Source organism: Dicentrarchus labrax, unplaced genomic scaffold (genome assembly GCF_905237075.1).
Source record: "Dicentrarchus labrax unplaced genomic scaffold, dlabrax2021, whole genome shotgun sequence".
Classification (NCBI taxonomy): Eukaryota; Metazoa; Chordata; class Actinopteri; family Moronidae; genus Dicentrarchus; species Dicentrarchus labrax.
This window is the reverse complement of record NW_026136716.1, coordinates 8,241,841-8,302,788: the sequence shown is the minus strand read 5'-3', so window position 1 is coordinate 8,302,788 and position 60,948 is coordinate 8,241,841. Positions and strand designations below refer to the sequence as shown.

Below are 60,948 nucleotides of genomic sequence, written 5' to 3'. Positions count from 1 at the left end.
GTAATCGCCGCTGCCTGATTATTAGCTGAATGGGTTGATTTCAAGAGCTGTCGCCGTCATCGTCGTCATAGCATCTGTTCCTCTTGATCTGCTCCTCCACTGTCAGGCCGTCGTCCTCGTCGGCCCACAGAGAGGAGCCATCCCGCCCTGCGCTGTAGTCCCCTCCCGTCACACCGCCCGCTTTATCTGCGCTGTCTCTCGCCTCCATCCCGAAATCCAAAAGGTCATCCAGCGACGACACCAGAGGCGTCTCCCCGGCAGATTGACTGAAGATGTCGGACTTGAAATCAGATAGCAGGCTGGAGCTGCTGGTAAGGCCAGCGAAAATGTCCTCGAGGAAGCTTGATGTGCTAATCCTTGGCTCGGTGGCCTCGTTTTTGAAAGCGAACGCTCCCTCGGCTGTCTCTGTCAAGAAATTTGTGTCTGAATAGCAGTCTGTGGCTTCAGTACATTTGGCACCCGCTGGCACAAAAGCATCCTCCCTCTGTGCCCATTGCAGCACTTCACTTGGCATCCATTTTGATTCTTCACAGTGATCAGCTTGGAAGAAATCTGTTGCTCTAGTTGTATCTGTCAAAAAGAGTGACGGATTTTTCTTTCCCTCATCCTCAGTAAGCCCTTGTAACAGGATTTCATTGTCAAGCAGCGTCTGGCCATTATTATTATTATTATTATTGGAGTTAGCATTCTGCGCCTGTCCTTCCTTCGCCTCTTCATCTATTAAGGTGACCTTTACCGCCTCCCCATTGTTCATGCCGTCATTATTTCCTTTATCTATCTCCTCCTGGCTTCCCTTCTCACCTGCTGCACTTTCTATCTGCCCGTCATGTCCATTTACTTTCCCTTTCTCCCCCCTTTCCACACTTTCCTTTTCATCTTTCTCCGGCATTTTCTTGCTTTCCACAGCTCCACCATCATTCCCTTCGTCCTGTTCTTTCTCCGCCACTCCAGGGTGCACTTCAGAGTCCATTTCAGCACCCACTCTTGTCACAGCCTCAGAGCCACTGTTTGACTCTTTGGTTTCTTGAGTGTTAGTAACACTCACTGGTTCCTCAGCGGCTGCTACAAGGGAGGCCGGCGCCTCAGACTCTGCTGGAGTCTCTTCAGCCTTTCTCTCTGTTAAACAGGCACGCTCCGGCACCTTGTCATTTTCCTGGGGCCCATTTTGTACTTTAGCTGCGGGGATATCAGTCTCATTTAATGAAGGCTTCACAGGTTGATTTAGGTGTTCATTTTCCTGAGCAGAGTCCTCCTGAGGGGGCCATGATGGCTTAACCAACTTCAACTCCTCCTCGACAGTGAAAGATTTCTTCGGAGAATCTGATTGAGGAGGCCACACTACAGAAATCTTACTGGAGGTTTTTTTGTTTTCATCCACTGATTCGTTTGTGTCATTATCCTGAGTAACTAATGTGCTCTGAGCCGTGGAATATCTGGGCTCCATGACTTTCCTTTCAGGTGATGGCGATTTGATTTTTGTTTTTTCAGCTGAATTCTCTGGGTTCTTGTTATTCCACAGTTCTTTGTGTGGTTTCTGTCCAAATCCCTCATCATAATTTCCTTTGGACTTGAACAGTTGCTTGTAGTGTGGCTTGCAGTACATTCGTCCATGGAGAGAGGCATAGTTGCCAAGACTGTTAAAAAAAAAAAAAAGGAAGAAAACAACACATGTTAAGGTGGTGCAAAGGAAAACCGTACGAATGCTTTTGCTCTGTGAAATAGTTTCACCTTAGTTTGCCTCTGCAGTGTTCACAGCGAAAGCAGCTTTTATGGAAGTTTTGTTTGTCTGCAATCAGCGATTCCATGGGGTACACCCTCTTCCGACACACCTTGCACAGTTCGGACTCTGGAACTCGAATTTTCTGAAAAGGAAACAAAATAACACTTTAATTTACAGGTTCGGAATTTTTTTTAATTGCCTAAGAAATTTCCTGGAAAGAGCCACGTAATATAGAATAAATTATACACAAAATATAGATTTTCAGTTGCTAGTGTAGTTTTCCTACATAGATTGGATTATTTCAAAGATTTGTACAGGCCTAAAGAGGTTGAAGCATCCATTTCACAAGAAAAAAACAACAACAAATACTTTATCTACCTTTCTAATCCCTTCAATTATATTATGACCCCTTAAATTTATCTTGGGACCACTCGGGGGGGTCACGACCTGCGGGTTGGGAACCCTTGACCAAGAATCTTTAAAGTGAGACTATGTAACTTTTGCTAAACAGCGGCCAACTGAATTTCCCTTCATATTCCAAGTTTTTTTCCCTGTTTATCTGTGACATGCTTACACGTAGTATACGTTTATTCTTTCCAAAAATGACATAGTCTCACAGAAAATATGTAACTTTTTCTATCTGCAAAGTAAAGTAAATTCTTGAAAATTATAATTACAAAGTTTAAATAATAAATGAATTATAAATTAATATCTACTTGTAGAGAAATGTTATCTATAATTACTATCAAATGACATAGCTCTCTCCAGGAAACTTTCCAGAGAATTGATAAAAAATATTTACAACAAACTTTAATTTAACTGTGTTATAACAGCAAGCAAAATAAAAGTGCAGTAACTGAGTGTATTAGCACAATGATGATCCTTATAGGTGTTAGACAAAGCACTGTATAAAAATGCACTATACTGTAATTTGTATCAGTATTAGAAGGTTTGATTTTCATATTTTCTATTTCAGAATTCATTTCATAAACATGGAACAAAGGTAAAACCTTGAACTGAAGAATGAAAATGAATTAGAAGTATTGTTTTCTCCTTTCTACATTTGAAGCGGTTCTCTGCTTTCTCGCAGTAAAAACAGCATCCACACACAACCAGAAATATTAGCTCAATATGTTCGCGTCACTGCCAGCTTCACACATCAGAGGTATGAATAAACAGGACAAAGTGTAACCTGTGTATAATAATATTAAATTGTGCAAAACTGCTCTAAGCTTTAGTGTGAACATTTCAAATGAAAAACACATCAAAGGAAATCACGTGACATAAATAACAAAGCAATGTTAATGGTTTCCACACAGTGCAGTTGATGCCTTAAACGGCTCACACTCAAAGCATGTTAAACACACCGTCACGCCGGTTTAGTATCCTCATGCTGCACAGCTCGGTTTACCAGTCACGACAGTCTCCTGCTGGCGCGTTACAAACTGCGAGGTCCTCTGCTCTGTGACACTGAAACCCAGGTTCTGGAAAACTCCTTGGCTCTCGGCCCACGACTGCTGGAAGTTTCTCAGCAGTTCCTCGGTGGAGGCCTCGGGGGGCACGGCAACTGTTGGAACGCTGCCTCTCACCACGTCGGCGTAGGACGGAGGGCTACCACGGGTCAGGGAGCTCCCAGAACGCATCTCACTCCTAGTCTCCTCTGTAATGTTTCCGAAGTCATCAATACTGCAGAATTGCTCGGTGACGGCTGTCGTTTCAGAGTGACCCACCGGCTCGGAATAGGCTGATTCAGGTTCTCTTCTTTCTATTTGCTCTCTGAGCTCCCGTGCGGCCTGAGAACTGTGCTCTCCTGTCTCAAACACATTCTTTATTGCTTTAACATTGAATGTCGGGATTTCTTCGGCTCTTGGGGTATGTGGGTCAGCCTCTGGATCCTCTGTATCGCTCCCCAGCCTCTCAGTGATGACAATAGGCTCTTTTCTGGCGTAGACTTTTGGTTGTGGAGATTCAAATTTGTTTACCAGCTTAGAAAGGTCAACTCGTGGGAGATCCTCTTTCAGAATGTCTATAGTCACGGCCTCGGTGCCTTCCTCAGCATCGGGTCCCAAACGTTCGGGGATATCGATGGGATCCTTCCGTATGTACGCCCTGCTCACCTCAGACCTCTGCGCCTCCTCAAAGAAAGACTTTTTGTCCTTCACAGTCGTCATGGAGTCCACCATTTCTGCGACATCCACCAATCCTTGCTCGTTTCTCTCTATGGGAGTTCCCCTGTCTCCCAGCGGAGATGAGTGCTCTCTTTCAGCTGCAAAAAACTCTGGCACCGGCATGGGCGGTGGAGGGGTCATGCCACGAGATAGCTTCGAGGTGGTATCCCTCAGTTTCATCAGCTTCTCCGAGCGGCTCAGGGTGGGAGACGGTGTAGCCCTGCTGAAGGTAGACGTGGGCGTGTATGACTTGCGGGGAGGAGGCGGAGGTGTCCCGATGGATTTGTAGGGCGGAGGAGAAGGAGTCACTCTGAGCGGCGAGTCTACTCTCCTTGACTCGATACTGATAAAAGTGGGTGATGGAGTGCGGATGCTTGCTAAGGGGGAGGACACTCTCTGATCCACCACATCACTCAGCTCCTGATGCACTTTTTTCTCTTGAAGTGACTTTTGCTCCTCCATCACCTTCTTTTCAGTTTTGGACGACCCGATACTGATCTTTGATATCTTTGTAGTCGCTGCACTGAAAACGTTCTTATCTGGTTTTGGAGGCACCGGCAGTGGCGCCAGTGGTTCTTCCTTTTCTTTCTCCTGCTTTTCCACAGCTGTCAAGCTTTCCCCAAGAAATGTGAGCTTTGCCTGAACAATATTTTTCACATAGAACATCATCTCCTTCAACTTTTTCTTACTTTGCTTTTTAGCAATTTCACTTAAATTCTTTTTCTCATCCAAGCCCATCACCCAGTCAGGAAATTCGCTTATAATCATCCTGACAGCGTTGGAGTCTATTTTGCTTGGTGTGCCCTCAAGCTCTTTTATTTGAACGATCAGCTTCTGCATTATACTACATTTCTCTAAATCTGTGATTTCTTCTGAATTAGCATCCTCTTTATGGGCCATTTTCGCTGTCCCTTTCACAGACACATCCTTAGGCTCAACTTTGGACTTTGCTGCCTTTATCTGCATTTTATTTGTTTCTCCTGCTTGTAGCTTTATTTGCTGTGTTTGCATCTGAACCGCCTCTTGCCTCTGATGGCTTTGCTGTACCACGCTCTCAGTCACAACCACCTCCTCATGTCTTTGAATTTGCTCCGTCTTTATGCTCTGCTGAGTGTGGGAGACAGATACATGGCCTTGTCCTTGATGACTTGCTGCAGATGTTATCTTAGCCGTCTTAGGTATTAAAACAGTAACTGATGGTGACGGCTTTACTTCAGTCTCATTCTTTTGCACCTGCTTTCCCTTTTTCATGTGAACTTCCACTTCAGCTTCCTTTATAGGTAAAGTCATCTGACTTTTCTTCTCCTTTAATTTCATTTCTGCTTTAATCTCAGTTCTTTCTGACGTCATCTGGTTGCTTTCCTGATTCACTTTTGTTTCACTTTTTTGTGACACGTTACATTTCTCTTGCTGTAAATGCATTTCACTTTTCATTGATTCCTTTTGTCCCAAACTGTCACATTTATCGTCTTTCTTCTCTGTTGGCATCTTAAAGGTTTTCACCTTGAAACTCGGAGTTACCTTTGGAATTTTAGTGGGTTGAGAGGGATTTATTTTTCCCTCCTGTGTCAGAGGCACATTAATATTCTTTACATCTTCAGCTTTCAATGTGACCGCAGTCTGGCTTTGATGATTTACATTTTCCTGGACAGCACTCTGTGTGGCAGCGATAGACTTGGTGCTGGATTTCTTAATAAACTGCTGTTGCTCCGTGACCGAAGAAGTGACCACATTCGAGCATGACTGGACATTCACATTTTTGGCCTCGCAATGAGACTGAGAAACAGAAACAGTCTTGGGTGCAGTTTGGCTCTTTTTAACAACATCAGTGGAGGTAAGTATTTTTTCTGAGGAGTGCTCGCTGGAAATATGCTTTTTATCTGAGGACACAGTTGAGGATCCAGAGGCTGATTTCTTATTTACCACTGAGATCAAGGGCTTGCTCAAAGGGATCTGGGATGGGGTTTTCTTGGCAGGTGAGTCTTGAGCTGATATTCCTTCCCTGGAAACGGTCTTAGTTTCTTCTGTCTTTGCTTTTGTCACTTCTGTGGCCACTTCTTTCTCAATGTTCTGTGCTGCAGAAAGCTCAGCACTGGCAGCAGAGGAAAGTTTATTAATTGGTGGAGAAGTGGGAGTTGTGACATTACTCCTCTCACTTTCCTCTTTCTCTATCCTTTGTTGTCGAAACCTTTCCTCTGCAAGCATGAGAGGGGTTTTAAATTTGCGAGCATAAGGTCTAGCCTTTGGTGCTGGGGCAGTTTCAGTAGGTGGAGGCAGTTTAATTGGCGGGACAAATGCTTTTTTAGGAGGCTGTGGGCTTTCTTTTTGCATTGGCTTCACGGCTGGGATACTTGGTATTTTTGTTGTTGACACTCCGGTTGATTCAGACTGAATGTGCTTTCTTGTTTCAATCTGTTGGGTTGTTTCCTTTTTCACTTCCTGAACTTTAGCTTCTTCTTTACGGTCTGTTGACACTGTTGTTTCTTGATCAGGAGGGAGCTGAGGTGGAGGTGGAGGTGGAGGTGGCGGAGGAGTTGGCTGCTTTTTCTGCCATTTGGGTTTAACCTGTATGGGCTGCTTCTGTGTTTCTGGTTGCTTGGGCACTTTAAATAAAGGCTTGCCAATTGGTTTCACCAGCTTTGCAGGGGGAGGCTGAGGCAACGCATTAAGCTCTTGCTGTGAGGGAGGCGGAGGGAGAAAATCTTGTCCTCCCACAGAGGGCGGAGGTGGAGGAGGTGGAGGAGGAGGAAAAAATTCAGGGTCAGACTTCATGCATTCCATGGGAGGAGGAGGTGGTGGAGGTGGGAGGTCGCTGTCCTGCCTCATGATAGAAGGTCGGGATGTGGCGGATGCCGGGCTCTCCAAGACTGGCGATGGTGGTGGGGGGAGGGAGAGCTCGGACTCTGAGGGTGGCGGTGGTGAGGAGGGAGGAGGGGGGAAGTGAATCTCCGCCTTCGCCTTTTTGATTACACCTTTCCCTCTCATGTCAAGGCTACGGTAATCACTCTTCATATTTTTGATATTCTGCTTTTGTGTGAGAACCTTATTCTCTGTTTGCTTTTGAGACGTCGACACTTGTTCTGATACCGTTACATTTTGCTTATTCATGACAGTTTTCTCCGTCACTGTGGTCTGCACCTGTTTGATTGTCTTTTCACATATTTGCTTGTTTGAAATATTTGTCTGTGATGTGTTTTGCACCTCTTTCATCACATTCACATCAGCTGTTTTGGTCTCTGTTTGATCATTATTTGTCATTTGTTTATTCTTTATCGTAATAGGCTTAGGAGCTTGTATTTTCTGTGGGGGCAGTGCTTTCTGTTTCTGTTCTTTTATGCTTTTCTGTTGAGAAGCCCCAGTCGTATTGTCTGTTTTGGCTACAGTAACAGAGTGGTCCTCTTGGGTAATTACCTGCGTTTTCACCGATTTGCTTTCGTTGTGCCTCTGTGTGTGCTTCTGTGACTCAACGCTCTTAGAAAGATTTTTCACAGCGGGGGCAGGATTGACTGCTATACTCTCAGTCTTAGCTTCATGTACGCATTCATGCTCCACTTGCTTTACAGTTAATGGATTTTTCACTGGCACTTTTGCTTTCTTGGAGGGATACATACGTTTTGGATTTGAATACTGTTTTCTTTGCATGAGACACTTTATTGCCCCCTGAACATCCCCTTTTACTACCTCCTCTTTTTCCACCTGTGTTGTCTCCTGTCCTTCATAGAGAGATTTTATGGATGTTTTTACATCTCCTTCAATGCTCCCCCTGCGCTGCATTTTTGAAGAACTTGTTGGCTCCAGCAAGAGCTGGATAGTGCCTCTAACGTCCCCTTGTTCGCTCACTTGATGCTGGTAAGTCTTTTTGTCGCTCGATGCCTCATGTAAACTTTGCATTGCAGTGTGAATGTCTCCTTTCACAATCTCCTCTTTTTCAAACTCTTTCACAGCTTGCTTTGCCTCCTCCAGGGACTTCAGAGTCCCTTTAATATCACCTGGTACCAAATCTTCAACAGTTGCTTCTGTATTGGTGGTTGCAGATTTCTCCAGTGACTCAAGAGCACCTCTGATGTCTCCCCTGACGATTTCGGGTTTTTCCATTTCTTTGGCTTGATGCTGAGCCTCCTCCAGAGACTTCAAAGTAGTGGGTATGTCTCCCTTCAACACCTCCTCTTTCTCGATTACCACTTTCTGATTGATGGCTTGGGTCAGTGAATCCAGGGCTGCGCTAAGGTCACCTTTAACAATGTCCTGTTTCTCTAAGTTTCTGTAGGTAGCAGTAGGCTCAGTCATAAAGACTTTAACAGAGCTGTGTACGTCACCAGGGACTATATCATCCTCTGCCACTGTGCGACCTATCTGCTGCTGATTGTTCCGCAGCAAGATTTTGGTCTCTACAATGTCACCACCTATGATATGCTCCTTTTCGACCTTTTCCTGGGCTTCATCTGGTTCGTACTGAAGCTGTTTCAGGTAATCCAAGGCTCCCGACTCAATGCATGTGGAGTAAAAGCTCACATTACCCCTTTCCATGTCTCCGACCCTTATCTTTTTGGAGTCTTCTCCTCCTGAGTTGGAGAGAAGACGGTGAAGGGTTCTGCTTACGTTACCATGAACAATATCCTCCTTCTCCATGCTAGCCCTCTCCCCTTTATTCAGGAGGGAATAGATAGTCATTCTCACGTCTCCTTTCTCATCCTCTTGAATCAGAATGCCACGCTTGGAGGAGCCCTCGTTCTTGAGCAGACTGTTTATGGCCTCTTGAATGTCACCGCGGATAATTTCCTCTTTCTCAAAATTGATTTCTTTTTCCTGGTTGAATAGCTGCTTCACTGTGGTGTTGATGTTCCCCCGCTCTTCCTTGTCAATAGTTATCCCACTTTCAGTGGTCTCCCTGCGGTTCAAGAGGTTCATCATTATGTTGCTTAGATCCCCTCTGATAATCTCTTCTTTTTGGATTTGTGGAGCGTCTTGGCTCATGAGTTTGTACTTTGCCATGCGGACATCGCCTATCTCATCTGCCTCAATAAGAATACCTTGTGAGTCCACCATTTTCTGACAGTAAAGCTCCTCAAGTGTCTCTTTGATGCTTTTACCTATTATTTCTGTCTTTTCCATTCTGTTCTCATTGAAATCATGGAATGGAGTGGTTTCAAATAGCCATGTTGTCGTCTTCACATCAGCCTGTGGGATTTCCTCCTTCGTAACAACAAGCTCTGTGCCATCAGTCTCTTTGATACTGTCAAGGGGCTGCTTCTCAAAGAGCCACACAGACTGTTTGACATCCCCTTTCATTACTTCTTCTTTTGTCACTCTCTCCATGCCATCATACTCAGCGCCTTCGCTGTGGATCTCATCAATTGTGCGCGTTTCAAACATCCATGTGGCAGATCTGACATCTCCTTTTTGGATTTCGCTCACACTAACAGTTCTGATGTACTTTTGAGACATCTCATCAGTCTCAAATCGCTGCTTGTTTGTCTTCACATCACCGCCATGGATATCTGCGACTGTTTTCGACCTAACTTTTATTTCCTCTGTAATTTCATCCAGAGGTTGCGTTTCAAACTTCCACCGAGCAGAGCTAACATCTCCTTTATTGATGCCTTCCTCAGTCACAGCTTTAATGACATAGACCTCCTCTGAATCTCTGATTGAATCCAGTGGCTTTGTCTCAAACAGCCATCGGGCCCCCACCACATCTCCTCTCATAATTTCTTCCTTGGTAACTGTAGTTACTTCATGGTAATGGCCCTCTTTGTCACGGATGGCATACAGTGGCTGACTTTCAAACATCATGGTGTAATTTTTCACATCTCCTTTCTCTATTTCATCTCTAAAGATACTAGTGAGTTTAGAAATATTAGTCTCAGTTGACTCATCTTTAATTTTATCCAGAGAGTATGTCTCGAAAGTGAAGCGGCCTTTGTCAACGTTGCCCCCCTGAACATCAGTCACAGTGCGAATTTCCCTCGCCTCATCACGGATGGCATCAATCGGCTGATTCTCAAACATCCAGGTACAGTTAACCACGTTTCCCCTCTGGATGTCCTCAGCCTGCTGTGTCTTCAACCTTTGCATTGTTTCCTCCGAGGTGGAGCTCATAATGTCAGAAGAGCGATTCTCAAAGATGTACTTCATCCTGGAAACATCGCCTGACTCGATGTTGATTTCCGTAACCCTTCTGAAAGAACTGCTGTCCTCACCTGTAATATTTTCGTGGTTTTCGGTTTCAAAGAGGAAGCGGGCCAGGCGCACATCTTTTCCTTGGATGTCCTCTTGCTTCACAGTGCAGGTTTTCAGAATGGTCTCAGACTCAGACTCTGTATGATCGCGAATATTGTCAAGTGTCTGGGTCTCAAATAGCCAAGTGCATGTTTTGACGTCACCTTTTTGCACTTCCTCTACATCAGTCTCGCTCTTTTCCACCTTTTCATAAAGAACATCCATTGGTTGAGTCTCAAATAACCACCTACAAGTCTTAACGTCCCCTTTCTCAATCTCAATATCTTCCTTAGTTTTATGTTCTTCATCCTCAGAATTATTAAAAGATTTAATGGCATCAAGCTGTTGAGTTTCAAACAACCACTTGGCTGTTTTGACATCCCCTGACTCGATCTCCTGTTTGGATATACCTTTTATGATCTGAAACTTATTAATGCTTTCGTCAAACTCATCAATGGGACGTGTTTCAAACATCCATCTGCAGCTGCGCACATCTCCCTTCACAATCTCCTCACGCCTCACGGTCTTCACCTCATGGTAATGGCCAGAGCTGTCTTGCATAGCATACATAGGGGTAGACTCAAAAAGAACTCTGTTGGATTTGACAGACCCACTTGTGACACCTTCAACTTGAATTTTTTGTGTTCCTTCACACTTACTTAAATCCATGCTTTCAAACCTTTCTTTATAGTTTGTCACATCTCCTTTGTCAAGAGCTTCAACATTCACAGTCCTTGTAATCTCCTTCTTCTCCTCCCTTATATTCTCAAGTGGCTGGCTTTCAAAGACCCACTTTTGATGCCTCACGTCACCCTTTTCTTCCTCAGATGCAATCATTTTCTGAAGTTTTCCCACTTCAAGCAGTTCTTTCAGATTTTCCATCGGTACTGTTTCAAACAGATGTTTTGCTGATTGAACATCACCTCCTACAATCTCTTCTGAAGGTAAAGGTCTGGCATTGGTGTTGTCTTTCAGAGTATCCATAGGCTGAGTCTCAAAAACCAGACAGTGCTTCCTCACATCAGCACCAATTATTTCTTCCTTTTGCATTCTGGTACTCTCCCATTCCTCATCCTTAATGGTGTCAAGAGTCTTTGTTTCAAAAAGCCATCTACCTTTGTTCACGCCACACTGAATGTTGTCCTCCATGGAAATACCACATATAAGCTTTACCATAGCAGGGTCTTTGTTTATCATATCCAGGGGCTGGGTCTCAAACATCCAGCGTGATGTCTTGACGTCTCCTTTCTCAGTCTCCTCCCTGCGGATGGTGGTGATCTCCAGCATCTCTCCTGAATCCCCTCTTATCACACACATGGGCTGGGTCTCAAATCTGCGAGTTGTTGTCTTCACTTCCCCTTTGATCTCTTCCAGCTCAGACTTCAGGTTTAGGAAGTGGCTCTCCTCAATGGTTTCTGTTTTACCCAGGGAATCCAGATGCTGGGTCTCAAAGAGATATCTAGCGGTTTTCACATCTCCGCCGGCGATGTCTTTGTTGACCACAACATCTGTCTCCTGCTCTTCTTCCTGGTAGATCTTATTCAGACAATCGAGTGGCTGCGTCTCAAAAAGCCACGTAGCAGTGCGGACATCTCCTCTCGCCAGTTCAGCTGCTTTTTGTGACTGCTCAGTTGAATCAAGAGTTTCTGTCCCCAGAGCATCCATGGGCTGAGTCTCAAACATCCAAGCTGTGTATCTGACATCTTTGCCAGCAATGATTTCCTGCTGGGCAATATTCCTCACATCGTTCTCATCTGGGGTTTCATCTTTGATCGTATCTAGTGGCTTGTTTTCAAACATCCAGCGCACGGACTGCACTTCACCTTTAAGGATCTCATCCCATTCCACGGACTCTCTGTCAGGGCTTGAACATTTACTGTTACCGTCATTTTCAAACATATAGCATGCCTGCTGGACCTCTCCCACCATTTCCTCCTTTTGCAAGTCGTTGATTTCTGCTTCAGTGAGCTGACTCAAGATCTCCGCTTCGAGGTTTTTGCGGACCTCTGGATGAATGTGCTTGTAAAGACGCTTTAGTTCAGCCATGCTCTTGTGTTTATGATACTGCTCCTTGTTAACAATCTGCTTATGTTGGGAAGCTAGCTCCTGAGACTGGGAAGAGACATACTCAGGGATTTCCTGCATCAGGTTTGACGGTAGCGGAGGGAAATGGTCTGTCATCTCATAAGCCACTGATGAGGCAGACGCTACTGATGAGGAAGTCGCCGTCTTTACAGTGGAGGAGGTGTCATAGCTTGTCATGGCTGAGGCTTTGGAGGACTGGTTTACTGGTGTCCACTGAAACTGGTTGAAATCCACATCAACCTATGATTCGTAAGTTGTTTCATTTAAGGAGAGAAGGACAGTGAGTGTTTCAACCTAAAACAATAATCATACATTTGATTTGTGCAGCTGAGTAAAATTTATTTTCCAGAGCTAGAAGCAAGAGCACCACATAACAAACCTATTTAAATGCACAAATACAGAAGTCTAGAGTCTGTCAAACCCAGACATATACAGTCCTGCACATTCCTAATTACTCACTCGATTGAAATATTCATTTAAGATCACATTAACTTAAGACAGTAATGTGATTTATTGTTTTTGTCTGGATTTTCCTTTTAACACTGAAAAGTTTCAGACTGGCTTTCAAATGACATGAGGTCTTTTATCCAATCCTATTTATTCTCCTTCAACTGATGGCACAATTTCTTTTTGATGGTTTCATGATGTGGCCTCATCTTCCTATCGATAACGCATAAAAATCCCAAACTAACATCTATTTAGATAAACAGACAGCATCATTACCTTAATTTCCTTGGCTGGTGCAGCTTCCTCAATCGTTTTTTCATACTGCTGCTTCAAAGCCTGAGTGGAAACCTTTGGTAGGTCTTCTCCTCCGACGAGCATAACTGAATTAGACACAAGAAGAAGGCTGCCTCATTAAGTCATTCGCAGTGAGGGAGCTCAGGGGGATTGGAAAGAGAAATAAATCATTTCATTAAAAACCTGAGTAGTTTTCATTTTCTGAAACCATGCAGCGGTGATTGCCCAATTTCCACTTTCCAATATTTTACCTTCCTGACTTTGCCCTGATTAGATTTGCTGCTATGCACTGAATGGAAAATCATCTGCAGTCATTTTCATAGCTCATCCCTTATTCAGTAGTTGTAGGAACAATCATTAATATACAGGACACAAGCAGTGCTGTGATAAAAACGTGCAAATTACAATATAAAAGACATGAGCAGAATAACCTGTTTCATTGTAATGGTTTCCATAACTGGCTGCCACATTGTTATGGTGGACTCTTTCATCATGGATCACCTGTGAAAAGATGGTGGCAAATCATTAGTATACTTGCAACGGCACTGTAGCCTCCAACTGTTTTCAATCAGTGAGAAGTTAAAGGCTTAGCATGAGGCTAATTTTCTATATAGGGCATGTAAAGTGCAACAGAAACTTCTGAAATAACCCAAGAACTCAGACTGGGTTTATTAGCAGCCTGTCAGAGGTAAGGTGCTACCATACAGCTGGTGACAAATGGTGAGTGTAACAGCCAGTACCTCTTGTTGATTCTGAAAGAGGGCTGTGGTGGGAACGACCTCTCTGGCACTGCTTTTCACTGTCACCTCTGAGGAGCTTGACATCTCCTGTCAAACACAGAGAAATGAGAATGCGGACACACTGAATCCCTCTAGCATTGACAACACATGCACAGGAATGGACATACAGCGCACAAATGGCCGCACACACAAAGACAGACACACACATGTCACGGTTTTATCACCTCACGACTGTGAGCTGTAAGAAACAGCGGGAGAGTAACTAATTTTTATACCGTGAAACTTAATAAAACCCCTCTGTGGCCAGTGAGAAATGCTTTCCCATTATAGAGCTGCTTCCTTGGGAACTACTAAGTTTAGATTCCACAAAAGGAGGATTTCAGTGTTGGAGAGAAAAAGCAATAGATTACAAAAACTGTACAAAACTGCATCAGCCATTTCCTCCAGTGAGATTCATGCAATTTGAACAAGATGAAAGAGAAATATAATATTTAAGTTTGTATGATCCGCTGTTAACATGAAAGATACATGGAGGATGGGGGTACTTTTGGAACCACTTATGCCAGAATAATAATATCTTTCCTGATGTACAACCAGTTTTAAAACAGAACTCAGATATTACACTTGCGAAGAAAACTGTGTGGTTTGCAGCTGCAGCACTGAGGCAATAACTCGATCAAACAGGCATGTCCCCCTCACGAACCCCTATGTAAAATTTAGCATTCAGCCAGGTCCTTGTGCGCTCGATGAATCCACTCTGCCTTCCGCCTGAATGAGCAGATGGGGGAGAATGCATGGAGGGGCAGAATTGACCTTACTTCGCTGAGATCCGGGCCCGTCTCAGACTGCTAACGTGTTCTGGCATTTTCCTCACGCACTGGATGACAGTGCCACATAGAAGAGCAAAGTTCAAGGTGCCCTCTTTCATTTGACCTACAAGAACAGCTCAGAGGCGCAGCCACGTTTTTCCAATAAAGAGCTACAGTAGAAATCACTCAGTGGTATTCATATGTTTCTCACTTCACACGGAGCTGGTGAACAGAAAGAACAGGACTACTCTGTCTTCCAAGTTCTGTTGACTTTAAAAAGGAGGAAGAAAAATACTCCTTTCGTCTGCTATCTTCACTATCTTTAACAATTTATTGTCTGTGCAGACGATGCATATTCAGTACCTGATTATATTATCACTGTTGTTGTTGTTTACTGGATGTGTGCATTTATATAACTATTAAAGTTCAGATTTTGGGTTAAGGTGTCCTTATTTATCAATGACCAAAGCTTATATTATAATTACACGTAACCTTAACCCAACCTTAAGCCATAAAGGAGTAGTTTGATATATTGGGAAATACACTGATTTTACTTTAGTAAAAAATCCACAAATCAGCACCTCCATAACTCAATAATAAACACATTGCATTGATTGACATTGTACCTTATTTTTTCAGTCTGTACTAAAACCTATATTTACCAGGAAGTTAGTGTGCCAGAGAGAAATACCTCCAGAACATAACTCCCTGTTAAACACAACTTGTTGTTTTTGACATTAAGCAGACGTCATATGATGTGTTAATTAGTGAGCTTTAGAGTTGCTGGTTTGGTATCTTTGAACAGAGCTTGGCAAGCCGTTTCCTTTTGCTTACAGTCCTTATCGCCAAATCATTTAGCTAATGTTACATTTTTGCTATTATCTTCTTCAGAATCCTCTCCAACATGGAAGGAGCAGAGCAAGAGCCTTTTTTACGGCCTGGCAAGAACACAAATAAGCACATTTCCCAAAATGTCGAACTATTCCTTTAAAAATTCCCCCCTTTTCATGTGATGCAAATGTAGAAATACCATTACAACTGTTATCAATAGAAATTTCTATTATTCAAATATTTTTCATGGATTTCCACATTTGTTGTACAATAATAACAATAGTTCTCAGTACTCAGTGTGCTACTGAAATATTCATCACTTCATGCTCGCTGCAGCAGGTTTTAGAAACCATGATTAAATTCTCACCTGGACAGATCTCTGCTCGAAATGAAACTGAGTGACGCTGGACTGGGAGGACGAAGAGGCAAACTCCTGGTTCTCAAACTGTCTCTTCACGCTGGCCAGGCCTCCCGGCAGCGAACAAGCCTCTGACTCGTCCAACATCTATCAACAGAAAACCGATAACATGTAATACACCTGGAAATCCACCTGGGTACATATTATACATTAAACACACTAAATCTAGTTAGTTTACATGAGATTGGATTTGACCTTGGTGAACCAAACCGCTCTCATTGATTGTGAATATGTTAAACATTCACTTATGCTAATGTAGGAAGGGAATGAAGAGGCACTATGCTACGTTTTGAGAAGCACCAGAAGTGTTGGCATTGGTATTAAACATGGCATGAAGGCTGTAATTTCACAAATATAGAAAAGATGGTTCCTTTACAATCCTCTAGATGGTATAAAAGGTAGGTCATGGTCATGTACAGTATGTAAAATCTTAAATAAGTCACGTCAAACAGGACATAATAAATCTTTCTGATGCAACTAGCTGAAAAGGAACAAAAACCTACATTAAAGCATATGAGTCATTTTGTTGTGTTTTTTTTCTGGCAGAAGTTTCCAAAATAGCAAAGATGGCAGGCAACCAATTTAAATGGATTTATTTTTCCCACATCTATCCCACAACAGAGAGCGAAACATCAATAGAAAATGTAGTCTTTCAGATTAGTCAGTTTAATGGAACAAACACGCTTCTCAATACTTTTTATTGAGCTACGGAAGGCATTATTCCTTAAAGCTGGAAAATACAGAAGCCTGGGTTCTTTTCAAAGAGGAGGAGGAGGAGGAGGAGGAGGAGAGAAGAAGACTTCCTAAATCTCATCAGTATGGAGAATGCAGTCCTCATCCTACGAGATCTGGGCAAGAATGCACACTGACTATTTGATACAATAATCTCCGTTTCGGATTGTCAATTACTTTCCTAATAAAACATTTATATGTATGCTATTGCATATATCGCTTCTTGGAAACTGTAATATATGTGTGAGAAGCTTGCTGCCAAGTGTGTTAGTTGATGTGTGTGTGAGCGTATGTTGAACACACAGCACCCATCACCTTTCCTTTTCATGCAAACGAGGGGTACAATGCAATATTCACGTTATTGCAGAGGAGTTTAGGCCAGTGACATTTTATAGCAGGGCACTATGTTATCAATATTTTACTACTTGAGGGTACAGTAGCTCCATTGATGACATGAAATCAGCATCACTTAAAATGACTGTTGTAGATGGAATTTCCACTTGAGCATGCATTCAGGCGGGTTAAAACACGAGAGAATCTAGTGTCTCCTTTTTATTTGTGCGCAATACAATATCTTCTCTTGATCTTACCTTCTTCATTGTTTAGAATCAAGTGAATAATTCAAATCATTATAGACCATTTCTCACAAACGTTATATATTACTCATTTGATTTGTTTTGAGAGGAAAGCACAAGATGGAGATATCCTTAGTCACACGTTAGGCAACAATAGCGCTTATATCATAAAGGCTGATTTTGGGAAATATTCGCTTATTTAAGATTTAAAATATCAATACCACTGGCATATCTGTACTGAGACAGTTAGCAATGTTACCATAATCTCTATTAAGATTAAGGAAAGATTAATATTAATTTAAATTAAATGTTAATAAGATAAACATGTCCTGTCTTACTACCTTACTTATGAATATTGCATTGCAAGATCAACATTTTTTGACTTTTCAAACGTTTTCTCTTCAGGGTGGCATTACATTTTGTACAATATCTCTCTGCTGTTGCAAAGTAGCAGTACATGTAGAGTATTGTGTAAGAGACGGGGTTGAGGGATGATAGACTGGACTGAACGGTGTCCATCAAGACTCCTGCTATCTTTAAACACCTTGTCACTTGTGTGTGGACATGCAGACAACAGCTGCAAAGGTACAGGGGAAAAACAAGATTCCTATGCTGATTCCCTCTGGCAACTAGCCTCCCCAGCACAACAACCCCCTCCCTAAGACAGATAGACAGACAGACAGACAGACAGACACACACACACACACACACACACACACACACACACACACACACACACACACACACACACACACACACTCAGCTGTCAGTAGCCACCACATGAGGCTTGCCACTGAGAATCGAGGCTGGGGCGGTTGCTGCCACACCGGCAATCATTCAAGTAGATCATTCAGTGAGTCATGTTTGGAGCTGCTGTTATGATTTTCTGTTGTTTTGGGGAATTATGTAACCGTCTATTAAAAAAATATAAAAGATTTGTCTAAATTCATCCCATGACTGAAGGATAATTATGTGTTACATTCATTTCTAAAATGCTACAAGCTGCTTGAGACAATGATGTTAGTGCAGCTAGAAAAGCACTCACCTTTCATCTGGTCTGAAATGGCTATAAAACTTGTTCAAGCCTCAAGTGGCTTGTTGCTATGCAGACCTGTCGCCTGTTAATGCACTCACTGGGAAAATTTAACACTGCTGGATGACACTTTTTTAAAATTCTTTATCTTCAGATTTTCTTATTTCTTCTAATTCTGTTTGAGTTATTGTTTTTTTTTTATCACCACTGTTTTATAATCACTGTAAGACACAGCCTCTTGTGCCTTATTACACACTGTTTATGCAACTGTTCTGTCTCGTCATGTACCAAGACTCCAGAAGGTGGCAGGTCACCCTCTATAAACATACCACAGTGTGGCCTGATGAATGACATGCTGGACAGTTATTTATCACCTAACAGACCAACAGATCCACTTGGATTGCTGTATTAAACCCTAAAGCTATAGTTATTGAAGTTTGCTCAAAAACCAGTAGGTCCACTAATATATAAACTTTTTTGGGGGCTTTTTTCATTTTGGATAGTGAAAGTAGAGTGACAGTAGAGAGACAGAAGAGAGACAGTAGAGAGACAGAAGAGTGACAGTAGAGAGACAGAAGAGAGACAGTAGAGGCGGGGATTGCTTGCAGCAAAGGAACTGAGCCTGATTAGAACCTGACTCACTGCAGTAAGGACTTGATACATGGTACACGGTCTATACAGTGAGCTACTGGGGCACCCCACCCTTAAACTCCTTTCACAAGATTATTTCTGTAAACAGATTTAGGCTTACTTAATAAGTACTTATCACTGGCTCCTTCAATCATATCACACAGGACTGGAACTTCTATCGGCCATTAAATTCAGAAAAAACACCTATTAATGCAAAAGGCCACATTAAGAAACAGAAAGGTGAAGTTATGAAAAATAGCAGGTTGTTTCCGCTCTTTAGTATTCATGTGGCGAGCGGAGAACTCTGGTGAAGTAACTTAATAATGCATCTTTGATTTGTGTTTCTCTCTGTATCCTCTGCCACAGTGGCGAGTCAACAGGGATAAATCAGGTGCGGAATATCTGTATATACGTACTCCTTTCAGGCCTGTCACACCTGCCATTGGTTAGCTGTTGTTTCCTGACACCTCTACCTGCTCCTGATGATGGTTTAAAGAGCCTAAAACTTTGATCAGTTTGCCAATCAGATACATCGCTGCCTCTCTTCTCATTCACTCTAAAACTGATCTAAGCTTGTAAGTGATATTTCCATCAAGTCATGTACGGTAGTTGTAGACCGGAGTTAACAAGGAAAGAGGGCATTTTCCAGTAGATAGGCTCTATTTTAGATATGGAGCTGACTTACTGTAATGGCCTTGGCTGACTAACTGCTCACACAGTTGAATTACTGGGTTTATAAAGTGAATGCAGGCTCTTCAAAGCCGCAGAGGCTTTTTGGTCCTTGGTAATGACTAATGACTCAGAGATATTCAGAAATGTTTTTTGTGTTTAATCAAAGCAGGAATGATGTGTGAAGGTCTGCTTGTGTGCTGCCTGCGTGGGTTTATTTGAATTTGCTGCAAAATACACATATTTTTCACTGCAGATGCAGTTAAAATTACTCTGTCGTGGTTATTGGTGGTTTTGTGTGCTGAGTCTGTGTAACAAGATGTGTGTGTGTGTGTGTGTGTGTGTGTGTGTAGCTATCCCTGCCTGTGTGTTGTTGTGCCTGTTAGGACTGAACAATGTGAACATTTTCACTTCATCACTGACTGAAAATATCAGCGTGTACAATATAATCAACTGTCTGTTGTTCAATATGTCATTTATATACAGGTCATCTGATTAAATAAAAACTACTTTTTGCATTTAATGTTGGAATTACATGAATCAATAGTATACTGTTGGATTTACAGTGGCCTTTACATCCAGTAATGATGAATACCTACATATTTGTTGGTAGAATGTCTCATAATGTGCGTTCAAGATGCATGTGAGTGAAAAGAAATGTGTTTAAATGAACAGATAAAGTACTCAGATCGGGACCAGCCCACCATGGCGGGGGTGCTGTGGTCGCCCCAGGAGGGGAGGGAAGGGACGCTGGCCTAGCTTGGACTTGAGGCTGCTCCTGGCTAATGTCCGGTTTTTGGACGAAATGGGCCTCAGGTCACCCAAACAAAGGGAAATCAGAGACTGTTGTGCCCGGATTTTTACAGAGACCTGCTCCATCAACATCCTCGATGGGTGGACTGAGCCGACGGAGCGCAGGATGAGATGCAGTGGATGGACACTGTTTTCTTTTATGTGAAGATAAAACCAGATTATCATCACTACTTTGTTGCTGCTGTTTACATTCCCCCAGACACTAAATCAATGGGTGTACAGTGTACGTCTATATGTACAGTATATAAACAACTGTATATATTGGTTTGATTTATTTTCTATGTTATTCTATGAATTCAATCATCTTCTTCTATGTGTCTAGCATGAAGAAACTGCAGACTTAGATTTTGTTATACAACCTTGTGTTGTGTAATGATAAATAAATGTCTTTGATTCCTTTATCCTTTATTTTAATAAAAGAACCAGTACAACAAAGTCCTGCACTCAGAATCCTACTTGTGTAAAAGAAGTATTACCAGCAATTATATTATTCCTGATTCTGCAGACCTCAGTGGATATCATGCTGATGATATGATATGGTTCGCAACCTAGGGCTCAGGGCCCCCTCCAAAGGGTCCTCAGATAAATCCGAGCAGCTGTGAGATGATTCATGGGAGCGAAAAGAAGAAAAAGTTCTGCTACCCAAATGTATATTCCTTTTTTCAGTTTTTTTTGTGAAATATTGGATAATTTTACTCCTGTGAGCCTAAAGCTAGAGCTTATCGCTGAAATGTCTGTTTGGCGGAGCTGCAAACAACTCACAGACATCTGAAACATCAATACTGACAGACCAGTTCAAACATCAAAGTGGTAAAAAGAAAACAGATCTCACGAAAAAGTAGCATGAAATGGAACTACTGAAGTGAAGTATATGTAACTCAAAGTCGTACTTGAGTACAGCGCATGAGTAAGTGTAATTAGTTACTTCCAGCACTAGTAAAAGCTTCAGCATTGGACCTGTCTTTATAAATGATGAAATAAATGGTATGTTATGCTGAAACAGCAGCCCTATATGACTGTTAGTTACCTCCTCCTGACTCTCATTCACGCTCTAGAGGTTTGCTTTTCCCATCCAGCACTGAGCCGTATGACACTTGTGAGGAATAATCCTACCATCCCACCAGAGCCCTCTGGCAGCCACCCCCCTCGTTCCTGTTCAATAAAGTAGCCTGCAAGCAGGACAGTGCTCAGTGACAGCAGATTTATACTTTAGGGAGAATTAAATGAGAGAAATTTGGTCATAAAAACCAGCAAAGTCACATTGTTAATTTAACAGTTTCCGCCAAACACTTCTCAATCTGCCGGCCTCCAGGCTGTCTGCGTATTCTGACTGCCATCTCTCGTTACATCCATGTGGAAGTATCGTCTTACCGCAGCCGAGGAGGAACTGCTGGTTTCTTTCTTCGACACGGCGGCCTGATACATCGCCAGCCGCTCTTTCACCGACACCGGCTCTGTCTCCTGGTCCTCTGCGCCCGGTGCCCAGTCCTGGGGATGTTCTGACCTGGATCTACCTGTACTGCCTGCAGCTACACACAAAAAACAAAAACAAAAACAAATCACCCTCTAAGATGTGAATCCCCCTCACTGATGCATGCAAACCAAACTCAACTTCATGCAATTGTCAGACAGAGCTTGCTCTTTAGTAATTGGACTACGGGACAGTATATTTGAGGTATCTGGAACAGGCTGATGTGACTGTTTCAACCAGAATCAATGGAATGGATTTTCTATTTTCAGAGACAACAGTACTGTTACCAAAATATAATATAATCACAGTGGTTTCCTCAATTAAACCGGAGTATAATAAAAGGAAATAAACACATAAATGTAGCCAGGTGGTGTCTTTGATGTCTAAAATATAAAATGTTCTGCCTTTTTCTAATCATAACTACTTAGAATCCTTGATAAACATAGCTACTTGGACACTGTGGATATTTTCACCAAGAAATGTCCAGAGGCAAGCAATCCCTAACAAATATCGACACAAAACCGAAGTGCAAAACTCATTAATCACAAAGCATTACTTTATACTTCATATTGCTCAGCAAATCCCTGCGGACAGCCAATTAGAGAGGACCACTCATTTTACATTTGACTTTTCTGTGCTACAAAGCATCATTAGGAAACAGAGAAGGCTCCATTAAGGCTCAGCATACACCCACACTGGACCTTTTAGCACTTGGCATGTTCTCTCTCTCCGGGCAACAATACTGTGGGATGAAGGAGGACCCTAAATAGAAATTATTCTCTCTCATTATGTGCTCACGCTGTAACCTTTTGACATTTTGAAATCCTCCTCTTTGTGATTTCACACTTGACGCTAGCATATTTTTTTCTGCATCCATGCATGTATACTAGTATTACTTTGGCTCAGATTAGAAGTCAGTGTCAGTTCTTCAATAATGTTTATTTGGAAAGCCTTATAGCAGTTGCTTCTTGAATGCATATGGATGCAGTGAAGGTGTCCTTGGTGCTGTAGTAGAAAAGAGATTAGTAACAGTGCTTAGTGGTATAGTACATACCGTTCATGCTTTGTTGTACAAAGTGAGCTATCTTTGCACTCTCCTCAGCCCACTTATAGTGTATCTATGACTGCACTGGTTTGATATAGCCCACTGACGGTATCTACATCATCAAAATGAAGAAATCAAACACCCACTGGTTTGACCTCTGTATTTGGTGGTTTCCCTCATAAATCCAGTCTAAATGTCCAGTCATAGCAGCATGAAAAACTGTCAAAGTTTACAATCACATGAGTAAAACTGCACAAATGTTTTGTGCTGTTCAACTTTGGTGAACTTTGACTTGCCAATTTGCACCATCTATCAATAGTGTGCGCAAACGTTTTGTTGTTACATTTTTTTGAATCACTTTTTGAACAAAAGTGAATTTATTAAAGATGCAGATTGTAAAATCCATACTGTTTGGCATCCTTCTGCTATTAGCAGCGCACATAACAGAATTTTAGCTTGGTGTGCTTAACTTCTGCCCTGAAGTTGTACACAAGCTTCAAAAATTGAGAACATTTTCTTGATCCTGTCTTGACTGCTGACCTTTCAGGAAACGAAGAGCTGAAGAGTCTAAAATGCTATGATAATTGTTGCTTATTAGTTGTGTTGCACCATCCACAAAAAGAGGAATGGATTGCAGACAGTTACGAGACAGAAGCTGATGGTACAAATACAACTTGTGGATTTATTTGGCCCATTAGCGACCAAGCTAACGATCTTGTTAACTGTCAGTTAGCAAGCTCATTAGCTGCTTGTGAGAGTTTTCTTTTCCTTCTTCAATAACTCTAAATGGAATGAAATGACAAAGTAAAATCCAGAGAAATAAATGCCAAGGGGGTAAATGGCACAAGTGCAGAGGAAATAAATTTAAGCTTGGGGAGCTATTGTGAGTTGTGCTATTTTGTATTATGGTCCCGGCTCCCCAGCTATGGTTGTTTACCAACTAGCAAGTCACCAAGCCCCCTTAACCAAATATTTCATAACAATCCATGGATTAATGTGTGCCACGTACTGGTGTGAGCAGGCCTTAATACAGATGCCATATGACAGAAGAACATGCTCCCCTTCTCATCCCACCAATTTTAGCTTTCTGCTACGTCCGGCATGTTAGTGTAACCAATAACTTGTCAGGGAGAGAAATAGGCTGCCGGAGACAGCAGCATCTGAAAATAAACATGGTGTTTTACCCGCAGCATCCTATAAATATAGGTCAGAAATCCTATACCTGGGGCTGCAGTGTAACCTAATACTGGCTTGATGACAGAAACACAAGGATAATGCTCTCATTTATCACCCGAGATAACTGTTGAAGTCATAGTCTAGAGCTGTCAGAGGAGCAGAGACATGGGGTTTTGATGCCTGAGAGCGGTGACAACAGTGCTTCGGATATCTCTGGCTTCTGTGAAGGGTATGCCGTATACAAAGCTGACATAGCATGGAGGTGAGGTAACCGGGGTCCTGGGAAGTGGGGGTGGGGGCTGACTGGAGGAAAAAAATAAACCCAGCCTTTTTATAAACAGGCTCTGTCTGCAGCGTCATGTTCCCCCGTGACAGGGAGATTTATGGAGTGGAAGTGTATGTGAGAGAGAAATAAAGAAAGCAATAAAACAAAGTAGAGGAAAAACTGAAGAACTTCTAATAAGATAGAATACTTTCAAAGATTTGAACCATCTCCCTATGCTGCTGCTAATTAGTACTGGCACCAACGGATGTTTAATTAGCAGTAATAATAGCTTTCAAACAAGATGCTCAAACATAATGAGGGCCAAGACTCTGTTTACAGTGTAGGAAGAAACTTTTTCAAAGCCTTACACTTGTAACCTGTGTCATTTCTACTTCTGACGGAGCGCCTATTGGACTGCTTGGAGGCATATTTACCACCACACAGACTATTATTTTCTTCTTCTCAGAGTATTAGCTTCTTATCTCTTCAATGCCACAGCGGCAGCACAAGTAATGGCGCCGGGCAAGGGGGGAGGGGGCGGTAATGGAAGTGGGAGAGGCCGGGAAAAGTCAACAGGGAAGGCCATGCTGCTGCCGGTACGCACGACTCAGCGGGCTATATCGAGTCGAGCCGAGGGCCATTGACCTCCCTGTCACTGGCTCCACGCTGCTGAATGCACTAAAGCGATCAGAGGTGAGGTGCCGCACCTCCGGCTAGCGGGGAAGTGAGGAGGTGAAGGGCGGCATGGGGTGCCGGGGCAAGAGACGAGAGAGGAAAATGTGTCCAGGAAAGAGAGAGGGAAAAGAACAAGAGAGTAATTTTCGGAGGAAGGGTGCAAGAGAAGGCAGCATGGCTTCGTGGCTCAAAGCTAAATCAAGGCCCATAGATCTGTGTCAAGCAGAGGCCGTCCGCTAATCACAGAGGTGTCACCCCCTTTTCTGCCCTCTCTTCACAACAGAAGCCTTAAGCAACCCAATTTTCTGTTCATTACTTACTGACCGAAGCTTTTGGCTGGCGAGGTTTGACAGGAGAGCCAAATCGAGCTACACTAATTGAAATGTCAGCCATGGAGGGCGATTTCTTCCTTACCAACGAAAGCAAAACAGGCACAATAATTGAGCTGTCAAATCTATCAAAATAACTTCTTTACATGGAGACTGGATTGCCCTCCGGTGCTTCCTTATGCTAGGCTAAGCACTTTGTCTCCGATTTGCTAGGCTTTCAGAATACTCCAGATCAGATTGCTGCTGGTTACGTCTGGTGGAAGGAAACAGGAAGGGCTCATGCATGTTTTATGACAATGCACAAATCCTAGTGGAATCACAGAAACCTACTGCGATATCACGTCTCATTCTTTATGAAGCCCCGGCATCTGATGTTCCAACACAATACAGCTTCATTTCATCTATTTCCAATTTTACAGCAAAGATTCCTCATGTCAGCGAAGCCCAGGCACATCAAACCAATTCATTAACGGCTAAAATGTCATCTAGCGTTTCCAATCTGGCTCCTTCCACTTCTGCTTCGGTGGAAAATCACTTTAAAAGAGCTGTGCTGGTGGTGCGGCTTATGTTGATACACGAGTCTGCCTTGAAATGCGTACATCTCTTACCTTCTTTGAATGTGTAGGTTGCTCTGTACGTCAATACGCAATAGAATCCAACAGAATAGAAAAGGCCCTTGGATCTCCGGGAAATCAAACAGGCTTAGTTGCCCAGCCTTAACCCAACAGAGAAAGCAAAGCCTGGGCAGAGAGAGACAGTGAGGCTTGGAGACCAGCTCCAGCAGTGCGCTCCAAAGCTCAGTGAGGCCCAGGCATCCAGTGACAGCTGATTTTATTTTAGAAGTCCCCCTTGGTAAAAAATAGGATGGACTTGGGGGAGAGGGTAGGTGGATGTGGGTTGGCTTTTTTCAGTATCGAGTGTCGAGGTACCCAACATGCCCTTAACCTTATGTCACAGTAGTCTTATAGACAGAGACGTCCCCACAGTGCGAGTTAAAAAACAGACACTTAGTACATCCTTCATTTAAGCGGCAGAGAGCAGTGAGACGCTTGGCATTTGAAATCACTGCTTGTTAGCATGGTAAATATCATGGCATTTCATGATTCGGCACGCATAGTGGAGACAGCATTCATACACACTGCTTCATAGACAACTTACACAAACACAACTACAGCCCAACACTGGGGAAGTGAGAGGGCTTATTCTGTTCATTACATGACAACAAAACAAAAAGTCAAACGATCCACAGATTGTCCTCAAAGATAGTTATATATCATACATTTTAGGAAATAAGTTATTTGCTTTCTTTCTGAGAGTTAGATGAGAAGATTGATACTACCTTCATGTCTGTATGCTAAATATAGAGACAAAGCCAGGACAGGATTAGCCTAGCTTAGCATAAAGACTGGAAAGCCACAAGTCTGTCTTTGTCAAATGTGCAAAAGATATACCCAAACCCTGAAGCTCACAAAACAAATGCTATCTTATTTATTCAATCAGTCATGTAAAAACAACAAGCTGTAGTTTTACAGGAAGTAATGTGCTAGAACTATTTCTTGTCTACCGGTACAGGAAGTCCTGCTGTTCACAAAAAAACTTCAGAGGTGCTGACAGGCATGTTTTTGAACTTTGGAATGAGCCTCGCTAGCTGTTTATCCCTACTACCAGTCTTTAGGCTAAGCTAAGCTAATGGGCTGCTGGTTTTAGCTCCATGTTTAGCATACAGACACGAGAGTGATGTCGCTCTTCTCATCTAACTCTCGACAGGAAAATTAATAAACATATTTTCCAAAATGTCAACTAGTCGTTTAAAATAGATGGCTGGGAATGAAACTGACATGTCCAGGTCATACTAATATACCTTTTCCCTACATAGCCATGCCTGCCTATGTGCATTATTGATTCATGTGCTCAACATCACTTATCAGGGAATGGTTATATTTACACTATTTCTAGATCAATGTTTTCTCTCACTATTTTCCCCAGAGAAACACTGATGTGCAATGTGTTACAAAAACAGCTGTTTTATAGGACAGAGATACATGCTTCTAATGCCCCTTTCCAGTTAAATATTTCCTGTAAAAGCTGCTCAACTTTGTAGTTTTTAACGTAGTGAATGATTTAAGACATTCTTCCGAGAGGACTTGAGTGTACCTTTTTCAGTGAAACCTTTTCTCCATCTAAAAACCCCTCTTGTACACTTTACGCCTGCCATCAAGATGCCTTTGAACTTTTTTCAAAGACAGCTCCTCAGATGGACAGCGAGGCATTTCAACCAACGTAAAGTGGGAGACGTCAGTGCAGTGCCTGCTGTGCAGAGGCCCAAGAGAATTGAGCTGGGAACGTTTAACGATCAAGGCACACTCAAGTAGGTAATCAGTGGACAACGGGAACTCATATTATTATCCTTTCTTTCTGTATGTCTGTCTTTTTCCTTCTTTCTTGAACATACATCGCCCTGAAGCAATGGCAAAGTTCCTCTTTTAAACCTGTGACCTTATGTTTGTCTCTCATCAGCCTGGGGCCCTTTCATTCATTATTCTTATTCTTCTTCCTTCTTGACAATAGAGAGAATCTAGCTTATATAACCCTGGAATCATTTATGTCTATTCTCTCGATATTATTTGCTGTGATCATGACTGTTTAGCAAACTCATATAGAAAACACTAGATGTTGACTGGGAGCCCACCCATGAGGTGCCGTTGGCAGCACATCGACTAGAGAAAAGCTTGGTTATCAGCCTTGTGGAGAAGCTGCTCTCTGCTGATAATCCCACTGAAATTGCACATGGATTTCCTGTTCCTAAAGTGGAAAATAAACATACTCCTGTAGAATACCTAATGAAGGGGCCCGAGAATATCCCCAATCTGAAATCCAGAGTGAGTCAACATTCAAGTGGGTTTTAAACTAAAATAACATTCAGAATATAAAGTGCTGCATGCGATAAGCGCTTTTAATTTGTTAAAGGAAGTTGTCAATAAAGAGATTTACTGTTCCATGTTGTATAATAGTAAGTCTAATATACTGTAAGTGGGTTAGATAGGGATGTGCTAATCATTGTTAATGACTCAAGGAGTATTTCACCGGGTGTTTCTGTCTGTGAGAACACAATGTCAAGATGTTCCCAATCAAGTGATTTTATTTTTAGCGAATCATTGTTGGAGAATGGTGCTATCTCTGAGTAGACAAGGTTACACATGTTTCTCTTTGTCTTTGGATCTAACAAACCAGCTTAATGTTCTCTTATAAAAGTAAAGCGAATATATATGTTCATATATATTTTTACAAAAATGTATATACTATTTGCAACTGCAGACATTCTCTTGAAATGGAGTAAGTGCCGGTCCCTATGTTATGTTGCATTAAGAGTGTTGCATGATGGGTGTTTGTAGCATTAATATTGCTAAGATAGGAAGTTTCTTCATGTCCATTTATAGTTAGTCAGCCCTTAAAGTCTTTAGGAAACACAGTTTAAATCGGCTAACAACTTGTGTCTTGCTTCCTGATAAGTGAAAACAAAGCATATTAGCTTATATTGATAATATACTGAAGCTTATAATATAAAATAAATGTGACTTTGCCCTTTAATGAACCTTTGGCAGAAGGTGGTTTGGCCTTGTATGGCTAGAGTCATCAAAACATTCACAAAGGCTACTTTTTAAACAATAACTGACACTGAACCTTTAAACATTAAAGGAGAACAAGGAAAGATAAGGGGTAAAAAAAAAGGAACAATGATCTTTCACAGGTCCTCACAGAAAGGAACTTCCCCTTAGATAGCTGGATGAACAGTAGGAGTTTAGACAAAACATTTTTATACTGATTAAACAATGAGCCAAAATTTGTTAATTATTGAGCTTTTTAACTTTGGACAGAGCCCCGCTAGGCACTTCCTCATGCTTCCAGTCTTTATACTAAGCTAAGCTTATCGGCTGCCTGCTCTAGGTTCATATTTGGCGTACAGTCATGAGAGCGGTATCAGTCTCCTCATCTTACTCTCAGCAAGAGAGCCAATAAAATGTAAGACTATGTATAACTTTTTCTGAACAGCGGCCACTTTAGCCACAAGCAGAAATTGTAAGATAAAGGCATATTTCCCTTAATTTCCCAAGATTTTCTCGAGTCATTTGCTTTAAAGACAACAACCGTACATCCTGGTGACAAAGGATTTCTGAATAATTGCAAGTTTCCTGTTTGGAGTCCGGCTGGGGACCTTGTTGCATGTCATGCCCAATATCTCTCTCCCCTTATTTCCTGTTAGCTCTCTACTGCATATTATCTGAAAAATACAGGCTTTAAAACAAAAAGACACCATAATTAGACCATGAATGGGACCACAGGCATAAAAACAAGTATGTCTCCTGGCGAGCTATGTTGTGTTCTCTTTTTATTATTGTGATATCACCATTGAAATATTTATTTGTGACTTGTGCAGTCACACAAGTCGTAAAGTCTTTGTAATGTCAGTTACACAGCAGGAACATCTACCTAAAGTCTGCTAACTAAAGCTAACTAACATCAGCTATCACAAGCTCCTGCTCATACCAGACCAACTAAGAGTGAAGCAGCCAAACCCCTGAGTGTTTTAAATTGAGTAAGGGTGTGTTTTATTGCTCATATATTAAAATGTTCTACTTTGACAGGAGGACTATGTTTGCTCCTCTTTTCAAATCTCTCACTTTAAAGATTAAATATAGCATAAAAGACACAATAAACAGAATAAATATCATTAAAATGTGCTTGGATAAACAGTCAATGTGAAACCAAGGATATTATTCATGATAAAACACTTGAGATTATAAGAATTTATTTGCTCTGCAAGGTTAAGAAACTCTATTTTTAAATGTCAAGGATTTCAGAGCACAACCACCTTACACATTTCTATGCACACTAAACTAGTAACTAGTATGTATGGAAATATATTGATTCACCTGGAGGAACCAATCTCACATCAATACACAATATAGTCAAATCTCAATTTTCAATTTCCAAACATCAATCATGCCCTCAGGGATAATTTGTGTCCCATAATAATTAGTGAAGAGACATCTGATATTGATAAAATAAAATAAAGATCTTTGTTTTTTCTGAGGATAATATTATAAAGCCATCATCATTTGGCATGCAAATCTGGGAGGAGATTAATTAAAACAAAAACAGTCTTTTGGAAAATCCAGTTCCAACTGGCAGCATTTCCACACTTTGAAAAATTGTCTTGGGCCGAGTGTGTCTGACAAGTTTAATCAGCCAAGAATTAATATAAATATATACACACACAACTTTTAAATAAATAATAAAAAGCATTCCTATTTAAGTCCCACTATTGTTTGTGTCACAAAGCCAGTCACAGTTTCATGGTGGTGATTCTGGTGTAATACGAGAGGAAATAAGTAAACAAGGATGCCTTTTTAGAAAAAGCAGCAGCAAGGAGATTTAGAGGTGAGCTTTGCATCTGTTTAAAGCGCAGTTACTCCGACGCCGCTGCTTTATTTAAACGTTGCGGCTTTGCAGAGAACAGCTCCTGTAGGCCCCCTGCCACCGCTGTCAGTCATTTGACCTGGCAGATTATGCGGTGTTTGCGTGTCAGCTTGTCAGCAAAGACAAAAGCCGTCGCTCAGTCAGGACAACAGGAACGCAGAGGATCGACGAGAAGCGCCAATTTTAGACACGGCATGGAGATTTAGAGACTCGCAGGGTGACACGAAAGCCTGACTGATCTCAGGTAGAGATGGAGAGGCTCTCAGTCTGCGTGTGTGAATATGTTGAGTGTGAGCATGCATGATTGAGTTCACGTGTGTGTGCATGTGTGTGTTTATGGCATTTAACACCTTGATGCCAGTTTGAGACTTGTCACCACTTTAGATTCTCACTCTTTAAAATCACCACCTCTTTGTTCGTTTTAGTCAATTTTCCATTTGCACTGGCATGCAATATGAAGATGTGTTATATGGAGGACGAAGAGGACACTAGGCCTTTTTCACAACAGCCATTTTGACATGAAACAGTAGGGTAAACACAGGTGTACGTATTATACTACTTGAGGCTCTGTTCCATTTCGCCAAGTGTGTCCTACCATAGAAAAGTGACATTTCTGGAGACACATCTTGGTGTGTTTGTGCACGAAAGCTAGTACAGCATCACTGCCGCCGCCCGTAGACTCTTGCTCTTGTTTTAATTAGGAGATGTAAGGGGAATGTTTTGCTCTACATGAATAGTGTGTTTAATCCCAATTTCTGAATCTTTCATTCTTTCCACTACCCACAGAAGTAACATTCACTCTGTAATCAACATACTGCGATACCTGAGAGGTCAGTGCTTTACAACTTGCTCACTTTTGTTTATTTTTGATCCTCGCAGAGTTAAAAAAAGACTGTACCTTGCACTGTAAGCTCTATCTGTGTGTACACCATTATCAGCGTCAGTGGAAAACAAACTGGAGGTAGCCGCCACGGCTTTGCTATCACAGTAATGGAAGCACAGTATCTAGTAAGCTTCCAGCTTCCCATTAAAAAGCTGCCAGGGAGGCAGCCTTATCTGGCCGTGAACAATCTAGTTTTCACAAGCCGCTTTCCACCAAATGTTTATCTTATAGAACAAATGGGACACCACATTGCATTAACCATCCCGTAGCCTCAGTTGTGTATTTGAGTAGTGTAACCATGACACAATAAAAGAGCTAGGCCTCCTGTCATATGTTACAACACATCATAGGTTGCCTCAAAGCGTTTTAACTTTAAAGGTACAATTCCCAAGTGCAAAACAGAAAAAATACTCACAAAGAGCGGCATCTGTAGGTGAGGCCATGGTCTGATCTGTTGATGGGTCAGCCTGTGTGAGACTACTGGATGTCAATCTTTTGGACGGAGAGGTGTGGACGGTTGTCACTTCCTGGGTGAGTGAGAGAGAGAAAGAGAGAGCTATCAGAGAAAACACCTGTGCTTTTTCAACAGGGAGATGGAGAGGTGATGCTACGGGTCACTAAAACCAGCTGGCTGTGCCCAAATCGCCTGTACACACCCTGGCATGGATGCACACGAACACACACCCCTCTCACACACACAGAAAAAACAAGAGCGTACACATGCTACCACACATACCTGAAGTATGAAAAATGATACAGTCAAGTGTCTGGTGACATTTAAGCCCTGGATTCCAGTGAAACTTTGTTGCTGTCGTCTGGTCTGCACACATGTACACACACACACACACACACACACACACACTCACTCATATATCTGTGAGTGTAAAGAGAGACGACCTTGAACACAATGTGAACAGCAGGCATTGACTGGAAAGTTAGTGCAAACAGACTTAGTTGAATTTTAATAGAGCCACTCTAGCTGTAACTAAAGGTGTTTTCACAGGCTTCTATTGATAAACGGTACAACGCTGGTAAATGGCAGGTCCTTGGTGCATACAGGCTTGTTTTTCCCCTTCAAGCATTTTGTCAAAACTTAGAAGTCAGCCGGTGCAACACGTCTATTCAGTTGCAAATCATCCCCGCGGGGAACAAACACACCTGTGTCTGTGTGTGTGTGTGTGTGTGTGTGTGTGTGTGTGTGTGTAGGCGTGTGTATCAAATGTGGGGGTGTGTTTTTTTGATTTGCAAATCAAATGTATTCCCAATAGCGTTTTTGCGACAGCTTCTTGCCGGGCGTCAACACGGAGTGACAACAGACTCTGCACACGGCATTACCACGTGGCATACACACACACACACACACACACACACACACACACACACACACACACACACACACACACACACACAAACCTGTCTAGCTTGGTCTCTCTTGCTTCTCTCTGTAGAAGGTGTCAACCATAATTTCAGAAATGCACCGAAGGACAAAACATTGTCCTCAAAAATCCCATTTAGCAAATCCCAGAAAGACATGCATGGTAATTTGCATACTTCCCTACAATATTACATACACACACACACACACACACACACACACACACACACACACACACACACACACACACACACACTGTGGAAAAACAGGGTTGTAAACATAATATCTCCCTTTCCTTCGCTGTCATTCTCTCTCTCTTGCTGAAGTAGCACTCACATCGAATGAAGCTCAAATCAGTGAGCTGCGAGGAGCAAAAGCACTCGGTCTAAACCGGCTGCTAACCGCAGCTCCCTAGTGCTCTGTGTTTGACTGCTGATATTAAACAGAGTATTTTGTCTACAAAGGGGTGTTACTTTGCTCAGGGGATGATTAAGTGCACAAGTGGTAAGGGTGTTTTGTGTGAAAAATGTGTGTGCAAGTGAGTTTGTGGAGTTCATTACAGCTGGTTGCAGAGAGCCATTAAAGGGATTCAAACATCTATCTCTCGCTGGTTGTCAGATGGGTTTGTTTACACTTCACTTAAAGTCAAGGTCAGCAGTAAATTATGCTTAAATTTAGTACATGTGGTGTGTAGGTGTGAACACATTTTGAAAGATTTTCTCTGTTCTGTACCGTAATAGATGGTTTTCAGTTGCATCACAGCAGATGGAACAGTATTGACTCTCACTGAATAATTGGCTGTGTGCCAAATGTGAACCTATTGGGATGTCACCCATTGGTTTGTGGAGTACCATTTTGAAATTTGAGTTTGGCCTTATGGTTGTCGCCATGTCGTTTTTTGCAGCAAGCCGTGGCAACGTACGCCGAGCTGCGCTGCACTTAGTTTCGACTCGTCTATAGCGGGAAACAATGGCGGCTCGTCCGGTCAAACACGTTCTTGTTATACACATAAACAGTGCACTGAAATAGTACTTAGAAAAGTGAGAATTTGGCAATGCAGTGAATGAATGAATGGACAGACTCACTGAGAACAACTTCAATTGAACAGGTATACACACTTTCACCTTCAGATGTGGTTGAATGAGTCATATGAACTTGTTTTGAGCATTACCTCAACCTTAAAAGCAGCATATTCAATGAAAAAGACAGGACCCAGGAAAGCCCCCTGGGGAACGCCACAAAATATTTACTCTTTATAAACAGAACTCAACAAGTAGCCTCGACCCATTCCATATGTCAATAAGTGTGTGTCTAACCTGAGATTATCACCTCACAATAAGGAGATTCTAATTGACTATACAAATTGCAGTCTCAGAGGAAAGACTGAAAGTAGAACTGAAGCCAGTAAAATCTGAGAGTAAACAAGTTAATCATGATATTGGCATAAATAATGTGGGTTTTTTTCAGAAGAGGCCATACAAAAGCAATTTTCAAAAGCCAAAGAAAAACAGCCAGTCTACAAGGACACATTGAACATGTGTAGCCATTCTGCTGACAATGACCAATGAACCTCTTTATAAAGCTGGTCGAGGGCACAGAGAGAGCTTCAGCGAACACAGTACTTTAACAAAAAACACCATCAACCGCAGTACATTAGAACGGGACAGTGTATTCATTTTCAATTGAGTTTTATAGAGAAATGCAGTACTTTAATTTTATTGAGTTACAAGTCTCAGATTGAACATGATAACAGACATGAGGAAAAGCACTGGCTTATTAAGTTGGTTGTCAGTTGATAATAAAAACATCACATCAGTGATTGGTGCTGTCCCTAAAAAGATGCAATTTTAAGGAGTTGGCCAGGTATTTTGTGATATGATCCCACTAATCAGATGTGAGGACCGCAGTTATCCATTTTATGGAATACAATAACGGGATGAACAGCAGCAGTGCCACAGCTCAATGTCTCGTGCAACCGTCACCAAGTGCTATCTAGCTTCGAGTCCCTGCCATATGTTCTCTTTGGCACAGGCTGCCACAGAGAAAGAGAAGAGGGAGGGGGGTAGTGGTAGTGGCAGTGGGGGGTTGTCTCTGCATCTCCAACAGACTGACAGAGTTAATAAGGGACAGTGCTTGTGGAAATCTGTCTAAATGTTGTCGGCCTGTTGCGAGAGATAATCCCTGTGAGAGAAAAAAAAAAAATCACTAGATCCTCAGCTAATGAAATCAATGCGGGCCATCTGGGACCATTTCATGTGTGACAGACGCCTACAAAGAGGCCAGTCGGACCCTTGATGGCGAAACCATGGTAACAGGAAATAGTAATACACGCACTGCTAGCCTGGGGAGGTGACACCACGACACCCTCCACCTTCGCATTGGTGCCTATTAAAGGGAGACATCGCCAGAGCATAGACCGATTCAGGAAACTCTGAGTTGGCTGTCACACGTGCCTCGACTTTGCAATTTTACGCTGATTGTCTGATGTCAGCTGTTGACATTTTCGTCCTCTAACAAGCGGTGCTCCTACTAGTAGGACTTTAATGACATGCTGTGGTCCACGGAGGGTCTCTGCGGAGAGCTGTCCGCCTCTCTCTACTCAAATGTTCTCTATCTGTCCTCCCCCTCTCCCCTCATGTGGCATCGTCTGTTTAAAAAATGTCAGTCTTAATAAGTCAATTAGTCAAGAACTGAGTCCAAAGACTTTTTTTTTCTCTCAACTAAAGTGCGAGAACGGGTGAGATAATGTCAGCTGTAAGGATGTAACCGTTTCTTACATGGAATGACATTGTTTTAACCTTAATTAAGGAGGATGTGAGAAAGTAGACCGGATTTAAACCTTCAAAGCTTTCTTTTGTATCATTAACACACAACTACTTCTGCTACTTTTTGAATGTATAAATGAGTGCAACACTATGGATAGGCTGTTGTTGACTGCAACTAACTGAACATCGCTCGTAATGGTTCATCCAATCATGTCATTCACTCAAGGTTATAGCAACTGACATGGAGTTTGGAAAATGGATTATAATCAATAAAATTTGGTGCAAACGCAAGTGGTTATGGTGAGTTTGAATGCAAGATACCACATTTCCAAAACTAGGAGCTGCTATCCGTCTCTCCTGCACCTGACTGCTTTGGACTCAAATAGCTCAGAAATGGCCCAGAGTGCTTTAGCTGGAGATGGTGAAGCTGCAGTAGCATTTCAAATCAATAAGGTCCTCTGGTCCAATATCAGATGTGACATTTGGAGGAGAGAGGAAACCTACCTTCACGGATTGTACTTCTTCATTTCAACATTTTTGAAATCTTATTTTTGGATTGCTCTGTTCCTATCCCCTTCCATCTCTCTTTTTTTAATTTTCCTTTCCCTGTCTTCCCCGTCCTTCTGTCTTTCTATCTTCCTATCTTCCTTTCTCTTTCGTTTTTTGTGTTGAGACAGCTCCCTGGCCTGCTTAAGTGTGTCTGCAGTATGCTTGTTGGCCATATTATCTTGCAGGGGAATGGTGCGCTTGGTCGTGCCGAAAGTGAAACTGGGAGCACCTTGGACAATGCTCTGAAGATCTATAAAAGCATTCATTTCAGCCATCATGAGGAGATGCTCTCCATCCACTTTTTTTATTTGTATTTCTTTGCTCAGAACCCATTAGCACACCACATGTCCTCTTGGCATTTTGCTAATGAAACAGTTAATTTAATGCCTATGACAGTTTCTCTGGAGTGGCACTGTAGTTCTGGCTGGTGAATGACGAATGACTGAAGGGACCTGCCAAGAAAAGAAGTCACTCGCACATGACTCACTGTTTGGGTACTTCATTTTAAATTACAGTATTCCTTTGTCGGCAAATGGTGCATAAGTGAATCCGCCCATGTGGACACTGTATTTACACATACAGCCACATGCACACTCCCTCTGACAGCTCTTGGACGGAGTGCTGCTGGCTGTGAAAGCTGCCTTATGGGTTTGCTGGCATAACGCACAAGTGGCTGCTCTCAAAAATGACTCATGAGACTGTACAACAGTAAACAAATCACTGGGCTGACCGAGGCAACCAGTTGCTCTGGACTTATTTCTCTAAACACATCTGACCTTCTCCAACAATTCAAAGCAGTGAGCCAAAGGTCTTAGCCGTCATTTTGAACTGTTACTATGCCAGGAGGAGCATCACAAATTGTGTTGTTTGTGTTTGTTACTGGCCTGTATCACAAAGCAAGTTCCATTTAATCTGGCTGTCTTGGAATTAATATAGCTGGGTAACACAAAACAAAATCAGTAAAACCATGAGTGAAATGTTTTAGAGCTTCAATGATTAGTTGATTTATCGGTTCTATTCCGTTAATGGGCAACTATTTCGATAATTGATTCATTCTTTTAGGTAATCTTTTAAGAAAAAATTTCAACGTTTTCTGAATTCAGCCTTTCTTAATGTGAATATATTCTGGTTTCTTTAGCACTCCTTCACAGTAAACTGAATTTCTTTGGGTTGTGGACAAAACAAGACATTTGAGGACTTCGCCTTGGGCTTTGGGAAACACTGATCAACATGTGTCATACTTGTCAGACATTTTATGGACCAAACAACTAATTGAGACAGATCGACAGATTAAGTAATAATGAAAATGATTGTTAGTTGCAAAATATATTTAGTATAAAGTATTTAATATGTGATTAAACAGTGATTTCCAAGAAGAGATATCCAGCAAGGTAAAACATATACAATATATTCACATAACTAGAATAAATATTATGTTATTGTTCTAACTCTAAGGTCTAGGTTTTGGGTTCATTGTCTTTGTATGCGATGACTTTTGAACGTCAGTATTCATTTAAAAGATCGCCACCCAGCAGTAGAAGGTTGGCAGAAGGGAGCACAAAGAGGGAACCCAAGGACGGCACCAAGCAGGTCTCCGTGCGCCAGGTACATTTCTTTTGACAGGTCGTCTGCCCCGGAGGACGCATGGGCAGCCCGAGGTCTCCCTTTCTCACGGCTCCATACCTTCAAAAAGCACATCCCGCTGTTAGATTTTCTCCACCTCAAGTTACAAGTTACTGCAGTGGAGAAGGCCTAAAAGAGTTCAAAGTCGACAGGCTGATTCAGCTGCCAAAGCAGAGAGGAAAACAAGACAGTCTGTGCAAAAAGAAAAAAGACCTGAATGACATGAATTTACTGATTTGGATGAATTTTGTTCCCTGATGATATCATTGGAGTTATTTTGGCAAAATGTAGTTCTTGGATTCACTGAATATGTATGTGAATGTATTCTTGCTGTTTACTAGTTTCCATAATTTGTATGTTATTTTCAAAATTGTATAATTCAAAATTTACAAGTGAGAAGACACATTTTTCCTGAGCTGGTTTCCTGACATATTTATATATATATATAAATATATATAAATATGTGAGGGGTTGCTTACCTGCAACATCTTTTTCTATAAAGTTTAGTGGAAAAAACATAAAGCCTTTGTTACAAACAGGAGCAGGACGGATTGAGACAGGCATTTACCAAGCCCTGAGGGTCTAAGAAAAACCCACAGGTGGTCAAAATCTTTCTCATTAGTAGCCTTTTTTTCAGAGCTTTCATCCCATCACAAGGTCCTCAATCCAGTGATGCTGTTGCTGTTGTCTGACTTCTTTTTCTAAGAATTCACGCTCATGCTATTGGTTGCATTATGGGAAATGAAGCATGGAAAATTAACCCATACTAGGGGCTAAAAGTTAGGATATATCATCCTCTGCCGCATCGATTCAAACGGTCTGACAGCAGCTTTTAGAGGAACCGCATCCCGAGGCACTTCAACATTCAGCTGTGGTGGTTGCAGCTGGCAAAAAGACACTGCAATTGCTCAACCTCAGGGGCTAAATCATTCAGGCTGTATGAATAAATAGATGAGTGAATTAATGCAAGAGTGTCTGAGTGAAAGGTTTTGTTAATTATATGAGGTAACTGTCATATTGAAAGAGACGTCTATTGTGAGAGAAGAGACTGATTTGTACAAAAGATCTAACAGGCGTCGTCTACCAAGTACAGCCCATTCACTTTAAATTTAGTTCACATTTACCCAAATCATTTTGAGATGTTTATAATAAGTTATTAAACATTTACTTTTTTTTTTTATTGAATTGTAATTGTTTTAATCTAAATGTTGCAAGTGAAGCTACAAATCAGCAGCTACATTATTTCCCATCAAAATACGGACATGAAAAGGGATCATTTCCTCTGTGACTTAATTTCTTCTGCTTGGTGTCAGGTGGTTCATAATGAGCAGAGGAAAATGAAAACATTCAATTTGAGCATAATGAAATCATTTTAATTTAATTAAATCGTTTCTATTTTTAGCTCCATGTGTACCATGATGGATCATTGTGGAAGTTGTGAGTGGCAGCAAAGGAAACCAAAGCTTCCAACTATACCATGCAGACAAACTAAGAATAATACCGTATAAACTTCAAGAGGGTGTAAAAAAGAAGAAGACTGGAAGGCTGATTGATTTGCAGCCTTTAACAGTGAATACAGACTCACGGTTTTGTCACTGTGTCTTCATCAGAGTTAACATTCTCCACTGAATATTCCCCTCTGGTGGGAAAAACAAGAGCATTATGCTGAAACAATGTCCTCAATAGTGATCCATCTATTACAAGATATTAGCTCAATGACTGGTAACAGATTCAGACACAAGAAAACCACCTAACAATGGCTGCATCCATCCATTATCCATAACCGCTTATCCTTAGCAGGGTCGATCCCAGCTGACATTGGCACACCCCGGACAGGTCGTCAGTTCATCACAGGGCTGACACATATAGAGACAAACAACCTTTCACATTCACACCTATGGGCAATTTAGAGTCCTAAAAAAAAAGAAAGAAAAAGTGGACGTTCTTTCTGTTGTAGCCACTAAAGTTGTTGTCTGGCCAACCAACAGACAGGCTGCTTTTGTAGCATGGTTAAAAATACATCATAAACTCTGCAGCAGCACACATGTTGTGTTTATTCTGAAACGTCCTTGTAGTCTGGTTTATGCTGGACAAACAGAAAGGGCTTTAAAGATGCGTATCTGAACACAAAGCTGTAATTCCAGTTTTGCATGTCATTATGCACAGACTAACCATGGCTCTGTGACTTCATTAATGTTCGGGAAAACAGAAAGTCGACTCACTGATCATACCCTTCAGTACAGTACACTGAGGCAGTAATGAAAAAAACGAGTTTGTCATGAATCCACGGATTGTTTGTTCTGTTTTTCCGCTTCAAAACCAAATCAAGGTTGAAGGACTGGACCTAGACCCAGTTCTAGATCTGGACCAGTACCTACTGGTGGCAACCCTGGACACCGCTAAATTGGCACTCATGAAAGTAGTGCTGGCTGCAGTTTTTCAAAGCTCAGTGCATGTGGAGGGGCAACTCGGTGGCAGGCCTGCCTGCAGGCACCCGACCTGTCTGCTCAATGTCTGCGTGGCCCAGAGAGACACCAGCAGCAAAGAGTGGCTCCGGAGGAGGGACCCTGAGCAGCAGCAGGCCGGGTAGGAAGGACTGCGACAGCCACAGGGGTCAGTGTGTTTACCGGGGAAACTACAGCTCACAATCTGCTGTATCAGCACTGCCGCTGGTTGTTTCTTTTCCAAACCAACCGCAAGAAGAACAGAGACCCAACCAGAGCTGCACATCATATCGCCTCTAGGCTGGACTCAAACTGTTAACTCATAAAATGCCTGATGTCCTTGTCCATTCTGGACTTCGTCTATAACCTCCTCCTTGTTGGTGTTATGCAACTTTGTGCATTGTTCATTTGAAGGTCATTGCAGCTTTCATGCCATCCTCCCTTCTACTCCTTCCCTCCCTGCCTCCCTCTCCCTCTCTTGCTTTCTCTCCCTCTGTCTACTCTTTGGCAGCTGCTTTCTTTTCGCTACTGTTTTTGTTTGTGCCGGGTGCCATAAGCGTTCCCTATTGCAATCCAGTGAAAGTATGAAAGCAATTTATTTTTTTATTTTTGGGGGGATTTCAATCCTCTATTGACTGTCCTCATTATGACTACACAGAGGCGCATCAATATTTCAAGCAGTCATAGGCAAACATGGGCACAAAAGAGACACAGTCCAGAAACAGAGAGGGAGAAGAGAGACGAGCCACAGGCCAAGAAATAAGTGAAAAAGTAAAATTGTCCAATGGCATTGTATAGGGTATATAAAAAGTCAGACAGGAAAAACAAACTTGATGAACAACAGAAAGAGAGTGATTGAGGGGTAGAGAAGGCGACTGTGAGGTGGAGTCTAGTTTGTTATAGCGATTTGAGTTTTCTACCAAGGCCAATTGGGACAGAAAGGATTAACTAAAGGCCAAACAGAGTCACAGGGAAACAGCCAGGAGGCAGCAGCAGCAGCAAAACAGAGAGAGCTCCAGAGACAGGCAGTGGAGACGAACAAACCAAAAAGAAGAAAAGACAGACAGACACGTATTGAACACATAGGGATTTGTGATTCCCATTTATAGTGAAAGAGCTGCAACAAATGGAATATGTTCATACTGAGGCTCCCCGGTCCAAAAACCTGTGGTGATATATGAGGAAAGGGCACATATACTACTGCTCTGGTCACAGCTTGTGCTTCATTTTCCTCTCTGGCAGTTTTTAGAAAACATAAAAACTTGGGTGATGTATTTTCATCTCATCCCGTGCTGGTGAAAAAGACTGGTGTTTTTAGGGGTATATGATGCAACATTTAGTCAGAGTTTTCCCTCAGCTGTATTTGTGGTTCTGCCCTGTCAAAATCCTCCTCCCGTGTGTGCTTGACGAGCAGTGCAGTGCTGCTCTTTATTTTTAATCCTTTTAAACCTTTGTTTAAATAGAGCAAGGTAAAAACATGGATCAGATATATTTTTAATGATTTTTTTTTTCTCCGGACAATTTAGATTGTGGCAGGTGCTGTATCACATCGGGAAATGGTACAGCAAGATTAATCCAAGCATCAAAATATTTGGTTGTAGAAGTCTGGTGGTGTAGTGACTGGACTTGCAGGGCTAGTTGGTAAACTGCTGTAGCTGACTAGCTTTCTGCTAAATCAATAGCTAGTTAGTCTAGGCTAGTCACAGTATCACGGTATCTCTCACAGATTGTCTCTATTTTCTTTTGACTATTCTGTTTACACCTCAAGCTAATGAGTGAATTTGTTAGCTTGTAAGCTTAGCTTGGTCGCTAATGTGATGTTTATTCAAAGTACCTCTTTGTACCATCGACTCCTGCTTCATAACTACCTGCAAACCATTCCTCAGACAGGAAAATGAATAAAAGTGGATAGTGCAACACTGCTAATATAATATGGTAGCTTACTCCTTTTTGAATTCTTTCAGCAGCACAAATTTGCAGGTCAAAGTGCAGTTGAACACTTAATCGTGGCGATTGCGTAGGATTTCAAACACTTCTATTGGTTGCATGTGACTAACATTTCCCAAAACTGGCATCTAAGAGCGAACCTCACAGCGTCAAACTTCCAACCACAGCGGTTTACTGCTGGCTACTGAGCAGCTTCACTTGAGCAGTTGGAGGTTATGACTAAACCTGCTGCTATTTTTGGGCTTACTCGCACTCCTCATGTGGCAGCTTTGCTAAAGCCAGGGGCAGTCCTGTAGCAACATGGATATTTATTTCCAATTTTCAATGAGGAGAATTTCAGTCAGAGACACTTACAGTACATCAAGGAGTTGACCTTTTATAGCAAAGCTGTACACTTAGATTTAGCAGAAAAGGATCTGCTCTTTGAGGGTGCTCTCAAAGTTTCAAAGCAGCAACAGGGATTCTGCTGGGAGAGCTAATCCCTCTTACCAAACAAAAAACCTCAGTGAAATCAATATGAAAAATGTAGCACATACGGAGTGAGAGTGTCAGGTCAAAATGGCTGCCCTGTTCACCTGCATGGATATGAGTCGACAGCTGATGCAAGCGCAACTTCAGCACTCTGCTTGAACTAACGCTATGCTCCAGTAATTTTTAAGGTCTGCCTGCTCTACCAGCACTAATAAGACCGTCATTTTGCAGTAAAATCAATTTATTCCAACAGAATTGCTGCAATTAGTCCATTTTCTTGTGTGAGTGAAGTAAATCATATTTTTCACGTCTAGTTCAACTTGGGTAAACTTGATCAATAGCATGCCGACTTGAGGGAATGGCGAGTCGTCCAAAATGGTGGAACCTAGCTCATTAGCAGTGTGTCACCATCCAGATTTCTTTATTGTGCAAAAATATGCCGCTTCATTTTGCTGTGCAGCTATCTGGTGTGACAAGGACTTGAAGGTAAAAGGATCCTTCATCTGATCTGTTCGGGGCCCTCACCAAACATACAAAAAAGAGAAATTTCTGTGACATTCATTTGGTGCTTAACTCCCCACAGTTTTTGAACCAGGATTTGAACGTTTGACACAGCATTTGCACAGGGTTAAGTGCCTTGCCCAGGGACACTGCAGGATGGAAGCTGTTAAAAGAGAGAGTAATTTACTTTGCCCAACTGGGTCCATTTGCAAATGACAAATCTGACCCAGATTTAGTGAGCAGCAGATAAATTAAAGCTTGACAGACGTCCAGTGATTTTGAGTTTCAAATCTTGGCTACAGAAACTCCCTGTGTGTACTCACTGCTGAAAACTATCAGGGCCATTAGCAGGCCATTGATGCAGGCTGGAGGTGAGCTCCATACATACATCAGAGGCGTATACACATGACGATGTAGAGGGTAATTAACATTAACATACTGTGTTTTTCATAACATACTACAAGTCAACTTCTATAATATACATGTGTGGTTACATATACAACAGGCTGTTGTTAAATCATATACACCTGTATATGTTGTTAAATCATATACACCTGTATATGTATGGACGTTCTTATGAAAATAGTGTAAAATAAACAAAAATAATATAAGGTCACTAAATATATGAACACACTGGATCCCAATTCTGCAACATTTACAGTCAAGAGCCATTTAGGCCAAAAAAAAGAAGAAGAAAACTAAATCTGCCTGGAGCCACAACACATAACTGAGCCCGAGTCAGTCAGGCAAAGCCTACCGATAAGCCAACAGCGTTGGTGGTGAAAGCAAACAAGCACACATTTTTAAATTCTCTGTTTTCCTCAGAGCCTTTTTTTGGATTTGGAATTTGGCTAGCTAGAGACTCAAGAAGACTAATAGCCACCACTATTGAGGTTCAGGACGTAACATATGACGCATATTTTAGTTAACGTAATTTTTTTTTCATTTAGCTAGATTAACCATTGGAGAATGTAAGAATTACTATACACCTACAACAATGACAACTGAAAATGTTGAAAAATTTTCATTTCTTAATTTTCTTTAGTCACACAGTGCCTTCCCCTGGTATAGGTCCACGTGGTCAAATTCATTTAGTTTCTGTATCTGGCAGCCTGTGGCAGAGCTCCTCATTCTGTATTCAGGGCCTTTCTTCCCTGATTATCAGTGCTCTTAACCAGGACTTAAAATCTGACAGACATGTGCTTGTCTCCAGGGAAAGAAAGTTGTGGGAAAAGAGGAAAAAAAAAGCTGTCTGTGTCCGAGATTGCGCAGCCTTGAAGTGGGGCCTGATGAAGCTTATCATACTGAAACATGAATATAATTTGTTAATCAGACTCTGACCTGCTTTACCTGCTAAAATATGAACTGGCTCTTCATTTTGATTTTCTCCCTCTTAACGCCCCTGCTGATTCACTCTGAATCTCTATCGCTCCCTATCAATCCTCATCTTCTCTCTGCCTGCCCCTCCCTTCCATTCTCTCAGTCCTCTCTTTCACAATATGGCCCTATGCTGACTGAATGTAAATCATATTTCAGTCTCTTTCATCAGGCTCCTTGCTCTCTTAATGTTCAGTGAGCAATGCCAACATCACCAGGCACTACTATTTATACATGACGACTCTAAAGTGGCTTGGGATACGGCTCTATTTTCAGCCCCTCCAAATATACACTGAAACATGGAACTGACATCGGCTGACATACTGCATGCCTAGTTGATATTCCGGGGATTTAAATCTATAATTGTGCAAATGTGTAATACAAGCTCATGCTTGTGGACGAACTTCGCATCACCTTAGCATACCAGCTCTTACACTAAATCATGTGTGACCCGGACAGTCGATGACTTTGTACCAGACTGAAATGTCTCAACAACTATTTGATGGATGTGTCACCTTCCGAGAGGATGAATCCTGCGGACGTCGGTAATCCCCTGACTTTTCTTCTAAAGTTTCCAATAATAAATTAAAAATGAATTGTGTCTGTTTATAAAAAAAATATAAGAAACTTCCTCGAAAATCATTGGGAAACGTACCTGTAAAATAAGTCGGTCACCACGGTAAACATTATACCTGCTAAACATCAGCTTATTAGCTTTGTCGTTAGATGAAGGTCGACAAAAGGTACATAGCTTCTAAGTGAGGCACTTTCTAAAATCACTGATATTAGAGACAAGGGCTGGTTTAACAGGGAGAACTTAAAAGTAACTAAACTAAATCTTTTCTTCAATATATCTGTAGAACAACTTTGTGTATAGATCTAGTTAGCAATTGCTGGCAAAACTAAAATGGTTTATACCTTCTAAACACCCGCATGATAGCCTCAAAGAGCCACTAGCATGTGGCTGTTGTTAAACTGTAACTCAGTGATCCTTGTGTTTCTGTGCTGTTTTCTCTGTTCCAGTCATGAGGTTTAATGATTGAGCTTTCACTTATCATACACAGCCAAAATGATTTGCATTGGAAACCTTTTCTGAAGAGTGCTTCCTCTTTTTTGCCATGGCAACGATGAATGGCAGAGATGAAAGATGGCGTGGCGCAGCCCTTTGCAATGACATAGCGCCATAATAAATGATTGAAAAACTTCGCCTGGGGGTCTTTGGCTAATTGTTTAACACATATGCTCTTATGGAGCTGTGGGTGTCAAACTGCGTTAGCGAAAAGACAATCTGAGTCACACAACAATCTGTATGGAAAAAGGCCTGGAGATATGCATTCATTACCCAGCTATGAGAATGGATTATCATACGTTGGAGTAAAAACGCACATGCTATCACAATACCTCTGGGAAAGAAAGGGCTGTCTTAGCAAGTACCGACAGCAATAAAGGATGCTTTTATGTACGTTTCAATTTGCCAAATCCTCACACAGAACAAACGGCAGGTAGGCAAATGAGTCTGAGCTATTTGAATGAGTCAGATGAAGAGGGGAGTTTCAAAGCTGTGTTTGGCAGACCACGCAACAGTGCAACTATTCTCAGAGCCAAGGCGGCGAGCAACAAGTCATCATCACACAACAGACTAGCAATGCGTCACACACACACGGCTCCGCTGCCAGCTCCATTAAAAGATTTGAATCTGCGAAACTGAGACGAAAGAGATGCCTGGTAAAAGTTAATGGAATTTTTACGAGCTCAATGGACTTGATGAGGACGCCGGTGTCCTCATCAAGTCTGGATCAATTTCTTGCAGACACATTGTGGCTTTTAGTTTATTTAACATTTAATTAAGTACATTTAGGAATGGTGGCGCGTATTGATTGATTTTTTTTTTTATTTGGGGAAAATGGCTCACCATTAGCCAAAAGGCTGTCTCCTTCTCATCTTTCAGCATGTCATTTGACACTTTAAAGTGTGATTTTTCAGCATGGCTGAGTGACAAAATTCACTCTTTGCTTAAAAGCAGGAGAAAGGTGACTTTAAAAAGCTATAGAAATGAACTATATTAAAAAGCCTAATGCATTGCTCCATTTAATGTCTTTCTGCTGCGTTTTTGAAAACATTCCATGTGTTGAGAGCTTATTATTGAAGATCTACACAGAAAAATACATCTACAAGAAGAAAATGACAAATATCTTTTCAGTCCATTCAGCCAGGCCCATAAAAAAAACATGAGCGCGTGTTAGTGACAGTGACGATACAAGTTATGAAAATAAACCAAGGCAACATTCCAGACCTCTAGTGCCACTGACTGAATTTAAGTAGACAGCTCATTCATAGGTCACCACCTAAAAAAAGTTCCCGTCTCCCGACTAAACCATGTTATCCTGTTACCCAGGTGTGACTAGCTTTATCCCAATAGATTGAAATCCCTCAAAATTCTTTTATATGGTGTTAAATTTACCCAACACGTCAGAATTAGATCATTTCTCCAATTATGCAAATCCTGATAATCTGACTGCCTCAGACACTAGCGAAAAGCCATTTTAAGACACCTTCGGGTGTTAAGAATTAACTCCAATTAACACCAGGTGATTAGTAATTGTCTCAGTGTTAAACTCCTGATTAAGGTGCGTATCATTCATAGACTTTGGTTTACACAGTGACTTGTTTTTAATATATCCTGACTCTCTCAGTCTCATAGATGCTACACTGTCACCCACTGGCCAACAGCAGCCATCACAGCAAGAATAAATGCCAAGTCAGGTCATGAGTATTAGAAACATTCAAGTTGTGCAACTATTAATTAATGCACAAACATTTTAATGAGCTGGTACAGAATAATGGAAAGTGAAAGTGTTCATTAGTCAATTACTGAACTGTGTGTGTATTGGTGCTTCTGAGATTTGTATCACCTCACCTCGTCTGTCTCATGCGTGTACATCTGTGTGTGTGTGTGTGTGTGTGTGTGTGTATTCCACCCTGTGCGCACAGTCGTGACCAGAAGGTCAGACAGATGTTGTAAACACAAGCCAGTGTCCCTCGAGGATCAGCCTGCCACACAAGCGGAAAAACACGCTCTTTGTACTCAAGATAAACCGTTGCATCACCTCACATCTGCAGTTGTTGGCAGCGTGGACTGTCCTCTCCCCGCTGAGGATTTTGGCCGCAGCTGAGCGACCACCTGGGAATCCATCAGTCATTGTTATGGCTGTCCGTCCAATGACATCGCACCATTTAAATAAATGAAACAGGGCACAGAAAGAAAAATACAGTGCATCATCAAATATTAAGCTCGGCATTACAGATGAGTTGGAGACAAGGTCATGTTTTATAACCAGCCGGCTGCAGAGCTCTAGTCCTCTCCTCTCTCTGGGAATCTGGGAACACTGCCCATACGCTCCATTAACACCGACTACAGCCTTTTATTCTTTAAAAAAAATAAAAAAATAGGAAGATAGGAGATAGGAGACTATAAGCACTCATGATACAATGCCAACATACAACATGTGTTGCAATGCCAGCTTGCAACATACACTATGACCAGCTGTACGGCTTGTTTAAAAAAGAATACAAATAAATGATCTTTTTCTCTCCCCTGGGTGAAAAAGTAAGGGTTCAATTTGGAAATAGAAGAAAATAAATGCAAGACTTGAATCTGGTTGAAATGATTGTAAAGTCCAAAAGCTGTTATATGTCAACAGGAAAAGGTCAAAGTGAATTGTTTCACAAAGAATCAGGTCCCCACAAGGATGATGTTAGCAAAGTTTATGCTTGAATGAGGAGACTAGCTCTCTAAAGTAGTCCTGATATTTACAGTTTATGTGAAGTTGACTGCCACTGGATGTGTGCTAAATATAAGGAAGAGTTTGAGACACGAGAGAGATTAAATGGAAACAAACAGCAGCATAATACATATTGAGAAATGACAGCATCAATTGTTTTAGCGAATGCCTAGTAATTATCATAGACTGTATATAAAGATAGATGACATGACAGCTCCTCAAATGTGAAGCCAAAACATCTTGATTGCCCCCTGGTGGCTGCCTGCAGTATAAACCTCGCCCCCTCCATGTTAGCTGATGGGACATGGGTCAAATAAATCTTTCCCAAAGATGGTTTCTGTCATGTTCGGTAGTTCTTATCAAGTTGATTAATCTTTGAGTGTTACATTTTCCTGATAAATTCAGTTTAAATCTATTATTTGATGCTATAAAAATGGGGAATCATTTATCCAGGATATTTTGGACTATTTTTTGGGTAGGAAGTGGAAATGCATCCTCCATCCTTATATACAATCTTTGGTAATGACATGTTTAATGTCCCTCTGAAGTAAAGCAGGAAATAATGTGATAATATAATAATGGTGTGCAGAGGGAAGAAAACATTGTACACATGGGAAACACATTTCCTATGTCCTACCAACAGTCAATGCTTGTTCCCCAACCTTTTAAATAAGCAGTCATTTTGCCCCAGACCTCGATCTTTACCAGCTTCTAGCGCTGTCAGAACAGAAAACTGTATTTTTGCCAGCCTGCCATCAGGAATGTAAGTCCAATATTTCCTCTCTTGTAGGTCAGTTTTTGTTCTCCTGAGTGAAATGCTCCACTATGTTCACCAGCTAGTCACTAACTGATTCTGCTGGGCAGGTAGCGTACAGTGGGGGTTTTAAAGCTGAACACTGAAAACAGCTGCCTGCTGTGGCCGCAAATGACACTGATGAGAGCAGTGAGACCGAACCAAAATAATAAAAGGTGCCCAAGAAACCAAAACAAAGCTGAATGAGGCTAAAACGCTCCAAGGAGCTGAGTCTTAGGATAATTATCTGTAAGTTTATCGCTACAAATAACCTCTTTCCTGTTACACATAGTCATTTGATTCATTATTAATATAAAAATATGTACTACAGCAGCTTGAACAAGTCAAACACCACAAACAAAGAGAGACTGAAGCACACAAATGGCTCACTGACTCTGTTTATCAAAAGGCTGAGAAAGTTCTCCTAATGATAAGCCAAAGATAGGAGAATGGTCAACGGAATGTAAAACAACCATAATAAGACCAAAGCGTAGTTCTTATCTCTTCAGACTGTTATAGCTCATACCACAGTAACCCAAACACACATCTGATGTCAAAAATAAGGACATCTAAGCCTTAACAGCTGAAATGAAAAGCAAAAGAAAACCTCAAAAGATGCCGTCATTGACTTTTGGCTTTAGTGATGAGGCTCATTAACCACAGTAATCTGTAGAATGTTTTCATCTCAGGAGCCAGATGTGATTTGATTCTAATAGATCCACATCTCCCTCTACTCTGTCTACGGCCTGATGGCGAAGCTCCGCGCTGCTTCCAGCAGCCGACATACCAATTACAGGCTTATTTTTAAAACCCTGCTTAACCATAAAGCTCCCCGAAATAGGTCTTAAATAACAGGGTGTCGAATATCAGTGTCCCAGGGGCACTGCACAGATGCAGCCGGTGTGTATCTTTGCCACCAGTCGGCACTGGCACACTGAGAACTACATTCCCCAGAATACATTGGCTCTTGTGGATTTTGTTTTAAGAGTTTGAATCCTATGAGGAGAGAGGTTTCCATGCAGCATCATTGAGGTCACTGTGGAACATTTTGAGGGGTGAGATTTGATGTCACAACCACATGAGGAGCAAAAAGTAGGTCATCTGGGCCTTTTTGTCTCATCATCAGACATTTGGTAAATGGGAGTTTTTCTTATAATGGCCCGCTTCAATTCCAACAGACTTAGATTTTCCTCTCAGAGAAGCCAGCTGAGATGGAAAACAAAGCAGGAGAGAGAGAGAGGGCCACCCTCCTCTCTGGTGAGAAACGCTTACAGTACACATCTCCCTGCCAGAGTCAACAAAATGATGGAAAACCCCAAATTACCGGCGTGTGAATCATATCGGAGCGAACAGAGAGATAAGCAACATCCTGTTTTGTCTTCATTCCTCACCATTATGTCCAAAAATAAGTCACCAGTAGGGTCAACCAATATTGCCCTCAACCGTTGTTACATAAAGAAGAAAACTACAGCCTGCAACAGTGAAATCTACGAAGTGTACAGTTTCACCACAAGAAACTAGATCGGTTTTGCCTGAAGCATGACCTCACAGCTTTGTCACCACCACTTTACGTTTTCAAGTTTCTTTGAAGGTTGCTGAAGCTTTTCAATTTGTCGAAAAGCAGGTTGCATCAAACCCATCCATCTATCTGACACATTCAGCACAAAGTGCAAGGCAGGACAGTTACGCAACACTCAGTTTACCTGGAGAAAAGTGGACTGCATTTGAGCGCATCAAAAAAAGTACAGTTCACACCAAAAAATACAAATAAAAATGCACAGTGGTAGAACTTACTGTGTCTGCCACAGCAGGTTTCTCAAACATCCTCTTCAGGCTATCAAGTGGGATGTCAAACCTCTCAATCCTCTTAGCAGGCTGCAGGTCCTCTCTGCCCACTGGATCGTCTGATGCCTGTACCTGCACCCCAGAGGGACTACGGGAAACGAAGCCCGAGGTCGCCGACACTGCGCTCGCCACCTCCTCTCCATTTCCTGATTGAATTTCCATTGTTGTAGGGGAAACCGTATCTTTCCCTCCACCCCCACCACCTCTTCCCTTCAGGCTGGTGCTTGGAGGGGAAGTCTATTGTGTGAGGTGAATCAGGAGGGGTGAGGAAGTGAGGGAGAGACGGAGGGAGTTATGAGGGACAGAGATGGAGATGCAGGAGTTGCTGGGGTTCCTCTCTGTTTGGGAGGCTCTCGGGTTGTGCAGGCACAGCGAGTGGCTGGAGCAAAGAGGAGGAGAAAAGTTCACAAGGGGAGTTTTTTCCTCTCTCCCCTGCCCTGTAATTACTCATACGTACACAGAAGCCTATGTAAACTCACATGTGGGCTCAGAAAAGCAAATTGAGATATGAGTTGCGAGTGCAGGCCAAAGGAGTGACGACAAAGGAAAGGTGGAGAAAGTGGCTGCCAAAGAAAAAAGGAGGAAAGAGGAGAGAAAAGTTCAACTGATTCTGGAAGGTTTAACCCTAACGCTGTTTCCTGGAGAGCCTGGGTCCTCTTTAACAGCTCAAAAACATACAGAACATTGACACTTAACACTTTATTACTCTTTCTAATTTTATTATAATTGCTCATACTTGTAAACATGAAGTCTGCAGAAGTCTTGTTTCATGAACAGTTCAGGACTATAGCTGTTAATAAAAATACCTACAAACTGTAGGCCACCTGCTTATTAAACCAACATTTTCTTTTTCTCCACGTTAAATACATACAGAATATGTGACTTGAGGTTTTTGAGGCTTTGAAGTAATTTAAAGGCACCTTTAATATAACTAAGTAACAAAAGTAATGTAACTTTTGCAGTTAAAGTGTTGTAATTACTTTTTATTGAGTGAAATGGGATAGATTACAGGGCAAAATACCTCGGCCAACACTGCATATAAAAAGATATTTTCTTATTTGGTGTAATATCAGTGCTTTGTGGTAATTCATGTGCTTCTTCACCTTCATTGAATGTGAAAGCCCAGTTTATGGCAAAGGGGATCATTACCGCTACTTTTCTACATATTTGTTTTTTTTAATGAGGTCAGAAGAAAAGAAAAAGTATTAAATAAGGATTTGCAATTACACACAGCATTGTGGACTGTGTTACCCAAACAACTAAGGGAGTAAAACCGGCATCAACAAAAACACAGTGGTTACGAGCTGGCAATAATCAGATCTGTTTTACTTTATGATCAAGTGGTCATAAGGGAATCTCTGCGGGCTCTCAGGAAACAGATTAACAGCTGTTTGCCTCACCCATCCTGCCTTTAACACCAGCTCTGGGGTGGGTAGGAAGGTTCATTATTCCTAAACAAATCAAGGAAGGCACATAACAACTCACCCCGCTGGCCTACCCTGCAGCCATGATGGTGGATATATTGTTAATGTTTCACCAGCCACACCAACATTTCCTAGGGAGTGTTTTCCTGCAAGAAAAGGAAAATTAACACATTAACTCAACTTCCTGCGACTCACATTTCAGTTCTTCCTCTCTCATCCTGTCATGTTTAACATCTGACTCACTATATTGGGCTGTTGCATCTTGGAGGAAGTGGGGCCATGTCAGAATTATTATATAACACCGTTATATTCACATGAACTGAGAAAGGGGTAGCAGGGGTCAAACGATTGAGAGGAGAGTAAGAGGGACTGACAGAGGAAGCCTAAAGAGATTGACAGCTTAGTTACAGGATCGGGTGGAAGACAAAGGCAGCAGAGTTACAAGCCTGAAACAGTCAGTCAGAGCCACAATAGGAACATCAATACAGAGGAAGAGAGAGAAAGGAGTTCAGAGCAATCCAGATAATCCAATCTTAATGAATGGCCGGTCATGATATATGCATCTGATAGTACTTTAGAGGACACACTACTCCGTTTATACCAGCAGCAGATACATTATTCAGAGAGGGCCAGTGTGTCACTTTCAGCTGGATCCTGTGTCCATTCAGGCCACTCAGCTTACAGCAGTTACTCACATATACAAGGAAGAGAAAAAAAAGAACACAAATGCAATTTTATATCTAATTATGCCATTTTGAATTACTATTAACTTTTTTCCAATGTTATTTCATTTCAGCAACTGGAAAAGGTCACTTCTGAGAGAAAATAGGACGTTAAGGACTTGTTCTGGACTAATGGAGTAGTAAAGATTTTCTGTGATATGCATCTTGATTTGTTGCATTGTGAAAGTAGATACACACACACGTACACACACATACTGTTTTATGTGCGGGGCTGAGTGCAATTCAACGTGAGAGCAAACATAATGCCCCCTAACACAAAGCTCCAGAGCAGCTTTTCTTTAATACAACAAGACAATATTTCAGCCCTACTGGGGCTTCAGAGAGACTTTCTGGTAAAGATTCGCCGGGGTAAAAACACTGTCTGCTTCTATTAAATAAAATATGTTGCAGGTTCTGTGTTTGCTCCCATGTCGAATTCTTGGCCAAGGGCTCCAGACGACTTTATTTAGAGGACAGAGTGAAACATGATCCCTCTGATAAGATAAGATGGAAGTCAAAATTCTCATTTTGTTTCGTCGGCAGTGTCAGAAAGAAGCGTGCACACAGATGTCAAATGTTCCAGTAAACCATGAAGAGAAGCTGTCACTAAATACCCCCCCCCCCCCAACTTAATATAGTTTAACATGGCATCTACTTACAGAGCCAAAAGGTCCTTCTAGTTCCCAAGAAAAAGTCTGGAGACACAGTAAACATATTTCAACATCTCACTGTCAAAACTGTTCAGACTCTAGCCAGGAAAATCTGTCACAGTTCACCACACATTTTTCATTCTTGCTGGTTTGTTGATATTATAGGGAATGCCATACTCAGAAGAAATCTTTTCAGCCAAAGGTTAGGCCACTGGATGCTTAGCTCTTCTTAGTAGATTTTTATATTCTTGAAGTTTCCCATCTGATCTTTAAACCATAGTTTTCATTTAAATTCCTCTAATTCATCTTCGTATATAAACACTGACTGAAACAAAAGGTCAAGGTTTTATTTGTACTCATAGTTAGATTTGGTTCGCAGTAAAAGGCAAGGTATTCCTATTGACAGGACGCCAAAACCCCCAGAAATATCTCCTGTAGTATTTGGCATCTTTCAGCTAGCTGTTTTGATTTTATGGGTTCATACTGTTTTGGGTTTCATGAGACCCGTTTCCAAATACAACCGCCAGCTGCTTTAGGAAATAAAGCTTATAAACCCACTGTACGCCACCTGCCCAGCACCAAGAGGCCGACAGGCAACGTTAGCGACTAGCAGGCACAGATATATATTTCAGTGGTTTTTATCACAAGTAAGAACACTCTGATAACTGCTACTTTGTGTAACTGAATTAATAAGAACATCTTTCAGGCCTCTAAAGCTGAAAGTCCATTTGTCCATTTGTGTACAGTACATGGGAGACTTGACATTTCCAAAAGCGACATTCAGTAACATTATTACGTTATTAGTTTTATTGGGTAGCTGCTTGCAGGATATGACTCTCTATTTCCACATGAAGGGCCTACTTCAGAGCGATGTGAATTCATATGAATAATGTGCACATTTCCACATTAATGTTAAATATGCATTTACAGTACAAGCTCTGAAGTTTCCACGTACATATGCCTGCTACAGTACATCCAATATTTGTCTGGTTCCACCACATCTTACATAATTACTCAGATAACAGGTGAACAGCACCCTGTAATTGTTAACATATTTTATTATCTCATTGTTCAGTATTGTAATGGTTAATGATTTTCTTTGTTGGGTTTTTATATTACCCAATCTGTCTTGTCTTTTCCCCATTAGTTTGATGCTTCCGTAACCTAATTTTTCAGCAGGAATCAATAAAGTTTCATCTTATTATATCATCTTAAATGAAAAATCTCCCCACAGACACTCTTACAATGTTTATTATAAGGAGCTGTAATTTGCTTTTCTGGCGTAATCATTTATCCTCAGCCCACATCCTCTAATTCAACTTCTTCACTTATTTCCTTCATTTACCAGAATGCCTTTCTACAGCTATCAGAGAAGTTTGTAGTTGATTGAGTTTATTTCTCCATCCTCCATATATGATTATTATGGCATTATAGCAAACGAAGTCAAATCAAGGATTATGGATGGACTCACACCTCTAACTGAAGTGAAGCAAAAAGTTTACAGTTATAGAAAATAACTCATCATTAACCAGCAGCCCTCCTTTTGGCTATTTGAACTCTGATCTTTGAGCTCTGACCCGGGTTATCCAAACGTATACGAAAAGACACTTAAATGTGCCCACAGAAACACAAGGATGTCTTTTAAGTGTTTTAGTATTGATTTTCTATAGGACCATGTTTCAAGTCCGATGTTTTGGCACAGAGGCAGCCACAAAGCCGTGTAGCAGACCTCTGACCTCCTTAGGGTGACAACAAGTTTCTAGTAACATACATTTTAATAAGTTTCACTATTTCAAAATCAAGATGGACAACTCAGTTGAAATGGGTCAAGACACAATTTATCCATTTCGAAAGGTGCGTGTACCTGATACTAGATACTAGATGTGTACATATGTGATAGTGTAAGTACTAGATAGGTCGTTTGGAAGATTTAATGACAGGACTGAATATTCCTTCATGTCAATAAAGAACTAATGTTGTGATACAGAGAACAGTGATGACTGATGAAGACATAAGTGATTAAGTGCAATGCACTGCAATAAAACTGTGAAGCAATCAAGTAATCAAACAAAAATTGATCGAGCCGCAGTTTGACAGTAAAAAAAAAAAAAAGAGAGAGACGTTAATTCTATACAGAAAGTCTAGTTCAAGCAAAACTTCTGGGAAAAAAATGACTGGTTCTTGCTTCTCAAATGTGAATGTTTACTTGATTTCTTAAACTTGCATAACCATGAACTAAATCTGTTTTGGTTTTGAAAAAACAAGTAACATTAATGTTTTAAATCGGGCTTTGGAAAATTATAAAAGGATTTTTTACTATTTTCTGACATTTTATAATATAATCATCTGATCAATCATACAATCATTTGATAATGGAAACAAAAAGTTGTAGCCCTAATGTAAATACTAATAGAACAAGAATAGACCCCTGTGGCACCCCATTACTGACTACAACAGGATCGTGCTAAATAAGGAAATAAGCTCAGAAACTGGTCAATTAGGCCATATCACAATATTCTGATGAATCATGGTTCTACAACCACTGAACAACATCCACGTACTCCAGAACCTCTGAACTAGCTTACCACATCTCAGCGCTAAATCATTTTGTGTACACGTCCAGACAGAATTCCTGGAATTTACTATAGTGTACTTCCTACTACACAGCCTATGATACTTCCTGCTCACTTTCTAGGCACACAGGTAGACACAGCAGTCAGTAAGGATCAGGTAGCAGCTACAGTACTCCAGTTACTGAGGTTTTACTTCCTAACTCACCTTCATTATAACACAACAGGTCATCTGATAGGGCCAGAGGATAGTAATGCAGAGTAGTAACAGGCTGATCTACTAATTGTGAAAACAGAGCACTGCATGCACAGGAGTCTTTTAAGGTGAAGCTGTGGTAAATGCATAGAAATAAAAAAAGTTACATTTCTTGTTAATAACTACACTAAATCTCCTGATTTTGCATATACGAGTGCAGCTGGGTTGTATACTGGCTAACAACCACTTTATGTGTTTTTGTGGAACTGTAATATTATCTCTACTAGAAAAATCAAAACAGCAAATCAGTTAAATCCAGGAAAAGTCTTTAGAGTGGGTTGCCCTGCTTTGTGCAACGACTTGGAGTAGGAATTAAATCTTGATGTCCTCAGGATGGAAAGCAAGAGTGGAAGCTCTGAGATCATCCCGGACTGTGTAGTTGGCTTGTTTGACTTGGGGCTTCGCCTGCAGTGTTCTTTAAACAGACCAGACAGACGGGGAGGCCATCTGCTCTCCTGACCGGTTCTCAGCCACCTCCTCCTCCTTCTCTTCTGAGGAGGAAAAAATGACTTGTCTCGTCTTTTTCACATTCATCACAGCTGGCTGCAACATTATACCCAGGTTTAAAGGGAGCAATAAAACACGATAAAAGATGGAACTGCTGTGTATTGGAAAGGTAGAGCCTCAGTTGAGAAACTGCAGGGTTGCACAGGTCTTTCAACGGGTCGCTAGGTTGACATGCTTTAAAAAAAATCTCATTTACCTTGGGGTTTTATAGGGAAAATATCCCATTCAATCTAACAAGAAAGCCTTGTTCACAGGAGGCGTTTATGGGGTTTTCAAAGCAATGTCTGGGCACCTTTTGGGGTCTGTGCGGACTCCTGTTAGTCTCTAGCTAAACAGAAAAAATAAAAGTAAATTCATCCATAATGCTGTAGGTCTTGCTGCCCCATTTCCACATATATTATTATCCAATGAATCACTAAATACTATTTAAAATCAAATATACTATTAAATGCAGCTGTTTGGGCATTAATCTTGAAATGAGAGTCTTTACACATTTGAAGGGTCCTTGAGTTCCCCTGTTTTAATTCCACCATCACATGCCTTGGATTTGTTTTCAATGCCAAGTCTGCCCTCTGGTGTTCACTACCTGGAAACACACCACAGCATAATAACAGTAAAGGTGATGTCATTATTTCAGAAAAGCTTAAACTTTAGTTTGAAGGTATAAATAGTAAAAATGTCTGCTTTAAATGCTGCATGGAAGTTCATTTGTGAATAAAACAGCAGGTTTCTGTGAATTACAGGAAATGCAGTGTACTAAATAAAGATCTTGAATGTAGAGCTCAACCACCTGCCAGTTTCCAATTAGTTTGATTATCTTACAATTTCAGGAATTAAAGGTGTAATTAACTGAATCAGGCTGTTGATAAGTGATAATGGATAGAGATTTGTTAATTAAGCATTTATTTATGAAAAAAAAAAAATATTGAGGCATTTCTGACAGCACTGGAGTCACTGTTGGTAACAAGCAATTAAAAACGTGATTAGGAGCTAAGTGGCTTTAGTGTTGACCACTGGTATTTAATCCAGGAACCAAGGTTCAGTTAATTTCAGCCAATTAAGGAGGGTCTGATTTACTCCTGCAACACCAGGTGAATGTAGTTCTAATTAAATAAGCTGCTGTGATAGAAAACCAGTTGTACGCTGGATGTATGGGGCCAGGATACAAAATAACTTGTGTTTTAAAGGCCATGCTGACCTTTGGTCCACCCACACAGGGGCTTTAAGATACTGTATCATGCCTGATTAGATCCCTTCTCGGGATTGTGTGGGGATGTATTAGACTTGTGCTTGATTACATCTCCCTCACTGCATTATAGGTCTTTTTGTTTTGACATGTCAAAATAGGAAAAGCAGAGATGTAATTAATAACAACCCAGTAAATCATGACAGTGTGTAGTAAGTCAGCATGCACCATACACCAGGACCCTGAAAATGAAGCAGCTAAATGGAATTCAGCCATGATTAAACTTAACATATTTCCCAAGCATATTTTAGATTTACCATGGTGCCAAAGCAATACATTTCAAATAATAGCAAATAAACAATGCTTTCTGTATTTGCTTAGATACGATATCCCCCTTTGGAGATAATGTTTACACCCTTAAAAAATAAATTACACTAAAAAGAGCAAGCTAATAAAGTTTACATTAAATCCCACAAACATCCCTCTAGACACATTTGCACAGCTTTGTTTGGTTTTACAACCAGCTTTTGTGTCAAAATGTTCCCAAAGTAATGCCAACAGGAGGACAATGAATCATTGATGTGTTAATTACGGCTGAATGGAATAAATGTGCATTGCACAAAGTCTCAGTGAAGTATACAGGTGGGACAATAAACTTGCCAAGTAAATAATACGCTTCATGTACTTGGAAGAGTCAGTGGATTTTACAGATTTTCAGTTCAAATAAAGAGATATTTACAAGAAAGCTTTGGCAGCTATTTTTAATTGCTTCCTGTTAATATATTTGTAAGGATTGAACTGCGTGTTAGGCATCATATAAATCTCCTTGTTTATGTTAACTACTTGTTTATATAAAAGTCCTGTATTTATAATGTTCAAAATGTTATGTCAGTTGTAGAAAGTGGTTTCTGGTCAAAATGGAAAATGCAACGAATAGATTATATTAAAATGATGTAATTCAGACAATTTATTGCTCCCCTGAGGTAAAGAAACTCCCTCAACCCATCCTTTTCTCTATCTCTCTTACACACACACACACACACACACACACACACACACACACACACACACACACACACACACACACACACACACACAGGTCTGTGGGTCACGGAGCAGCTAGACAGCTGAGCCATTTATCTGGATCCCTGGGGAAACAATTACACCCGACCAGGCAGCAGAGCCGGACAGGGGCTGGGAATTAATGATGGGCTTATGACTCAAGTTGAAGCAAAAATCTACAGTGAAAGGATGGTGCCACTGACCAAGAGCCCCTCCCCCCTGCTGCTCGTTGACACCATGGTAGATGACATTAGTAGGCCCCCAGAATCACTTCATTTCAGTCCTTCACAAAACAATAAGCCTGTATTCCTGTAGTAAATATATTCAAACACCTAAGCAACATTATAAACTAAATATAACTTGCTAAAGGACTATTGGACACGTTATGGTGGTTGAATAGTGGACAATATCTAACTCAATAAGACGCAACAAATCCCCCTGGGAATATGTTGTAGTGTTATTGCAAGGTGGACTCAAGTGCTGGACACAGACACAGAGGTGAGCTGGAGATGAAGGTTTATTGCCATGTACAGGGGATGATGGCGGCAGGTAGGGGTGTCGAGGACAGATGGGCGATGGTGGAACGTGGCTTGGCTGGGACGGGGGGTCAAGGGTGCGAGCGTGGCTGGCTGGAGAGGTGCAGGGAATAGCAGGCGAGCAGGCAGAGAAAACCACTGGGAATAAACGCAAGGAATAGTTCTCAGGATTACTGCACAAAGAAGCCTGAGGAGCGTAACTACCACAGTAATCGGGGGTACGATGTGGTGCTGAACGGGTGAAAAGCTGGTGTTGAAATACTGCCAGGCTGCTGATGGACAGCAGGTGGGCGGGTTCAGCAGGTGTGAGACACAGCTGTGACAGCCTCTTTAAATTGGCCCCTTTGAACTTGCCTGCCCCCATTTCCACATACATTTATTATATTGATCAAATACTGCTGCATATTATGTACTGTTGTGGTAAGGATGAAGGCTTACATGTCAGTGGAAGAAGAATGCAGCCATCAATTGTATTACTGTCACTTGCCATTCAGTCACAATAATTTTCACTCTATCTCCATTTTATGTCAATTTAATGGACAATAACGTTATCTGAATCATATGGAAACAAGGGAACATACTGGGGCACGGCAATGGCTGTGACAGGATAACATTAGAGTGTTATAGTCATACCATGCAGCTGGAATTAATAAAACCTGTTAATTCAACACGAACATATCCTAATATTACCATAGAAAGTTGATATGGCTAACATGTTATGAAACAATTGTCTATTTACAGGGCAACATTAGCATTAACTGAGTCACGCTTCTGGCCCTTTTGCTGAATATATGTCTGGAAATAAAGCCAGAAAACCACAACAATGAGCTAAAGATGCTAAAAACAGCTCTACCTTGACCAGCTACAGGATTGAAAGGCTGCTTACATGTTAATCATCAATAATAATAAAAAACTTGCCTCTGTAATATTTTTGCATTTTGGTATTGTGGTCCTTTTACTTTTTTAGGATCTGTACCTCTTCCACCACTGTTGGCATTAGAAATACCCCTAAATAATGTCACTACAAACTCACTAATGTTGTAATATTGTAGGAAAGC

The 60,948-nt window shown here is 41.4% G+C and overlaps 1 protein-coding gene across 3 annotated transcripts; it reads right to left on the bottom strand.

Moving 5' to 3' along the window:
- Positions 1-1,485: 1,485 nt before the first annotated feature.
- On the bottom strand, positions 1,486-51,352 carry xirp2a (xin actin binding repeat containing 2a). Of its 3 annotated transcripts, none has more exons than XM_051428117.1 (10): positions 50,927-51,352; positions 31,921-32,032; positions 21,555-21,712; positions 15,681-15,818; positions 13,674-13,760; positions 13,365-13,434; positions 12,916-13,019; positions 3,132-12,432; positions 1,729-1,862; positions 1,486-1,634 (listed from the first exon to the last, which is right to left on the bottom strand). In XM_051428117.1, the coding sequence occupies exons 1-9, from the start codon at positions 51,137-51,139 to the stop codon at positions 1,768-1,770; spliced, it is 10,278 nt and encodes a 3,425-aa protein (XP_051284077.1). In that variant the 5' UTR covers positions 51,140-51,352; the 3' UTR covers positions 1,486-1,634; positions 1,729-1,767. The 3 variants fall into 3 exon arrangements, with proteins under 3 accessions (XP_051284077.1, XP_051284078.1, XP_051284079.1); XM_051428118.1 differs by lacking the exon at positions 50,927-51,352 and adding an exon at positions 32,242-32,365; XM_051428119.1 differs by lacking the exons at positions 31,921-32,032; positions 50,927-51,352 and adding an exon at positions 25,753-25,952.
- Positions 51,353-60,948: the final 9,596 nt, after the last annotated feature.

Excerpts from the sequence above, each read along its gene's own strand:
- xirp2a (XM_051428117.1), bottom strand. The coding sequence starts at position 51,139 with ATGGAAATTCAATCAGGAAATGGAGAGGAGGTGGCGAGCGCAGTGTCG. Across the intron at positions 32,033-50,926 it reads AACCTGCTGTGGCAGACACA|GAAGTGACAACCGTCCACAC; the intron begins GTAAGTTCTACC and ends TCACTCACCCAG. Across the intron at positions 15,819-21,554 it reads GCAGTTCCTCCTCGGCTGCG|ATGTTGGACGAGTCAGAGGC; the intron begins GTAAGACGATAC and ends TTCTGTTGATAG.